The sequence below is a fragment of the Abrus precatorius genome, unplaced genomic scaffold, assembly GCF_003935025.1.
Source record: "Abrus precatorius isolate BTA unplaced genomic scaffold, Abrus_2018 Scaffold7, whole genome shotgun sequence".
Taxonomy (NCBI): Eukaryota; Viridiplantae; Streptophyta; class Magnoliopsida; order Fabales; family Fabaceae; genus Abrus; species Abrus precatorius.
In genome coordinates, this window is record NW_020874417.1 from 28276863 (window position 1) to 28348951 (window position 72089).

The window sequence follows — 72089 nt, forward strand, 5'->3', positions numbered from 1 at the left end:
CAATTTTTCAATGTAGACTCTCATAAAGTCAAGGCTAAATATGAACAATACTTCTTAAAGTATTAAACGTTGTTGATATTTTCTAGTGAAAAAATAATTTTCCAACCCAACTTCATAATATAAACAATATTAAGCTTGCAAATGTCTCTAAATCTCCTTTGAATTTGGAAAAAAAATAAATTGTACTATTTAATAAGATGAAAAATTTTCTAGTTTCTAAATAGCACCAGATTAATTTATTACATATTATTTCTTCATAGACTAATAAAAAAAATTAATTGAGAGAATTATTTCTTCTAAGATAAAACAATTGATGACTTGTTTATTATTAATTTAAATTTAAATATTTTATAAAAATAATTAATTTTGTTAAATTAATAATATATAAATTTTTATTGTTTACTTTGTGCAACTCTTTGCTTTAAAAGAATTATATCTTAATAACAAGAGTTGTTAGTTGCATTCCACTATCTCACTTGTCATTCCTTCCCTCATGCTGAGGTTGTAGATTCACTTGTCTTTACTTTCACCTCATTGGAGTCTCCTTTTATGTAGATTAAATTTAAAACTTGTTTGCTTTATCATTTAAAAATCATCTTTCATTTTTTTAAAATAAAAACAATGTTTTAATCATTTTTAAATTTAATAATTTTTTCAAATTAATGTGTACAAGTTTCTTGGTTAGATTTGATGACTTAAAACCAAATTCATCAAAATTATTTTTAAATAAATTTAAATCAAATAAGTATACTTTTATTATTGATAAAAATGTATTTTTATTCATTCTTTATACTTACTTTTTCTTTGTTTACACATGTACTCGATTTTGTGACTCATAATTTGAGCAATTGATTATAAAAATATTTTATTTCAAATTGATATTAATAGTCAATTTAATCTCAAATATTAAGAAAACAACAACTTAGTTTGTGAATTTTGATGTTAAAATCAATTTGGGATCTATTATTATTATTTACATAATTTAGGATATATTTATATGAAATAAAATTACTGTTCGATGATTTTTTTACTCTCATTCATCGTGCATCGTATATCATACACTTGTTGTAATCCTTATCATTGATTTTATATAATAAATTATGCCTTATTATCTAAAAATGAAATTAAATATAATTTTAGTCATCGAAGTTGATTGTTAAATTTGTCAATTATAATTTCTTTTGTTTTTTTAGCATGGATTCGCATTAGTCAATTCAATCTTCAACATTAAAGACTAAATTAGTTAACAGCGGTCAAAATGAAAAAGCAAGTCAATTAATTTAGCAATGAATTACGTTAACAAATGATAATATGTCTATTTTTTTTTCATAAAAATTAGTTATTAATATTTTTTTCTTAATTATAAGAAATAAAAATTTATTTTTAAATATAATAACTGCTATTTTTTATATTTTTATTTATCATAAAATTTACATAAAGAAAATATATTTTTTTCTAGATTATATATCTTCTGTTTAAAGCAATTTTATTTGATCTAAATAAGAATGCTATTATTCAATGTTTATATAAATAGATATATTTGTTTATTTAAAATGTAAATTGTCAATTTGATCACTTAATATATAATAATTATTAGTTTATTATTAATGGAGCAAAAGTCTAATTTGAAAAGCTCAATTAGTAAGAAAATTTGCACAATGGTTAACTTATCTAAACATATAATGAATGTTAACTATCCTAATGAAAAAAACAGCAACTTAATTTCTTTAATGATGGAATACATCTTATGATTAGGAGTAATGTTAGAATTAACTAAGGTTATGGTTAACTTTCCATTTCAACTAAAACACCCTCCAACTTGAGGTCTTCAACTAACCTAAGTCCCATTAAAAGTGCCTACAGCTCAAACTAAATGACAAAACAATGACCCAACTTTTTTATAAAGCCAACACAAAATCTACCTTGATTATGCCTTCATATGAAGCCAGTCCCTGAGCACCATAAACCAAGTCATCCGTATTAAGCTTGAAGCATTGGAACAAGGGAGGGATCTAACCAAACCTTTCTTCATTAGTTACTAGTTTTACATGAGCAACTTTCTAAAGGAAAATTTGATCCTTTGAGGTTTCTGCTATTTTCAAATCAGACTAAATAACGCTGTCTGGGATAAGGAAAATTTTCTAAGTTAAAAAATCATCTTGAAGGAAACTACATTTCAACAAGTTTTGAGGGTCAAGAAGGAGCCAAAGATAAACCTGAACATAAGAGAATATTGGAAGATCTTTGGTTTTAATTAAAAGGAATACATTTCGAGCTATTTTAAGAGATTTTTGTCACATTGTTGATTTTTCTCTAAACTGCTTGAAAGACGAGAAAATATTCTAAGACCACAAAACTAAAGGCTTTTTCGAGAAGTTTTGAGGAGTTTTTAAGTCACTGACACCAAAAAACTACTTGAAAAATAGAACTGGCAAGAAAATATTCCAAGTCCACAAAACTGATGGTTTTTCGAGGAGTTTTAGGAGTTTTTAAGTCCCTAACACCCAAAGCTGCTCGAAAAACAGGACTAACAGGAAAATATTCTAAGTCCACAAAAAACTGATGGCTTTTCGAGGAATATTTGATGAGTTTCCAAGTACCTGTCACCCCAAAACTGCTCGAAAAGCAGGAAGTGGTAAGAAAATATTCTAAGTCCACAAGCTTGGCTGAGTTCCAGATTTCCTCTAGAATTGCTCGAAAAACAAGAAGTGGTCAGAAAATATTTTAAGTCCACAAATCTGGTCGAGCTCAAGAGTCCCTCCAAAATGGCTCGAAAAACAGAAATGAGCAAAGAAAATGTTCTAAGTCCACAAGACCCAGACAGACTCTCAAAACTCCAGAATGGCTCGAAAAGAGAAGTCAAGAAGAAACTATTCCAAGGCCATAACATTAAAAGAGTTTTCTAGGTTTCTCTCAGAAATACTCGAAAGATAGGAGTATTGAAAAATCCAAAAGCGGTTACCAGTAGTTATCAACATTCACCACTACGCAAAAGAGATCATGGGCGATAGCGGTTACAACAAACAGCACGATCACAAGCAATCGTGGATAGTGAGCATCAACAGTTGAAGTCAGTTACTAAGAAGTGCCTGCAAAAGGAGGAAAACGGTGGTGATATTCATGTCTATAAATACTACAAAGCATTATTTCACAAAGGACGACTTTTTGCACCCAGACACCACACCTAAACACTCTGAGACGCTGAAACTCTGCACCGCGCCAGACACCAGCTGCAAGGAGACCTACGGTGGCCGTTGTTCGCCATTGTGAGGAGTCGTACGTTTACATTCCAGCACCTTTACATTCCTACATTTACCTTTCTGCATTTTAATTTCAGTTCTTGTTACTTATGTCTTTGTACGTTGTTTAGTTCCGGCTTGCTACATTTCTGTAAAAGCATCTACGTTTGATTTAATTGTGCACATTTATTATTCACTATTCTTGCTTAATACTCTTTTACGCCGTTAATCTGAGCATCACGTTAACAATACACTTAAAAGAACCCAAAGAGGACCTAAATCCAGTCCCCAGATTGATCTTTGGATTATTTGTTTACAACTGTCATTTTTCACCGTAAACAAACGCATAATAATCACAATCAATATCATTATCTAAAAGATTATAAGCAGAATATGAAGAAAAATTCTCATTAGAAGAAGGAAACCAGCTAGCCACATTTGAGCCAACATTAATTCTAAGGATAACCAAATTGTTTAAAGCCTGTTTAGTTTGGCCCATAATATAGGGAGAAATTTTTTCCTAGCCTCAATCATTGTTCGAGATGAAACAAACCACTAAAAGGTTTAACACAGATTCTGGAACATTAGGATTTAAATCTTTGAGGAATCTAATACTAAGAATCCAAAAATCTTCCCCGAATTCGGTTTTGAAACCATTGACTAAAATCTAAAAAGACCTTTTCTTAAGCTAGTTCAAGCATTACACATCTCTTTCCAACTAGGGAAGTAGACCTTGAGTAGAGAATAATAAGATCATAATTTAAATTAAATTTATATTTTGCTAAAAAAATCATAACCCAAAGATTGTTAGGACCATTGATCATCTGCCAACCTAGTTTCATCATCTAAGCTATATTAGTCTTATGAATGTCCTTGAAACCTAAGCCTCCTTAAGATTTGAGTTTACAAATTTTTTTCTATACTATTAAATGACATTTCTTATTATTGGGAGAAGAACCCCATATAAAATTCCTATAATTTTTATTTATTTAATCACAAATGCCTATAGGAATTAGGTGAGGCTTCATTATATAGTTGAGAATACTTATAATACTAGATTGAGATAAAGTAATTTTTCCTGCAAAGAAAATCGACTTGACCTTCTAATTAATCAAAATGAACAAAAAAAGCTATGAGATGAGAAGAAAGTACATGGAAGAATTCAATGAGGATGAAATAGCAACAATTGAACTTCTTGAGATTATGCAGCAAGAAAAAGTTCTACATAAGTGGTATGAAAATCTTTTTGGCAACAACAAAGACGATAAACAACCAATTGTGAATGTCAAAGAATCTCAAGAATTTGATGAAGAGTCATTGTCACATTCAACAACAACTATGCTGGAAGATGACAAAGATGTCTAAGAAGAGGAAGATGAATTGAAAGAAAGGTTATCACCAACGATGTTGTTCAACATTTATTCACAACAAAATCTCAGCCACTTAGAGTATGATCACCCTTAAGATTTGCCATCTATTCAAAGTCTTGAAGACTATATTTTAGAATGTGGTAAGCTTTTGAAGAAGTGATTAACAAAATGTGATGTAAAAGCAGATCTCAACAGACTTCTACTCAATAAAAATCACGTGATAAATTTCTTCTTACCATTATTGAAGGATGGTGAAAATATTGATGAAGGAATACAAGTTTGTGTATATGATATGGATAACAATGACTACTCTATGATGTTTAAGAAGTGAGCAGGAAAGTACTTTGTGCTTAATGGATGTAGAAGATTTTCTTCCAAAACTATGCATTGTAAACTCATTTGCTGAATTTATAGTCTAGACAATTAAAAAATAGTTTTATTTTGTAAAGTAATGAAACAATTAAAAAATAGAATTTTTTTTTTGTAAAGCTATTCAATTAACTGAACAAGCAGGTGCAAAAGGAGTGTAAGTAGAAATTGCAAAACGTATCAATGAAAAAAAATTGCAGGTGTCAAATAAATCAAAGAAGGTAGGGTTCCTCTGCAAACCATTCAAACTGAAATTGATTATTATTTCTACATAGTTTGAGCTATTTATAGAATAATAGATATCAAAGTTTGAATAATTCATATAAATCTTTCGTCTTTCGTTAACTAACAAAGTGTGATCCACTCTTATTATTAGAATCTCAAAAATAGTTACAGCATGCTAAGAGAACAATGATATATTATATTCTTACTTTGTTATTTTTTAGTATGATTAATTGCTTTGAAGAAAAAAATAATTTTTTAAAACAGTTTAAAATTATCATATAAATACTTTTTATTAATTTTAATATATTAGTTATGTATAAAAAAATTTTGGAAGTAATGTTAACTTTATTTCTTTTTGGAACCAAATTAATTTAAAAACATCACAATTAGGAATTAAATTAATCAGGTAAAAAGTCAAAGACAATTTATGGATAATCATATAATTTCAGAGATTAAGTGAACGTTGTACGCGGGATTTCGACATGTTTAAACACAAGCTATGAGTTGCCCAGAGTGTTTTGCATGCTTACTATGAGGATTCCGCATATTTTGCCTTTTCTTTGGGTGTTGAGATTTTGGCGCAGGAAATAAGTTTAAAAGCTATTTGAATTCGTGAGCAAATTCATTTTTTTTAGTCTGTATATGTTGAAAAAATAAATTTAACGGATTTATTAAGCCTAAATTTTTACAAAAAATAAAGTATTTGTTATATTTTTAAAATAATAAAATTTTAATATAACTATTTATTCTCAATCCTAAAAGTTACCATTAATACTTATCTAAATTTAAAAGGCATCTGTGTCAAATGTATTTTTTATGCCAAAAAAAGTGTTAATGTTTGATGCGAATAAGAGCGATTAAAATTGGAAATGGAAGAGAGGCGTTGAAAATGTGGTTGAATTTGGGTGGCGCATGCATGTGATGTAAGCACTGTGGAAGCAGACCCCACTGTTGTGCAACGCGGGAATCAATCATTCCTTTGACTCACCGCCCCTTCATTCTCATTCATTCCATTACTCTTCACAATCGCACGCTTTCTTTTATTCTTTTCTCTAATCTCTAATCTCTAATCTATAATCACTAATCTTAATCTTCAAAAGTGGGTATTTCAATTCCGTTTTTGTTTTCCCTTTTATATGTTATTCTTCTGTTGCTGATGCGTTTTGTTTGGAGCTTCCAGTGTATCCAAAGGTGAAGGTAAGGCAGGAACCGGACGAAGACGATGCTGATGTTCGGTATTTGGGTTTGAAAGCTTTCCTCTCTTTATCCTTGGATGCCTCACCTTCTCCAGGTATTTCTATTTTTCAACCATTTATTTTTATTTTATCTTGGTGGTTTTAATTTACAATCAAACCGTATAGTCTATGAGTGATGAATTGTCAGTTATATTTTAGACTTTACGGGAGAGTTAGTCCTTGAGATGCCATCAAAGCTTTTTGATAGGAACTGATTGTACTATAGAATTTAAAGAACAAACGCAGGGAATAACCCTGGTAGTACAAACAAATAGAATGAGATTAGATTCCTCCTATGGCAGCAGCCACCCTGAATAACCTCCTTGATAATCCCTGCCTCTGCCCTCTGTCCAGCCTCCATATATCCCCTCTCCTCAGCTGCCTCTCTCCTCCCTCTTTCCTTCCACGTATGCTAATTTATTAGGCTGTTAGAATCTGGCCTAACGGCCTCCTTGCTCAACTTTCCCTTTTTACCCCTCCTTTGATATGTCTTTAGTGGGGGTCCATTTGGCTTAGACCCAACACTTTTATAATCAAGTGCTGAAGAAATTGATCATTGCTGATATGAGCTCTTACTATGTTGCCTTTAGAATCTGGAGTGCTTTGATACTACAATTTGAATAAAGGGAGGAAGTTTATTCTACCCGTTCCACAATTGACAAATTTTAAATAAAAATATTAACATCAGCCTTTAGGGTTAATTTTAGGTGTATAAAAAGAATAAATTTTTACTAGAAATGAAAGTATTTATAACACTTTTATATTTTTAATGTAAAAAATGTTTTTTTTCCCAATAAAAGTATACTGATTTTAGATGCTTAAATTAAAATCAGCTCTAAGAGTTGATATTAACAAAATTGACTATTTCTCTTTATATTGCCTTGATTCTCTATATTGATATTGATGCCTAACGCTGAATCTTAAGGAGGAGGTAACCATTGGCCTTTGCTTAAACTTTAAACCTCTGAAAAATGAAATCCATAACTTGCAATGACTTTCTCCTTTTCTGTGGACTGACCTTGTGAGTATGCTCTAGATGCTCAACTCTTGTTCTGCAATTGGTCAAGAATGCTATTTACTCCAAAAACAGGGAAGATATTTGATGCAATAATTGGGGTAGTAACCACATGGATGAAAGATGCTGTTTTCCTTTCCTTTTCCATCTTGTTAGTTTTAGTTTTGCACTATCATTTTGGCCTAAGTTTGGAGAGCGAGACTGCAATTTTATATTTATAAATGTGTTGATGTCATTATGTTAAATATTTTTTCTTTTGATTGAATACACAAACTGGTTAGCAGTTGGGAAAACTGTTGTGGATTATTATCTATCCTATATTTCCATTCACTTTACTGGTATATAATCACTATTGTCTGATTCTACAGTAGTGGACCAGAAAGTTGTCTCCATGCCATCTAGCGATGAAGTACCAAAGTGTTACGTGCCTCATGTACCTATTCCAAGAGTACATGTAACTGAAGATTCTGGAGATTTCAGTTCGACACCTGATTCTTCAGGAGGTACAGGACCTGAGAAGGATGACAGTACTGATGAAAATAAAATAAATATTAGAGCCAGTTCTATTCCACGCCCTCGTGCTGTCATTTCTAGTCCGGGTAAATCTCATACTTTTTATCAAATTTCTGTTTACTTATATTTATTCATATCTAAGTTGCTTTTTTCAATTGGAAAATCTGAATTTGGAGATTTACAAAGAGATCATAATAGTAATTGTGCTTTATAATATAGACAAGAGTGTTGTTTTTGATGGGCCTTTAAAGCTGAGAGAAGTACTTGCTTACTTGCGGTAGAGAAGAGATCCTGTTAGAAGATATGGAAGTACTTTTTCTTTTTAATTGTTCATTGAAACTTCTTCCCGAAGGATGCAACCTCATTCATAAAATGAGCTTTCAGATAAAAAAGAGCAAATTTGAATTACTTCAAAGGTACCAAAACTCAAAACTAAAGCACTTGATATGATTGATAATTTAGATTTGCTTATCAGTCACATGGAAAGAAAACTTGGAGTACTTGAAAGAATATTTCAGGGAAAACTGAATTTATGAGTTTGTGATAGTGACATTTACTTCTGTCAAGAAATATAAAGTAGACAAGTAGTGTTATGTTATTGGGAAGTTGCTTTAGGAGTGTGCCCAATGTAAAAGGTATCAGTCCCCTTTTGTACTTTGTGTAATGGGGAGTCATTGTCATTTAGCAGTATATGTAATTTAACTAGTCTATTTTGTGTTCCCTCTTACTCTGCTTAAATTTTCCTTCTAATCACTGATTCTGAACAAAGGAGGCTTTTTGAGGCATACCACCTTCCGAAGTCCATTCAGTTAGGAGAAATTTAACTTGAACAATATAGATGCTTGCAGTTTGTATCCTCATCTACGATTCCTAGAACAGATCTAAATGTACATTTATTTGAGAGGAATGTGTCTGTGGCTCTATGTGTTGAAGATATTTGTTGGAAGCAGAGCATTTCAACCACAAAGACATATAATTGAGGTTCAAAAGGGATTTTTTTTTAACTAAAACTCATCTATTAAACCCCTGTAGTGCTATGTATTGCAGAAAATTTCACAATTACAAAGTGAAATCTCCAAATAACAAGGGTAAAAGCCTATTCTGTCAGAATTTTCAAGTTAGCAAACCCTGATAATACTTTTGGATTATTATTTTATGCAACGGGACCCGTGTTTTCTTGAAATTTTTTAGTCTTCATCATTTCCCTATTCTGAAACCTGAAGAGTATGTTATATATAAGTTGGTTTTCCATCTTTCTGTTTTAAAACGATGCACATTAACAGTGCTTCAAAACCTATGGTGTACCTAAAGTGAGAGTATTGGATCTTTAGATATCAGTCACATGGTTCTGATCACGCATAAGAAACCTAAAATATTTTAAATAACTTTCACTTCTGGCTGATGGAGAAGAAAAGACAAGTCAATTGTTTGTTTTACAACGCCCAAGAATAAAATACTTTAGCATGGAGGATTGGATAGTTGTAATTATTGAGAGCACCATTAATCATGTTCTGTGCTGATTCAAGTTCTTTGTTTTGAGATATGAGATATCTATGTTCAGGGTAATTCCCACAGAGCTGACCACCAAGTTCTGTCTCAATTTTGTATTCAGAGAATGACATAATGATCGGGAATATAAACAAGACTAGGGATGGAAGACTCTCTGCTTCGAAGAATGGCGCTGCGTTACACAATCGGCATGCACATTGTAAAGTTAAATCACATGGCGTTACTGATATTCCTCCAGACACAAGAAAACACAAGGAGCCTGGGTCTAAGGATAAAATTGATCCTGTAGGAAAGAAAAAGGTCCATAAAGGCAGCATAAAATCTGAGAATGCGCCTAGGAACTGGAAATTTTAGTTCTGTCATAACCTAGGAGCATGACTAGTTACCAGTTTACTGGCAATCAAAATGTATTTTTGATCTTAATCTAGGACTAGGTTCCCTCCCAATGAAAAAAGAGAGAATAAAATAGTGCATGCTTTGATGTAACCATGCCGGCATATTTAGTACTTTCTCACCAATATTTTTAATGTTAACTTGATGTGTGCATGTAAGAGTCTTTAAGGAAGAAGCCAATGCCTGAAAAATTTAAGATTTTTGTAAGATTGTTTAAGGAAAAAGATTCAACGGGTGAGATATCATATACCAGTGCTCCATGGATGTCATGTGTATAAAAAATGAATATTTGGGAGGCAACACATGGAGCTTATGAAATTTATACTATATGTGTTCAGATTAAAAGACTCCTTAAGTGGATCTAGAATGTCATGGGTGCTGCTCATTTTAGCTATATTATTTGCATTAGACAGCCTAAATATATTTTCTTGAAAAAAAAAAAAGAGGCTCTGATGAAAGAAAAAATGCTGAGAAAAAAAAAGTCAGCGCTTAACAGCAATGGTGCTTAAGTACCAAAACGTATGTTGAATCTAGCTAATTTTTAATGTAGCATGTGTATCCTGGTCGACACTGTCTATGAATCTCTTGTAAGCAGGTTCTAAGAATCTGGACAGAGATAGCAAATACAATAAAAAATAATAATTCAGAGCATCGTATATTCCATCTTATAAGTAAATCTCATTTCAAATTTAAACTACTAAAATAACACTTTCATGATATCTATGATGCACACGAAATTAAATTAGTTTTTGAGAGATGAAATCTATTTTATTAATTTTTATATTTTGAAGAAATTAGTCTTTAGTTCTTCGCTAAGAAATATCTATGACGCACACGAAAGAAAAAATAACACAAATAACATCTCAACCAATATTGGTAAATTATAAGCCAACTTGTTAAGCCAAAAATGATTGGTTATAGTGGAAGTGAATTATAATTCCAAACAAACTTTTGTCATAATTTATTTTGTGACTTTGATAAAAATGTCTTATCCTATTTTTTCCTTCATATTCATTATTCATCAAAGATTATTGTTAATATTTAACACAAAACATGTATAGTAAGAAAGGAGAAGAAATAAAAAAAAAATTAACAGAATTATAAATAATATTAAAATAATAAAATAGAATTTATATAATGAAGTAATAGAAAAATAAACCAGTATAGCAATTTTACATATCAAATTATACAAGCATGAATTTAATAATTATTTCATAAATAAAATTTTTATATTTGCTCATAAATTAGACTTGAATTGGATTGAATTAATTTTGAAAATTGGCTTTGAAATTCAACTCTATAATAAAATTTGATATTTCGTTTTTTATGCTTTGATTTTTTAAGTAAAAAATTTTGATATATTACTACAAATATTACTGAATTTTTTAAAATAAAAATCAACCTTTTATGTCAATAATTAATGTCAATTTTAATTACTGAAAAGAAGACAACAATTATCTAGATAAAAATGTTATTTTGATTGGAGAATAGCGTGAAGCTGAAATACTGTATAAGGTTGTATTAGATTGAATTGATTCATTAACATTCTTACAGAAAAACAATGTAGCAAAAGAAAAAAAAATGTTTATATTTACAATTATAATTGGCACAGTGAAGAGGTTTGTGGAAGAAAGAGATTGCGGGGGATGCCTAAGAAAAGGGACAAAGGCGGAACATTCTGCTTTCTCCAGCAATATGATACCAACAACACAGTCCCAGACAAAACTAAAACCCTGCACAGCACACCACAAACAACGTTAAAAAATAAGAAAAAGAAAAGTGAAAAAAAAAAAAAATCTTTTCGTCAAAATTCACTTTCTCTCTCTCTCTAAAAAGGTTCCCTCTGCATTTTCTCTCTCTAAAACCTCACCCCCTAGTTGTGGTGCAGATCTCAAGGGGGCATTTGGGATCTGAGGTGAGGTTTTGATTGGGGAGGGGACAGAACAGTTCCTTTTTAGGGTTTTCTACAATGGCCATTCCCCTCTCCGCTGCTCAGGTTCACCTCTTTTCTTTCATACCCTCTTTGTCAACCGTTTTGTTTAACCTGAAAAAAGTAACCTTTTTTGGTGGGTCTTTTCTTCAGGTTGGGACTTACTTTGTGGGGCAGTACTACCATGTGCTCGAGACCAAGCCAGAGTTGGTGTACCAGTTCTACTCTGATGCCAGCACCATGCTACGCATCGATGCCAACGCCAGGGAAACTGCTACTGCAATGCTGGTAATTTCTATTCTAAGTTGAATTTTGTTTTTCATGCGGCATAATAGTAATAGTGGGGTTAGTTATAGAAAATGATAGTATAGACATTATTAAAAATTTATTATTTGGAGTGTATTATTGAACAGTTTCAATTTTTCTAGCTTTCTCTTGTGTAGTGTATAATCTTTAAATAGTAGTAGGCAAGCCTTCTTGGGCACTTTATTAGAATGTTTGTCAGAGATAAAATGATAAGGGTTGTGATTTCTGTTTCTGACTTCTTTTAAGGTGCTTGCTACGTTTAAACTTTAGAGGGCATTGTATAACCTCACTAAATTGACTGTTGTGATTTCTCTAATGTTTTAAAGATTAAAGAATATTTATATTTTTTTAAAATAAACTACTCTATTAACATAAAATTAAATTGTTCTAACCGTGAGAAGGCATAGAATGTCCTCTTGATTTACAAGATACAGTAGAAATTACCTTCTTTTAATTTATTGGTTGTTTGAAAGGAGGGACCGTTTTCTTCTATTTATATTTGTGTAATTATAGTAAGTCTCTTATTTTCCCCCAGAATTAAAGAAATTTCTCTATGGGCAGCAAATCCATGCGCTTGTTATGTCGCTTGGATTTATGGGAATTGAAATCAAGACAGTGCAGTCTCTGGAATCTTGGAGTGGTGGTGTTCTTGTGATGGTTTCTGGTTCTGTGCAACTTAAGGACTACAATTTGAGGAGGAAATTTATGCAGACATTCTTTCTTGCACCCCAAGAAAAGGGTTTCTTTGTGCTCAATGATATTTTTCACTTTGTTGAAGAGGAGTCGGTTCATCATCACCAAACAGTTTTTTTAGCACAGAGCAATCTTGATTCAAAATTGAATGCTCCTTCCACAATTAATAAACCTGGCAAGTTCTGCTTCAGCCTCAGGGTTATTTTGATTGAATCTTATGAGTATTGCTTCACTTATTAATTACTGTAATTAGAAGATAAACAAAAGCTAAGATATTGTTCTGCTGATATACTTTCTTAGAAGTTAGGTCTTTGTGACTTTGTGTCTTTCTATGGCCATGGGTGCTTCCTGATCTTTTATGTGGATTGTGGATCTGATTTTTGTTTAGAATCTGACCTAGACTGTTAGTCTAGTGTTCTTTAGTTATGTCTTGCATGTCCCAGAGAATCTGTTAGTTCCTATCTTATGTTATGTCAGAAAACTTAAGTTAATGAACTTGTGTTTATTCATTTATTCTTTAATATATTTTTCACATCCATAGTATGTGGCACTAGTGATGCATTTGTAGCTTGTTAATACAGGGCTATGTTTGTTGTCTATGTACTGTCAATTTGTTGTATTACTATTTTCTACATCATTGTCAGTCATCTACTGCCACCAGACTTTATCACATTAACAACTATATCCTTGCTGTTAACAAATTGAAACTTAGCATTTACTTTCAATGGTAAGAGCAGAGATATTAATTTCTTGGACTTGATATCAAAGAGTTGCTGGCTTAATAAATCATAGCCTTATATCCATGTGAATATTGCAATTGCAAGTGGTTGGTGGTATTTTTATTTTATAATATAAAATTAAAAGCGAAGTTTAATTGCACAATGCATTTATTGATGATATATATTTGTAGAAAGAATATATATGTGTGTGTGTGCGCACGCGTTCGCCTGTGTGTGTATATGTGTATGTGTATTCAACTGCTTGTACTTAATGAGAAATTTAGGGTTTATAACTATTATGGCTGATTATGAAGTATACTTGACCTTTGAAACTGTAGATTAAAATAATTGAGATCTATGTTTTACAGTGTCCAACTACCTGTTGGGTGGAGATATACAGGCAAGGGATTTTGTTGCCACAAATGAGGTCAAAGAAAATGGTTCAGTCAACAATTATGGATTTTCAGAGCAACAAATGCAGCAAGTCCATGATCATGAACATATTCAGGAGGATGTTGTTGCTGAAGATTCACATGGTTCACTTCAACCTACTGTGAATGCTGTGCAAGACCATATGCCTTCTGCTGAAGAACCTCCTGAGGAGCCCCAAAAACATACTTATGCTTCCATTGTATGTGTGAACTAACTAATAAATTACTTTCCAAACAATGTTTTTTGAGATTCAGATATGACTTTAGAGCTGACTATGTTATGAAACTGTTGGAAGTTACGGGTTGCTAAAGGACAAGCTACACCCTCTGTAGCTTCTCAACCATCTCAGAAGAATGTGTCTTCGTTGGAGTGGGATCATGCTCCACCAACTAGTAGTCAGCAAACAATAGCATTGACTAATGCATTTGAAAGGTCTGAAACTGATGTGGTGGAGGAGGTTCCTACAACAGAAGAGGAAGGTTACGGTGTGTACTTGTTGAGACTCATTAATTTAGTTTTTCATTTAATTCTTTTGGATAGTGTGAATACACATTTGGCAGCTCATTGCGTCTTCCTTTTACTAATAAGCTAATTTTTTTTACAAGAATCCTTCTCTTGTCTGTAGTTCTTATTTTTATGATGTACTCATTTGTTAGTACCACATTTTTTATTTGATTGAAAATGCTTTCAGATGAAATTAAATCTGTTTATGTGAGAAACTTGTCACCTACTGTGTCTGCTTCTGAAATTGAAGAGGAATTCAAGAATTTTGGTAGGATACGGCCTGACGGTGTTGTCATAAGAAGTCGCAAGGTAGGTCTTTACATCTTCCAATAACTATATTAGTTCCTTAATTTATTTACATCCCATTACAAAGATGATTTTTCACTTGTCTCCAGGATGTTGGAGTTTGCTATGCATTTGTTGAGTTTGAAGATATGACTGGCGTTCATAATGCAGTCAAGGTATGGAACTATGGCTTATGTTTTAAATGATTAGTTTTATGATATTGATATATATTGCTCATGAGTTAATAATTGTGATGCAATAATAACCCTTCTCGAGAAAATAATTATGTTGGAAAATGCTAGTTGTTCACAATAATCATGACTTTTTGAACTAACAGACTCGAGCTGTTTCTGATCTTGTGTAGTTTTAAGTTTCACCTTATGAGTTACTGTTTCCATGGAACCATGATCCGATTTCATATGCTGTAGAGTGTAGACTCAGGCTTGTTTTGTATGTTTTATAGGCAGGATCTGTTGAAGTAGCAGGAAGACAAGTATACATTGAGGAGCGGAGACCAAACAGTAACATCCCTTCCCGAGGAGGAAGTATGCCTTTTTTTAAATTTTTCATAATTTTTTCTTTATTTTTTTCTCAAAATTTCTTTCTTCTATATCGTTGGCTGTTGAAATATGTAATACATAGTTAAAATACTGCCAGTTTGTAAGGGAGAGAAGAGTTGATAGGACTGGTAATGGATTTTCAAATGACAGTTCTGAAGAATTACAAATAAGCTAATATATGCTAATTTATGGTTAAGGGTCATATTATGTTTACCTTGGAGTGTGTTAACTTCATGTTACAACTCCTGTTGGCATCATTTCACATTTTACTGGGCTTTCTCAAGTGACATGGACCGAGATATATTATTATATGATTTGACCCACGTAACGCTTCATTCGATTTTATCTTATCAATTATCTAAAATGATACTTTGTCTAAGGCCTAAGCAGAATTTTTGCCCCAAAAGTATCTTTGTTTTTTTTATCTCCATAATTAAACTGTTAGTAAACCATTTTTCTGTTCTGTTATTCTTGTTCTCACTTTATTATCAACAGGGAGGGGTAGAGGCAGGACTAGCTATCAAACAGAAGCACCAAGAGGGCGTTTTGGTTCAAGAAGCTTTGGCAGAGGAATTGGTCAAGATGGAGGTGAACGGGACTATAACAAACCTAAAGGAAATGGTTTCTATAGACCCAATACTCGTCAAGAGAGGGGGTATTCTGCGCATCAAGTCCCAAGAAATGGTCAGAATTTTGCTGAATCAACATAAAAATTTTACCAAGAGAATCAATTTTTTTTTAGTCCAGATATTTCAGCTCTATATAGTTTCAATAGATGTAAGAACCAAATATTGATATTTTTTCAAGTCTTAAATTTGGGGAATATGATTGTTAATTTTTGTTTTTATGTTAGGGGTTTCTTGTTTCATTTATTTCTTCAGGAATTTTTAGTTGGCAATGTGTTTGAAACATTTGACTGTTGTTCTCACCATTATATCTGGTTATTTCAACATCACTTCAGAGTTTGATTACATGATATTGGTGTAATAATTATATATCGATTCCAGGTCTTTGGCTTTGCCTTCCTCGTTACCTTTATTCGCCGTATCATTTTAATTGATGCATATTATTGTAGACTTACAGGAACAGTTATATACTTTCTTGGAGGAAATATGCAAAGTAATAAACAGTAATAATATTTTAATTTTTAAAATTAAAAACTGTATTCATTATTTACTATACTTGTTAAAAACGTGTAACTTACAAGTGTTAATGTACGATATCACATTGATTCATTATTCCTTCAATAATAATTTAATTAACTAAAGGACCAATTTGACCTTGACCAATAAACAGATAAAATATAATGTGTATTCTAAAGACCAAATTAATTAATTAGCTTTTTTGTTAGTTTATATTCTCTTGATATCCATTTTCGATTGTGTAGTGTCAACCTGTTTATATTGCTTTGGGGCCTACTCTACAACTGATCTCCATTTTGTTCATTTCTTTGATTTTTTTCTCTTTCGTAGTTTAGTTGTAAGAATAAAGTTTGATACAATTAACAAATAATTCTTAGTAGTAACGGATGGTTACATCTTTTCTGTGCAAAGTTGTAACATGAGTATGCTGATTTGTAACTTCGTCTATGTAATTGCATTGTAATGTTAACATAGTCGAAAGTGAAATTTTACTTTTATCTGAATTTAAAGCCTCTCGTGCTATCAAGTAACATGATATAGATATGTTACAAAGAGAAAAGTAATTTTTATTAAACAACGACCTATTATTATTGGTGTAAAACTCAATGATTAAATTTCAATAAAAATTATATTTTCCTTTTTAACATAATCATATCATCTTAATGAAATAAGAGAATCCAAATCCATGCCAAAAAGGGTAGAGCATAATTGCCTTCGTTGTGTCTTTATTTCCCTTTTTCTTGTACACATGTTGTGGGTACATGATCAATGCTGGTTGCATCACATGCAGTAAATGTTCAGGACTATGTTTTCTAGAATTGTTTATCCTCTGTTTGACTTGTATTGATCCTAGTTAGTGTTCAAATAGTCAATTTTAAACATTAGCATGGGTGGACATCATCGTTATTCGTTGGACAGAGACACACAAGGTCATTAACTAGACAGGACATACTCTCAATGACTGCACCACTACTCAGGGAAAGGGATTTCTCGAACTTGGCAAGCATTTAACCTAATCATAAGTCATTTCGTAAGCGATTCTTGTCTCTTTCTGCAAGTTATTCTAGAAATATGAAAACTTCAGCCAAAAAAATACATTTAGTAAAGAAATATGGTTTTCTTTATTCTGAACGAGCTAAGCTTGCTGCTTCCTTGTATTGATTGTGTATGGTTTTCTTTATTCACCTATAACTTTGAGCATTTATTTGCACCTTCTTTAGCAATCTGTCTCGAGAATTTGCATCAGTCATGGAATTGTCCAGCAGCAGATCTCTTGAACATGGCTCTGCCTTTAAATTTCAGCTTCCCCCGTCTTCTGTTTCCCAGAGAAAGCAGGTATATGCTGCAAGAACATTGCTGCAAGCAGAGAAGTGGTAAACAATAGGATCTTAATCGAGTAACGGGTGTGTTTGGAATAGTTCATGGACATTTTATGAAAATAACTCGTGATTCTTATAAGCTTTTTATAGTTTATTCCAATAACTTTCGTGGTCAAACTTATGGCCCAACTACTTTGTAAAAAAGCTTATTGAACAAGGACTTAATTAAGCTGTGTACCCAAACACACTAAATCTCGAGAGACTTTTCGGGAAAAGTTATTGAATGATTTTGCAAGGTCAGAGTATAAATGATGACTTAAAAAGTTAGGAACTTAAGTTACTCAAGCTTACAATTTTAGAAACTAATTTGAGAGTTTACTTTATCTTAATTATTAATGTAAAATTTGCTTCTTTTCTAATTCAAAATAATGACATATAAAGAGTCTCATGCATACTGCATTGCAAAGTAGGAATAGATGATTCAATAATACTTTCAAAACAGGATTTAATCTAAATTTAGAAGTACCTGATTACCTATGAATCTTTCTCTTCCATTTTTAAGCGTTATAGATGTGGAGTAACATGACATTTTACATATCCTTAAAGATGTCTCCAAAATTTTACCTATCTCCTGGGGTAGCTTGAATTGCTTGCTCAAATAAAAACGAAGCCTTTTCCAGATCATGATGAAGTTCCCACTCTAGTTTAGCATATTCTGACATTATTTCACCATCACTGGGATCAGCTACTATTGCACGTGAGTAGTAATCCTCTGCTGCTTGAAGATCTCTCTTGGACTGTACAATAATTTAAAGAAAGAAGGGGGAGGACGAATACAATTTTATAAGGCTAAGAATTCTCTTACCATCAACTAAGGAATAATAAATCTATAATCAAGCGAATTCCCATATTTATCGTCGCTCTATAATGAAGATCACACATGCATAATTATATCAAGATAGTCGTCACTAATATGAAGGGGCTAGAGCAAGTCCTGTCCTTGTTAAAAAATTCATTTCAAACCAAGAGAAGCTCAATCAATTAATCATAATTTATCTTTTAATTGTTGCTTGTGCCTATTATTAACAAAGGTCCCATGAAAGAGGCAGGTTGTTTAAAATCATAAACAATTGTTATATCTAAGGATTTTCCTCTCAACAAACCCAAAAATATAATGTTTTAGGAAGAAAAGAGGATAAAAACAGTGGTAACAAGACTTTCTTCTGTCAAAATATTAAGACAGCTCAAGAAGCCTTCATGTGTTAGTCCATACTAAAATTTAGATATAGAAGCATCTGCACATTGTATGCTGATAGAAATGTCGCAGTTAAGGTCAAGTTTCTATCTTTTCTATCCTTTATTAGTTTTCAAGACAATTCAATTTTTATTTTGTTTCGGTGCTCGTAACATACGCTTAAAAGATTGAAATCAATCTTGGTGTTGAATTGTGCCTAAGATAATTCCTAAAAGATGTGATTGTTACTGTGAAGATTAAAATAGAAAAAACTAAACCCTCACCTGAACCAGAAACTGAGCATACTTTTTCAGAAATAAAGGATTGTTTGGATTTTCATCAATCATCTTCTTAAGATAATCTTCAACATTATCGTCTTCACTGCAATTAGCTGTTGTAATATTTGCTGCATCAACCTCTTGTCTGGCTGCAGGGATTGAGAATGAGCTAACTGGGTCACTTTCTTCTTTGGAGGGTTTCTCAGGCTCAGTCTTTTGTTTTTCCATGTCACTCTGCACTCAACTATAAACTGTGAGTATTGAATAACAAATGTGTGTCATTTAGAAGACAAAACATCCCCTTGGGGGAAAAAAATCAAGAACAGAAAAGAAAAAAGCACCTGAATTTCAAGATTTCCACTTTTGTTCTCATCATCTTCTGTTTCCCAGAGAAAACTAGTATATGCTGCAAGAACATGGCTGAAAATGATATGTTACTTTAAACGTTTACTGTTTACTTTTAGTCTTGTCAAACTCAACATTTTGCAAGTTTAAAGAGAAGCTTCCAATTTCTGCAGGCTACAATGAGGTTGAGGAGCAACTTTAAGACCAGCACTAACTGATCATATTTTGAGTCCTTTTAAATGAGTCAAATAGTTTGGCAGAGTGCTTACCTGTCTTGAGGTGCAGCTTGAGCTGCACGTTCAAAATAGACCAATGCTCTATCCTTGTCATGGTGGTTCTCCCACACCAACTTCGCATACTGCATCAAGATTTCACCATTGTTAGGATCCGCTTGGGTAGCACGAAGAAAGTACCCCTCAGCCCCTTGATGGTCTCCATTAGACTAGCAGTAGGTGGTAAGAATTAGATGTCAGCATTTGAGAAGAACTGTAAGGAACATCATGCTTGTCCCAATGAAACTAAAAGATATGATGATTAATAATAGTTTCATAACCATGTAGGTCTCCTAGAAACATAATTAACTCTTACATCAATTTTTTTTTAAAACAATGACTTGTCCTAATGGCTCTGAAATTTTGGATCATACGTGTATTGATTTTATTTTATTTTTCTGTTTCAGTAAATCAATTTGTCTTTATTTATTTAATTTTCCAAGAAAATGTCTAGAAGGAGGGGAGGTTCTCAGCGCTGGATACAGTTTATAAGGACATCTGTAGCAGCTTGCAGTTTTTCCAAATAACCCATTAACTTAGTGAAAATTAATGAAGTCTATACCTCTTAAGCAGCACTTTTACTTTATGAAACACCAGTGACAATAATAAGTTCATGCAGAGTGTGGGGTCTGATTAGTATGTAGCTAGAGCATATAGTTAAGCCCCATGGGATTTATTACATATATGTAAGGTTCAGTGTCTACTGCCCTTATCAATCCAAAACTATAACATGCACTTTATGTCTTTTGTTGAATTGAAGAACATACAAACTAAACTGAAATCTGCACGGATTAATAAGTTTCATCAGAAACGTTTTCTGTCCAAGAAAGCAACTAATTGAAAAGAAAAGAAAACCATAAAAAATAGACAACTCACCTGTAACAGCTGAGCATACTTTTTCAGAATCAAAGGGTGGCAGGGATACTCATCAACCATCTTCTTGTAATACTCTTCAAGATCCCCACTTTCTTGCAAGTTGGGATTAAATATATCATCAATTATAAGGTTATCAGATCCAAACCCAGTTCCATCAGCCCCAAGCCCTGCTGCCAGATACATGGGTGGACTAGCTGGTTCAACATCTTCCTCCTCAATACTCAAATTCTGAATCCCACTTGACCAATCATTATCACTCTCTCCTTCCTCAATCAAATCCATCTTGTTCCTCCCAAAGCTGAACTCGCCACTCTCCGTGCTTTTCAAACTCTTTCCAATCAAAGCACTTCTCTTCAAAACATCTTCTGGGTCGGTGTCATTATCACCATGAGAGTTGTTGTATATTGCAAATGATGGAGCTGAATGCAAGGTTGACTGAAACTCATCCTCCAGTGCTGACTTGAGACTATGAATCTCATCCATGAAGCTAGCAACAAGGTAGTCCAATATCTCTAAGCAGCTATTAGATTGTTAAAGTTCAGAAATCAGAATCATGTATTGCTAGCACTAATATGGAAAGAGACTATGTTCTTGAAAAGTGGGGAAAATGACTGTTTCTAGTTAATCTGCATTTTGGTCCACGCTTTTAAACAATCTTTTGCTTGCTTTAAGTTACGAAGATCCAAATCTAGCAATAGAATCTTCCAATGGAAATTAATAAGACTGAAGATGTATGATATACAAAATATTTTGGGAACCGAAAAAGAGATTACCACTTCGAAACTTCTGGTGAACAACGTGCTAGTTTGATAACATACTATTTTTGAATGGTTGGCTAAGATAACACCGTCAATATCATAGTAAACATATTTATTGTAATTTTTAACATTTTTTTTCAAAGCTATTGTCATAAATTGCCTGAATTTAAGGGCATTAGCATCTAAAAATTATTCAACTTTCTCAACAGTATTATGTGCTCCAGAATCTTTAATATCCTTTCTTGAGTCACCCAGCTGAAGTAAATTTTGATAGAAGATCGGCTTAATAATTTTTTCTATTGCCATTAGATAACATCCGAGTCAATTTTAAAATATCCCAACTTATTTATCTGGTTAGAGGCAAGCGACAAATAATGCAATAGATTTACGATTATTTTTCATATGGTATAAAGTGAATGACATGGTCATATATTCAAAAGTGTAACATAACTAAATCAACCTAGTTAACCGACTAGTATCCTAAGAACATGCACACGTAAAAGCTAATTTTAGTTTTCAATTTCGAGTTATGCGAAAGAAGGTTAAGATATTACCCACAAGAAGCAAGATGAACGTGATTTCGTTAAAGAAGCGTAGGAGGAAAGTCTCTAATCACATGAAAGTAATTAGATTGGTCGTAACTTGTATAAGTCTGCCCTCTACTCAACTTTTTAGCACCACACCGCCAACGATGAATGTGGAATAACTAGAGCTATTGCTACCTAAAAAACTATCTACACGACGATATTTTTACGAAGGGAAATGATTTTGATTTAGTGATATTATACTAATATTTATTTGTTTTCAAAATTATATTTACTTTTTATTTATGATTTTTCTACATGTATATGTTTTCCAAGCTTCCTTTAAGATTTTTAATAGTTTTATAAATAAATTTATTCCAGTGTTTTTTTTTTTCGCTTCTATAATTATTTTTAGAAGAGAAAAACTATCGCCATTATTTTAGGCCAATTGCTTGAGGGCATATGCAGTGGTGGACGTGTGAAACTCGGTCCAGGAATACACATGGGTTGGGTATCCCTTGTCCTTGAAGTGTTAATAAGCCTAATTTTCTAGTCCCTGAGGGAAACTACCAAGCAGTTCTTATTGGGCTGAGAGTGTCCGTGTATAACTCCACATTTCTAACCTAAACCCAAACAATTAATAACTAGTTGGTAAAGTTTTTATTACGACAATTAGTTGGATTTTTTAATAGGTGGAGCATTTTTTTGGGTCAAAAGTTGTGCACTCTCCCAAAAAAAAAAGAAAAGGATTATTTTTGGTCAATTTCCACAAAGAATGGGTTGAGTTGGGTCACGATTTACTATTAGAATTTTCTTGAACCACACAACTCAATCCAACCCAACTAAGATTTTAATTCTTGCTTAAAAAATGTATTGCAAGTAGTTAAAGATTTGCGGAGACCCCAACATCTGTACACAGAGACACGCGAGAATATTAGTATTGTTTTTAATTTTGGGTGATACATATTATAATATCTTGCCATTGAAAATGTAATAGAGTAATGTGCTGTAAGTCATTTGATCTCAAAATATAAAATAAAAAATTGAAACCAGTGACAAATAAGTAACCCTGGTCGTTTGTATGCAATCTTGCTATAGATTGCAGAGTGTGGCATGAATAAACAAATTTAAGAGAAACCAGAGATATATTTGGCTTACCTCTCACCACCCCAATGTGGGCATTTGGTCTAGTGGTATGATTCTCGCTTTGGGTGCGAGAGGTCCCGAGTTCGATTCTCGGAATGCCCCTATTTTTACATATTTATCTGCACATTTATCATTCACAAGTGTGTTTTGTCGATGACTAGCCACAAAGACATGCACGGCTTAACAGCTTGCCTGTATTAGCCTTTACAGTTGAGCTGCAAGCGTTTATTTGCATCTCTCTCCACAAGTTTGCAAACATCAGTCACAACACCAAGAATATGGTGAGTGATCTCAAGTCTAACCACAACATTTGAACTTTACATTATAAACTGAAGTAATATTGCTAAATCAACTATATGATTTCAAATTGAATAAGGAAGGAGGCTGTGAATTGTTGTCCATGATGCCTAGGGCCCAAAAATATAAATCTTTAAAAAAATGTATGAAGACAAATATTTATTCAAATTCATTATACATGTAGCATTAGCAATTGTCTTACATTAAATTTACAACACTCGAGATGTATTTCATAATAACCTACATATCAAATCACATGCTGTCTGATTTGATGAAAAAATGGAAAATAGAAACTAGTATCATACGAACAGAAGTCACTTCAATAAGCTCAATGCGTCTATAATATAACATACAAATAGATTTATAGGGAGAACTTGAGCTTCAGTTCTTTGATTTAGAATGTTTTACAAGCCAATCAACGACTGTATCAATATTGGTGGAGTTTTTCCAAGAGACCATGAAGCAACAAACTTCTCTATCATTGATGGATTTGAGACCCCTGCACATATGAAACAATATTATAAGTCAAGTACATTCTGAGAGCTAAATTGGTTAAATAAAATTACCGGGTGCAGACAGAATAATGCACATTACTTAGTGGGATATTCATAAGGTAGCAGAAGTAAATATGATAACAAATTAGCCAGCTAAAGTCATTTGAAATGGCATGATTTGACTAGTAATTTGTACTTTATCATAATGGAAATGTTTAAGCAAACTTTTGCTTTAGTCAGTATCATACTCAACTTGGCTCGGTACAATTGACCATCTTATACATCTGGATAAATACTTACATTTGCTCGTTAAGTCTTGTTTAGTATTTACGGTGAAAAATGACAGTTTTGTAAACAAATAATTCAAGAACAATCTGGGGACTGGATTAGGTTTTCTTTGGGTTTTTTTAAGTGTGTTATTAACGTAACAATAAAATAGATGTCGCAAATTAAACAATTTAGCAAGAATAGTGAATATAAAAAGTGTAAACTGAACCATAACGTAGAGGTTTTTTGCGGAAAGTGCTAAGTACGAAACTAAATTACAGAAAGGAAATAAGCAACAAACTAGAATTAAAATGCGGAAGGGTAAATGTGCAGGAATGTAAATATGCTGGAATGTAAACGTACGACTCCTCACAACGGCGAACAGCGGCCACCGTGGGTCTCCTTGTAGCTGGTGTCTGGCGCGGTGCAGGGTTTCAGCGTTTCAGATAAGTTAGGTGCGGTGTCTGAGTGTAAAAAGTCGTCTTTCGTAAAATGACACTTTGGGGTATTTATAGGCAGGAAGATCACCACCGTTCTCCTCCTTTTGCGGGTATTTCTTAGTAACTGCCTTCAACTGTTATGTCCATTATTCACGATTGCTTGTGATCGTGCTGTCGGTAACTGTTGGTAACCGCTATCACCCACAATCTTTTCTTTGCATAGTTGAACCTTTGCCCAGTGTTGGTAACTGCTTTTGAACTTGACCTTTCAAGTCAATTTTTCTATCTTTCAAGTTGTTTTGAGAGGATCTTAAAAGGCTCATTTAGTGTTATGGTCTTAGAATAATTTCTCCTTGCCTTCTCTTTTCGACTAATTCTGGAGTTTTGAGAGCTTGTCTTGATCTTGTGAACTTAGAATATTTTCTTTACTCATTCCTATTTTTCAAGCAATTCTGGAGTGAATCTGGAGCTCAACCAGGTTTGTGGACTTAGAATATTCTCTGACCACTTCTTGTTTTTCGAGCAATTTTGGGTGTCAGGAACTTTAAAACTCCTCCAAATTTCTCAAAAAAAAAATCGTTAGTTTTGTGGATTTAGAATATTTTCTTGTCAGTCCTACTTTTTCGAGCAGTTTTAGGTGTCAGTGGCTTGAAAAACTCTTCAAAACTTCTCGGAAAGCCTTCAGTTTGGTGGACTTAGTATATTTTCTTATTAGTCCTGCTTTTCGAGCAGTTTCAGAGAAAAAATCAACAAAGTGACAAAAACTTCTAAAATAACTTGAAATGTGTCCTTTTTGATATGACACAAAAGATCTTGGATAACTTTTTAATACTTCTTAGACTTATTTTTTGGCTCCTTCTTGACTCTCAAAATTCCGTCGAAATGTGGCTTGCTTCAATATGATTTTTTAACTTAGAAAATTTTTCTTATCCTAAACACTTAGACAAAGCCTTTGGTTTGTCAATCTTGTTACCCAGAATAAGCACAGGAATCCCATTTAAAGAAGGTTTACTCAACAAGTCATGAAGTTCACTTTTAGAGTCAGGTAAGTTGTCATGATCAGCTGCATCAACAATATAATTGCAGCTCCCACCATAAAAAATTGATAATATTCATAATCTAAGATTTTGATCATATAGATAAAAACTAAAATGAAAATTACACAACAATACAGGAAAACAAAAAGTATAAAGTTGAAATTTGTGATGCCTTGGATGGAAACAATAAAGACTCAATTACACTTTAGGCAATCTTAGTTTCACTAAAATTCAATTTTGGTACTCCTTTCAATTTTAATCATATTATCCTAATAGTTTTCATTTTTCACATTGATGCAATTAATTCCTTCTGCGATGGTGATGTGGTAAATGATCAAGTGATGTGTCACTCTATTTTATATACTCTGCTGGCTGGAAAAGAACATGGCGCAATGCCACATGGCAGAGAGCGGGAGTTCATGCTGATCTCAATAAATCTCTCAGTCAAAGAGCTGCAAGGTGAGGTTTGCAGCAAGATTGTTCATGGGAACTTATTTAGAAGTTTAAATTGAACGATCATTCATAGATTTCAGTATGGGAAAAATATATACTAATTTCATGTTAAACAAAGTATCATACTTCATCTTTTTCTAATTACAAATTTTTGTGGGATTACTTTTTCAGTTGTCAAATTTGAAGTTTCTCATTCTTATTTCTTTAAAAGTGAAAAAAAAAAACATATTATAGCAGAAAATATTGAACCAAATGAGACAAAAGGCAGTGTTTTGACATATTTTGGTAAGAAGGGCATATGAAATTTTTTTGTAGTAAAGAAAGGACAGTAATTCAGTCACTGATGCAATGATTGAGTGTTTCGCAGTGTTAGAGGGAATAACAATAGCTGAAACAGCACAGCATTATCGCTCCCACATACTGCGAAACCTTGGTTGACCTCCAAGGTCCCATAACTTTACAGTCACGTTCCCTTTGGTTACCTTTTTCATATTAAATCCTACCTGTAGACAAAAACTTCAGCAATTAACTTGGCAGAGAAATAATTAAGCAAAAAATTGTGGAAATAGAACAACACATCTAGGATGTAGCACGACATCCCCCAGTTGTACAGTTACAGTGATTAAAGAAAGATAGTGTACCGTGGGAATCATGTCCTCACTATATCCACCAGTCTTCAGCAAAAGGAACCAAACATAATTAAACCAGGCATCAGCAAGGTAGGAAAGGAAGAAATAAAATGGAAAATTAATCATGTAGGTCTAGTTACATACTGCAATAACATTTACAAGTGATGTTTTCCCAGCATTCTGAAGACCAATCAAAGACAACTCCATTTCATGCTTGAAAAAGAGACTACCGTTGGGCAAGAGAAAGAAACAAATTAAATAATGATGATGATAATAATAATAATAATAATAACCACACCATAAAGGTCACTCAATCCTGTTGAATGAAATATCACAGAAACAAAAGGAGCATTTCAGTTGATCATCACATCACCAATCTCTCAGAAACACTAAGGTAAGGACTTGGCCCCAATTAAACCCTTCACAAGTATTGAAATAATTGGACATAAACGAATTCCACAGTATCGGTATGCAATGCATGAAGCTCAAAACTCAAAAGGACCCTCTCGTACTCGATTAGTGCTTTTCATTTATGCATTTACTAAAAAATACTCATCGACTAACACAATCCACGCTACATGGTCTTTTTTTACCTCAAGTTTCATGTGATTGATCATTCGTGAAAACAAGCAAAGTAATACAGTTTTAAAAATTACGTAAAAACGAGAAAGAAAAGAAAGAGAGAAGAAGGTAAACCTTCGCAACCAATGCACGAGGCTTCCCACAACCACAACCCCATTGATTAAACGCAAATGTCTTCCTTTCGATTTCAATTCTCAACACTTCTCTATATGTTAGCCCCTCACCTTCCTCTCTTTCAAAAAGTACAACTAGAAAACTCCATCTTACGTGTACGCATAATACAAAAACGTTTGATATATTGAAAATTATTTTTCTAACACCGAATAACGATAAATTTAATTAGATCAAATACAACATTGCAAAAAACAAACACGGAGTATTATTTTTAGTAAGAAAAATATTATTTCTAAAACATATGTAAAATAATAAGATAACTAATAATAATTTAAAATTTCTCAAAAAGAAAACAAAATTGAAGACATTCCCTGTAAAACGGAATATATATTAGACACGTGGAATACATTTTCCAATAGAAAAGCACACTACACGTACAAAGGTACCAAACAAAAGTTGTCAACTACTCAACTCAACAATTAAGAATATGCTTTTGTCGGCGTTTTCCATCACTTTTTAATAAGAAAAATACATTGAGAACCAATGTCTTTAAGATATTAGTTTTAAATTATAAAAAATACTCGTCTCATATTTTAATATTGTTCAGCATTTATAAGATACTGATCAGAAAAAAAAAATACTAGTTGAGAAAAAGATAAGTACATGCTTGATAACTTATATATATTTTTGTCAGAATGAGAAATATGATTTTTAAAATTTGAAAAATAATATTTTTTTCATAAATTTGAAAAAATGTTATATTTTTAAATTAAATATACACAAAATTATATATTTTTTGTTATATATTAATAGTAAGAAAAATATTAATAATACACTTTTTAAAATACTCTTAACTGTTGATTAAAACTATAAAAAATTATTAAAATAAAAAATTAAAATATAAATGAGAAGTATGAGACACATATAATTTTTAATAAATTAATTCTTCATTGTTTTGGTCAACCTATTTACCGGTCTGAAACCAGTATTTGGCGTTATTTTTGTTTTATTCGAGTGGAGCTTTTAGGTTTTGGTGATTCAACAACCAGCAAGAAGGCCAGCGGGTTCACTGGGAACAAGCCCAACGCAAAGCTAAGTAAAAGGGATAGGATCGGGAGAAAATTTGGGATCGCAGACAGAGGAATTGTTGCTGTTCCCAGCTCAACCGTTTGAGAAGAAACCTTTTTGGTAACTTGTTCATAAATTTGTGATAATGCTTGATCCATGTTTGGTTAATGTAAAGTTAAATGTATATATAATTTTTTTAAAATTTAAAATTTTAAATAAAAAACAAAAATAGTCAAATTTATATATATATATATATATATATATATATATTTATTATCTAGTATTCTATTATTTCTCCTTTATATTATTAGGCCACCTTTATAATTCAAAGAATTTTATTTTATTTTATTTTTATTTATCATTTTCTGTTGATCAAAATTTTTATTCATTAATATTCTTCAACCAAAATATTTTTTTTAACATAAAATACACATTCAAACTTAACTTATTATTTACTTATTTATTAATTTTACTATTATTATTAGTATTTTGCAAGCTTAATCTAACTTTTTAAACTATTATATATGACAATGCTTTAAAAATCTTAATTTCACTAAAATATGCCAAACAAGAAAAGTACCTATCAAGTAGCAATAATCCCTCAAAATCATAAACTAAAGATTTGTATAATATAGTGTATTAAAAATGGTCTTCCAAAAATTTGGCATATGGAGATATATGGCAGCAGTATAATATGTATGACTTTTGAATTATCGTGTAATATTGTGGTGACTACCTTTACGGGTAAGCCAGTCGTAACGTCGTAGGTGAGTCTGTGGTGTTTGATAATGGTGCATGGTAGAAAATTTGAGGTAGACTTTATTTGTTTGCCTCTTTCCCAATTGGATGTGATTTTGGAGATAGATTGGCTAGCCGCCAACCATATGCTGCTGGATTGCAATCTTTGGTGCATCGATGTTAGAAATTCCTAAACTTATAAGTCGAGGTGCATGGAAGAACACGATAAATGTTAAGGCCTTCATGATCATGTTCTCAATGGAAACTAAAAGTAAAGTGGAGCTGGAGTATATCCCAGTGATGAGGAACTTCTTAGAACTTTTCTCTGAAGATGTCTCAAAATTGTCGCTGGAGAGAGAAAGAGAGAGAGAGAGTTCATGATTGACCTCATTTCGGGAGTAAGCCCGATTTCTGTGGCACCATATAGGATTTCATCATTGGAGTTGGCAGAGGTCAAGAAGCAAATAGAAGACTTATTGCAAAAACAATTTGTAAGATCAAATGTATCACCATGAGGAGTACCAATGCTCTTGGTGAAGAAGAAAGATGGGAGTTTGAGGATGTGCATAGATTATAGGCAATTGAACAAGGTGACAATAAAGAACAAGTATTCACTTCCCAGAATCGACGACTTGATGAACCAGTTGAGAGGAGCAGTAGTATTCTTGAAGATTGACTTGAGATCGGGATATCATCAGATCAGGGTGAAGGATGAGGATGTACCTAAGACGACATTCAAGACGCGTTATGGTCACTATGAGTATTTGGTGATGTCGTTTGGAGTGACCAATGCGCCTGCTGTGTTCATGGACTATATGAACAGAATCTTCCATGAGTTTTTGGATAAGTTTGTGGTGGTGTTTATTGACGACATCCTATAATTGAATTTTTTAAGTGCAAAAGAATATAAATTTAAAAACTTTACCAAATTACCTATTTGTAGGTTACAAGTAAACAATCTTGATCATTGATTTTTTTATTATTTCATCAACAGTAATACAATATTGAAAAAGAAAATCCTTTGGTTTTCAATAATGAATGCTTAATTACGTTTAAGCTACTAAAAGGAAGACTGATTCAGACTCTTATCCTATGTGAACCTGATTGGAACTATCCATTTGAATTGATGTGTGATGTAAGCGACTATGCTGTGGGAGTTGTACTTGGTCAAAGAAAAGACAAACATTTTCAACCTATTTATTATGCCAGCAAGACCTTAAGAAGTGTTCAAGAGAATTACACAACAACTGAGAAAGAATTATTAGTTGTCATGTTTGCTTTTGATAAATTTTGCTAAAATTTAATTCTTTCTAAAGTTATAGTTTATGCTGATCATTTAGCATTATGTTATTTGTTAACCAAAATTGATGCAAAACTTAGACTAATGAGGTAGGTCTTGTCGCTGCAGGATTTTGACTTGGAAATTAAAGATAAAAAGGGTTCAAAGAATTTAGCTGCTGACCATTTGTCAAGATTGAAGAATCCTAATATGGAAGAACTTGACGAAAAAAGCATTAATGACAAATTTTGCAAATTATTTGGTTTCTAAAGTTTTACCATTAGAGTTTTCATATCAACAAAACAAGAAATTCTTTTCTGATTTGAAATACTACTTTTGAGAAGATTCATATTTATTCTGCATTTATGTAGACCAGGTTATTCAAAGGTGTGTGTCACATTATGAAGGATGGAAGATACTTGGACACTATCATATTGGTCCTGCTAGAGGTCATTATTCTATGTATAGAACAACTAAAAAGTCTAGAATCTGGATTTTACTAGCTTTCTATTTTTAAAGATTCTATCAGGTATGTTGAATTATGTGACAATTGTCAAATTTTAGGTAATATTTTTCATTAAAATTATAATATTTTGTGTTAGTAATGTACTAAATATTATTATTTTTAATAAAAAAAATTATTGTATTAAAAAAGGTATTTTAATAATGTATGTTATGACAAAAAAAATTTAAGAATTAAAACCAATTTGAAGAATTTTCATATCTTAAATTAATGGATTAGTTAGAGAAAATAAAGAAAAAAATTACAATATTAAATATAGAATCCTACTATCGTCAGCCTAAAAAAGTAATATCAAGTCTCACATAGTTAGATGTTGTAAAAAATATAGAGACCATTCTTAAGGTTCCTTGTAAGAACCAACTGATTAGTTTCTTGAGTTTTAACAAAACAAGAATTAATATGAAATTCAAAATAAACATTGTTGTCTATAGCAAATTGAGAAACACTTGCAAAAGGAATATGAAGTGATTTGCATAAAAAGAGAGGTTTATTGCATAAAGAAGATGAAAAGAAAGAGTTAACAATTGATTGAATTTTGTAGCTTCTCTATTTGCAACTTGAAGCCTGGTATCTCCATTGTAAGAGGTTTTATTGCATAAATTGCTACAACCTGGTGTGACATGATTCATTGCATCAGAAGCAGGGTACTAACTAGGATCATATAATGTTTTAGGTATATTGAAGTTTTGAAAGATTGCACTTTAAGTTGTTACAAATTTAAGAGTTAAGTGGTTAAAAATACCGTCAAAAAGGTTATTATTATTTAAATTGAAAATTTGACTAGAATCTTGAAATTGTGGGTCAAAACTGTAATAGCAATTGAGTACGATATGGCCAAACTTACCATAAACCTGACATTGAGGTCTGTTTTGAGTTTTGTTGCCTTGATTATTGTATCTCCCTCTACCTCTAAAGTTAAAAAGAATATTTGTTTTATGCAATAGGGTTCATTCCTCTATGGAAAATGTATTTTGAATTTTGCATTAACCTTGAATCTTGATTTTGTGTAAGATTTTCCTATACAATAGAGAGGAGATCATTTCTTTTGTACTTTTCTATTCTTTCCTCTATGGTCATTAACAAGACTTCAATCTCAGTGATTGAGTAAGGATCAGTTCTTTGATATTATGGAAATGACAAGAGGATCATATTCATCAAATAAACTATCCATAATAGCTTCGATGTATTCTTGTTCATCAATTGGAGAACCAATAACACTTAATGTACATGTTATTTTCTTGATGGAGAGCAGTTATTAATGGAACTTGATTTCTTAATATTCTTGAGTTTTTGTCTAAGTTGGCTAATTTAAACTCATGTAATTATGGCAAAACAAACTTTCAATTTCTTCAAAATTCGATAGGAAAATTCACATCCTACCATGCAAGTACGAGACTTGGTGACATAAAGGCAAGGACCTATGCTAGGGTCAATTGATCTTTCTACTCTCATTTTTTAAATGTATCAGAGACTTTTTCTTTGGTTGAATTTTTATTTGAGATATATATATTTTTTTATTTTCCTCCTTCATCTTTTTTACAAATAAATCTTTGCAAATTGTGTCCCTTGATAGTTTTCGAAAAAATAATTTAAATATGGTAAAATATAAACAATATACAGAAAATATGATTTTTTGGCAAATGTACGTGAATATGGCATTTCAAAAATCTAACAAAAACTTGTAACCTTGAGACTGAAATGACATGACTATGAGCTTGATAGGCATATGAAAAATCGTCATAGGCCATCTTTGACCCTTCCACTTATGAATGCATATAGGAATCTTTGAAAACCTTTTGAAAAATTACTATTGGCGATGTTTGACTAGGGAGCACTGTTCCAGTGGCAAAGTAGTCGTTATACGTAGTAGGGAATCTCTAAAAAATTGTCATTGATGATCTTTGACTCCTCAAAAACGTGTAACAATGCACTATTCCTTATCACGTGTGTCAGCCATTAAAGTAATTAAAAGTAGCTAAGGGTGACTATAAATCTCACTCTGATGCAAAAGAAGGCATGCGTGAGGAAGTGAGGGAGAAAAAACGAAGGAAGAAGAAAGAGCGTTCTGGGAGTATTCTGAGATTTTTCTAGGAGCATGAAGAATGAGTGTTATGAGTGAATGAAAAAATATTTGAGTGAAAGATGGTTAGAGATATTATATGTGATTCAAGTCAGTATATTTCAGAAAGTATCAGTAATTTAAATATAAATGTTTTAATTTTTATATTTTAATTAAAATTTAAATTTGATTACAAATTTATTATAAATATTTATGATAATGTAATAATTAGTGAGTAAGTAAAAATTACTAAATATACATTTATGGTATTGTAATTAATTGTTATTATTGTATTTATGTTGATAAATAAATAATGTTAAGTAATAATTGAACATATTTAATATAAAAATAGAAAAGTTTGAAAAAAGAAATTTTTTAAATCAAAATAATAATTAAATTTGTATTAAACTAATTTATATTAAATTTTGTAATTTATTTTTTTGTCATTTATTAACATATTGTAATTCATATTAAAGTGTTATTAATTTTTTTTCATATAAATTTTAGAACATTTGAGATAATTAGTTAATAAATATAATAAATTACAATATGTATTTTTAAAATTGTTATTTAATTTTATTAACATAATATTCTGTTAGTAAGGTAGTAAATATCATAATTTATAATTTGTTTTATTGTTTGTTTATAAATTTCAACTAAATTATTTGTGTTGATTAATATTAGTTTTTTTATAACAAGAAATGAGACTATTACAGTCCCTTCATTTATCCATAATGCCACTTAGAGAATAAATAAATGAAATTTTACGTGATACTGGGTTTCATCAGGTTTCTAAAATTTGTCATACGCAAATCAATGGTCCTTTAATTAATGCACTTATCGAAAGATAAAGACCTGAAACACACACATTTTATTTACTTTGCGGAGAATGAACACTTACATTAGAACATGTTGGTATGTTACTTGCACTACGGGTTGATGGTTTACTAGTGATTAGGTCAACTATTCCATTTTCTGTAGTAGTTCAAAACATGTGTGATGAATTATTAGGCGGTAGACCGTCAATGAATGATATTGAAAGATCAGAAATCAAATTAAAGTAGTTTACACAACATCTTGGTTGGCTTCCTGTTAATTCCAACATTAGAAGAGCATACCATGCACGCGAATATATACTTTGTTTGTTGGGCCATGTTTTAATGCCAAATAGAAGCAATTCAGTGGTACATACAAAATTCTTACAATTACTGGCACATGTGAATGAAATTGGGAAATATAGTTGGGGTCCAGCATGCCTTCATTTCTTTATAGAGGCTTAGATCGTGGTTCACGACTTAATGCTAAAGAAATTTGTAGGTGCGTAATATTGTTACAAGTATGGGCCTAGCACTGATTACCGTAGTTGACACCAATCCCTGGTGAACCAATAGTATTTCCACTTGTTCTGAGATGGAGAAAAATGCAATATCCAGCAAACTCACCATTTAAGAATGTTCGGATTATTAGATCAGCACTGGATTAAATGAGTGTTAATGAGGTATATTCATATAACGTTATTGTCATTATTAACATATTTAAATTTTGTATTTGTCATATTATAACATTAATATTTGCTTATTTAATGCAGTTTCTATAGCGACCATATGAGAATGATGATATTGATGCTTTAATTTCAGATGATGTAAGAAGAGAACATTTTGTATGGTCAACTGTGAGCCCTTTGATTTGTTTTGAAGTTATAGAGTGGCATGTAGCTGATCATGTCATGCGACAATTTGGATTTGCCCAACCTATTCCTTGACTACCTGAAATTTTGGAAGCAGTTCATAACAAAGATTTACGAGGCATAAGAGAACCAAAAAACTAGAAGATCATTTATGATGATTGGGTCATAATGTGGGAGCATCGGTATCAGCGTATCTTACAAGGATTGCTAATTAATAACTATTATTCTTCTGATGAATATTGGACATAGTACATAATTTATGCAGTAAATTGGCTATGGTTATGCCCATAGAGGGAGCAACTATCACCAGAACAACAGCTATTCCCGGATGAGCCACTACTTTCCCATCCTAAGGAAATTCCCATGAATACATCATCGATACAACATCAAAATAGGTGATTCAACACACTACATCATCATAACTACACATCATGAACTTGGTCCTAGAGCATGAGGACATTGCCTTCGACTGTGGTTCTCTACTTGACAAAGACTACATCGTTTTGGTCTTCTTATTTCATGCATATCTATTTCAGTAAGAAAGCGAGTTGATTTGGGAAGACCTTTAACTGTGCACTTTAAGTTGGGATTAGGACAAAGTTTTGGTCCTCTATAATGATGCCATGTGCTTTCATTCCCAATTACTGCAAGCTTCTTCTTATAAACCTTGCAAACTTTCTTGATTGTCTAGGCATTATCAACATAACCATGCCAATCAATGTTTTTACTACAACATGCAGCAACTACGTGACAACATGAATATCTATTAGTATGCATATCATCACAGTCGCAGTACATTCGTCTGAGATCAACTTTATATTCTTGACTGTTTGATAACTCCTGAACATGAAAACTCTCACTTCGTCTATCAAATTGAGTTACACGCAAGTTTCTTGCACTTAACTCATTTGATTGTAATCGAGTTGTCACATATTCGGAGAAAGTATGTTTAGCATTTTTCCGTGCATATGCTTCACTCCCTTTATGAGCAAATAACTCAGCCAATCGGAAGTAAGTTGCTCTTAACAGTCCAGTGATTGGAAGATTTCAACCACCTTTTAACACTAAATTAATGCACTCAACCAGACTTGTAGTCATGTGACCCCACCTATGACCTCCGTCAAATGCTAGAACCCACTTCTCAAGGAATTTCATCAACCTAGTTTGAGTAGACCTCCCCACGTTCTTGTAATTTATCATAATGAATATTGAATTCACGTTCAGTTCTAGAATAACCTGCAAAAATTGATACAATTCATATTAGTTAATTTAAAACATATATTAATTCATATAATATTTTTACTTAAAATACATCAGCATCGTGATACATACCCATACAGATGAAAGTTTATGCAAATATGGAGCCTTGAATCTTTGTAAAAAAATTGCTGCAATATGCCGAATACAACACATGTGAAAGGCTCTCGGTGGTTCCCACTCTCCATTGCTTATTCTTATTGCTGCACTAATTGACTCGTGTCAATCTGAAATTATACCAACACCATCTTATGTTACAACGTGTCTGCATAAATTATCAAGGAAAAAAAACCAGGCATCTGAAGTCCCCCCCTCAATAATAGCAAAAATAATTGGCAAAATATTATGATTACCATCTTGTGCAATAGCCACTAAGAGAACTCCCTTTTATTTTTCATATAAATGTGTCCCATTAACTTGCACAAGTGCTTTGCAGTACCTAAATGCTCTAATACAACGACCAAAAGTCTAGAACATTTGATAAAATATTTTAATATTGGAAACTAACTCATCCGTACGATAGCCATCGATAGCATCCAACTGAACAATGGAACTTCGAACATTATCACACATCACTAAACACCATTGCGACAAGACTTCAAATGAGGCTTTCCATTGACCATAAATTTTTTAATTGCTTTTTGTTTTTCCATCCATGCTTTTTGATATGTTGTTATATAGGCATATCGAGATTGAATTTCACCAATAGCGAGTTTTATCTTAAAGGAAGGATCAGACTCAACCATTAGCTTTATACATTCTGCAATTGTGTCTGAATCTAATTTAGTATGATACTGAGAAATCCTTCTTTTTGTACATGTGTGCGAGCCATTGTACCTTCTGATCTCTCAAATAAACTTGTTCCTTCTAAAACTAGCACGAAGAAGCCATCTACAATCTATTCCATACCTCACACATTTACAATAAAACATATTTGGTTCTGACTCAACTACTTTATAGTTCACTCTGTTTGCTATACTGTAACACTTAATTGTTCATATAACAGTCTCTTTATCATTAAATTGCTTTCCAACATACAAGTCTCCATCTACATAAAAAAAAACCTATGAAATGCGAACACAAATATAACAAATTAAAAAACTATAATTTAATTTATCAACAATATTTTTAAAAATAATACATACTTAAATTTGCATACTCTGAAAACTCAATTGCATGCATAGCATCAAGATTTAACGAACGCATAAAAGGTGGCTCCCCAAATGGATGTTGACCAATCACTATATTTGACAAATAGACCTCATCATGATCATTGTAACATCCTCACTTTCTTCATTCAAAATAATAAATTTTTGTAGCGAATGAAAAATAATTTTATTCTTATTCAGGGATTTAAGAATTGAAATAACGACAAAACTTATATTTTCTTCTTATGAAAGTTTCATAAGATTTCCATAAAGGTTTAGAACTTCTAAGGGAAAATTTTTGAAACTTTAAGGTAACAAATAAAACTTACTCTACTTCTATCAAATTACTTGATTGGTATTGAACACATATAATATAAAGTCTCCACTAAAAGTATTTTCAAAATATTCATTACAACAAAATTATCCAAGTATTATAAATTCTAGAATCTCACATTGAAAATTATTTACAAATCTTGAGCAACATAAGATGCAATTAGAATGAAATATTACGATTTTGCAAACTATTCTAATCCCTACAGAGCAGCCTTCCTTCTAATACCATTGAATTATGATCTAGGACGGACCAAACATCTTTGCCTCTTCACTTTCATTACCTGAAAATATTAGTAAGGGTCCCACCCCACTAAATCTCTAGTTATCATAGGCAAAATAATTATATATATATATAGTACTAAAAATATTTTCTAACATGAATTGAATTAACACTAACACTCAAATCATATCAATCACTATCATAACGGGGTACACTCAACAACAATCACTCACATTTGCAAACTTTCATACTGCATCTTCTTACTAATTTGTACGCCATAATACATATATTATCCCACGTCGATCAATATATCACAATACATGTGTCCTAATCACCCATCGATGTATTACAACATCATGTACACTACTTCATGTACACCACACTTTCACATTAATTTTACTTTCATATTCAATGCCTCTAGGATCCCTAGAGGACTTCATAGCTTAGATAGCCTCTAGTTAGTCTCAGCAACAAAGATACACGTGTGCTGACCTAACCCCTTTTAGCAAAGGTATAGTCATAAGTCTTCAGGAAATTAGTGTGTGGCCTGTGAATGTTTCCACATCCAACAAATTATTGTGCACTCGTTCACACTGAACATTCATCACCCTCATTTCCCTAAGATTTTCTAAATCTTCTTCAGACTCTATACTCCTAGTATATCTCTGTAATTATCTAAACTCACCACCAATATTTCTCATTCTTTTCTACACCTTTTTCATAGGGCAACATATCACAATACGTGAGTCCTGACCACATAGCTTGATGTATTACAATACATATATTCTAAGTGCACCATTTAGTCATACCACAATACCTATATTACAATCACATCTATTCATCTATTTTGATTCTCGTATTATAGTCACTTTTCTCATAATTTCATCATCATGTTATATTATTTCATTTCAGGCATCAAAATATATCGTCATTCAAGAGTAACATAACACTTTTTCATTAACAATCCAAGTCAACCATTTTCACATATCTCATTCATTCTATCACAGAAGATCCTCAAACAAATCTATACATCACACAGATCAATACAATGTGTTGGAGGTCGGACACCTCCGGACTCAGCCCAATCGTACAATCCAACATGCATGTTTTCTCATGGGTAATAGGATTGTCTATCCTAAAGTTTGATATAGTCCGTTATTAACAACATGCTCACTATTCCAAAACATTAAATAGCACATCCCAACTACTCCTAACAATATTTGCTTAGTAAAATCATAGTATTCCTCAAAGACGGTTTTATTTAGAGCCTTTATTACAAGTTACATTTAGATAGTTATAGAAGTAGGTAAGGGTTTTCCATTTTAAACTACCCAAGAGAAGTTAGGGTTTGGGATCAACTCTTCTTACCTCGAATCGAAGACCAAAACACAAAATCTACAATAGAATAGCCCCCTTCACAGATTTTTGTCCCTAAAATGTGGAAATTCCCATGAGAAACCGAGAATACAAGGAAAAAGGGACAAAAAATCAAAAACCCTAACTCACAAACTTACCTCTAAGTGTCCCAAACTCGATTTCAATCTTCAATTTAGTTTTCAAACAGATTTGGAGGCAATTTAATCTGTAAGAACAGGTTGGGAATAAAGAGAATAGAAAGGGAAATAAAGAGAGAAGAGTAAGAATGTATTTCCCGAACCCTAGACCCTTCAAATACCCCATGAGTTGCGACATTCTCGCTATAGCACGATATTCTCACTGTAGCGAGGCATCTATCGTTGCAGCGACACTTCCTCTCGCTACAACGAAAATATCAGAGAAAACTGCACTCTGATTTTTGTAAAATCTCGCCACAGCGAGACTGCACCCAGAAATGTACCATTCATTTTCACTCTCTCGCTGCAATAAGGAACCTCTCGCTACAGCGAGAAAGCCACAATCTCACTCACTCCTTTCTCCAAGAGTCTTCTTGCTACAGCGGGAATCCTCTTGCTACACCAAGAACACCCTAAAAATACACACTTAACCTACTTTTAATCAGTTCACTACATCCAATCTCAATGCACAATCAGCATTCACATTCATCTCATGTATACACATATATCCACATCATGTATTCACACCCCATCCAATACACATCATCATCAAATATCTTCATCTTCACTCAACTCACAGCTTCCATATTCCTCTTCTCAGAGTCACCACTTTAATTGTTAGCAATTACCCATTTTACATCTCTATTTGGTACAATGATTGCATATGTTTCCTCAACATCTTCTTTATCAATGTTAACTTCAATATCTTTGAAAAAAACATATAACTCAATGGTAGGAGTTGGTGGATGACACTGTTGATGTATTTGAAACATTTGTAGAACATCAACATCATTCGTTATTGGAAGTGTTTGATATTGTATAAAACCTCTAAATATTGATACTGGACACCTATAAACAATACTTTTCACTACCTTTAGAAACTCAAATACAATATTTTTAGTCAGCCAATGTTGCAGTTCTCCAAATGATACATTCTCCCTCATATATACTCATGTTGACATTTCACACTTGAATAATACACCTTTACAAGTATTTGTAATAATCTCATCATTAAAGTAAATCAATAAAAGTACACTCATTTTTTTTTATAATAAACTCACTTTCTCTATCTAAAATGTTTCATCTCTGTTCACTCTCTATCTAAAATTTTACTCTTGCAACTTATAAAGAATGAAAAACTCAATATTTATAGGCAAATATCATAAAAGCTGCCATTGGAGGTTTTTAATTTTTTTCTAATTATTTAATATCATCCAAAAGTTATTAATAAAGATTTTTTTTTATTTATTTTTAATTTTTTAAATCTCAAAAATCATCACTGACGATTTTATGTATTTTTTAATTTTTAAATATTTAAAACTTACTAATAAAGATTTATATATATATATATATATATATATATTATTTTTTAATTTTTTAAATTCTAAATATCGCCATTGGCAATTTTATAAATATATAATATTTTTTAAAATATCACCGTTAACGAATTTTTTTATATGATTTGATATTTTTGATTTAAAAAATATCATTGGCAAGATTTTATAAAATCTTATATTCGTGTAATAAATAAAAAAATCTCATATTTTTTGTATTATTAAATATAAATATCATATAAAAAAAAAAAGAGCCGATAGTTTTCAGTATTTGTTGTTTTTATGTGAGAAAGCTTCCATCATCCAATCCAATTTGATACTAACAATAACATATAACACTTGTATAATGGGCTGAGATGACCTTACAATGGCTGATACCATAGCAATAGATCAAACTCTAGTATATATAAAGGTATTTGAGCAGTAAGAGTTTAAAGAAAGAAAATAAACACACACAAAAAACACTGACTAAAAACAATATTATTGATGAATCACCATTACAACCCTTGAAGATATTAAACACTATATATATATATATATATATAAATTGAACTAAGAGAAAAACTAATAATAAACTTTATCAATAATGTGATCATTACTTTCAACATGAGACTTAATTTTTAAAGTTATAATATAGAAAAATTATCAATTTAATTAAAAAAATTTGCACATGTGTAAATTGCCTCTTTTGTATTATTAAAATTTTAAAGATTTATAAAAAGAAGTATTATTGCTATATTTTCTCATTATTTTAATTATATAATTAGGAAGATTTATATTTTTTGTTGAGATACTTATTTTAATTAAAAAATGAAGAAATAATTTCATTCCCAGTCATCATAACGAAGAGGAAGAGGTCATCATCATCCCAATAATGTGACCAGAAATGACCGTAACTTTTCATTTTTGTTAGTAAGGAGTACCGTCGTGGTCGTAGTATCCATCAAATGACCTCATTAACACGCTTTGTCCATAACCACCGCAAGTTCCGTCGGACCAGAAGACTCAAAAAGTTTCCTGTGGAAGAGAGATAAAATAGAGAAGAAATCTTTTAAAAAAATGAAAAATGAAAAATATGTATATCTAATATTTAGATGAGTTAAAATAAAAATAATAATTTTTTCTGTGTGTTTATATTAATAATTACATTAAAATTATAAAAGATTGAAATTAATTAAAAAATTTTTTTTTTCGTATAATATTTTTTAAACTATATTTTGTATTATTCTAATTTTTTGAAAATAAAAAATGAAATAAAAAACCCCTTTCGTGTAAGATTTTCTCTTCCCTTCCCCTCTCTTTCGTGTTCATTTCTCTTAAAATTGAACATAAATTTTTATAAAATTTAATAGCTTTTATTATATATTTATTAATAATTAAATAGTAATATAAAAAATTTAATATACTATAATTATAATCATATTAAATTAAAATTATTTTTACTAACAAAATTTTGAATGAAAAGAATGCTCATATATCTATATGTCTATTTTTTTAAAAAAATATTTATATGTTCATTATTTTTAAAAATAAGTAAGGGGTTCTAAATTTAAGACCTATTAAATATGATAGTCTGATAAATTTAAATTTATCAGAAATTATTTATAAAAATTAAGTAGTTAAATGAATTAAATTTCTTTCATAAGTTAAAAATAATTTATAATTTTCTATTTTTATTAAAAAATTCGTTTAAATTTTCCAAAAATTAAAAAATAATTTTAATTTATAAAAAAAATTTATTAATTTTCTTCTTCTATTACAATCTGTAAGGTAAAAATATAATCAAACCTTATAAATTTGAATATTCATTTTGACGAAGAAATTTTTAAAAACTATTATTGTTATTCATAAGTTAAAAAATATATTTGATATTTATAATTAATATTTATTTCAAATTAGTTCTTATTTATAAAAAAATTGTGATTTAATCTCTGTATAAGTTTTTTTTTGTGTGTGTTTTCTGCATAAGTATTTATTCTATTTTGATTCTTAATGTTATAGTATGATTAAAATAATAGAATTTAATAAATAATAACTTTTATTAATCATATTAAAATAATATAAAATAAAACGTATTAATAACTTTAATATATTTTATTAAAGACTAATCTACAAATAATGAGTATCCTATAGTGCAAATAAACCGGATATTGACGAAAGCCACCAATTAAACCATTGTTGAGCACAGGTAAAATACTACCCTTGCCTCTATTATTTATAGAAGCTCCAATGGTTGAAAGAAAAGTAGATCACGTAAAGTGAAGCATTAACTTAAGCATGGCAAAGGCAAACATATTGGCGTTCGTGCTTCTCTTTAGCATTCTCAACCTCATAACTCTTATTCCCCATCTCGCAAACGCAGAATCATGCAGTTCCAATGGCCCAAACTCCCCTCCATACAATCCCTCTGGAACACAAGCCACTCTCACTCTCAACAACTTCGGCAAAGGTGGCGACGGAGGAGGACCCTCCGAATGCGACGGCAAGTACCACCCGCTGCCACAGCGCGTGGTGGCACTGTCCACTGGATGGTACAAAGGAGGTTCACGGTGCGGGCGAATGATAAAAATTACAGCGAGAAATGGAAAGACTGCGATGGCGAAGGTGGTGGACGAGTGTGACTCGGAGCATGGATGTGACGCCGAGCATGACTACCAGCCACCGTGCAAGAACAACATTGTTGATGCCTCCAGAACCGTCTGGAATGACTTGGGACTCAACACCGATGATGGTGAAGTACCAGTCACTTGGGCCATGGCCTAAACTAAAGTCTCCTCAAGATTGGGATATATATAGAATAAGGACAAGCGTGTATGAAGCTGGTTTTATCATAACTATAAGTCTATTTATCCATCTTAATTTGAATTAATAAATTTGCAATGTTCTCCTGATACAGTCACGGATTTGTATTAGAGTTATGTTGTACTTGCAGATTCCCCTTCAAAAATACAATGAAATAAAATTGTTCTATGCGATAATATTTGTTTTAACTACTTTAGTCCTCACCTAGTCTTTGGTGCAGAGGTCAGTTTTAAAGTTTTAAGATTTAAAAATTAAAATAAGTTTAAGTTTTAAGCTAAAATTTTAAATTCAAATTACACATATCATTTCGTGGTTCTCAAATCTCAATACAAATTTGTTTGGTGATGAAGTTGATAATAATAAAAATAAAAATAATAATAATAATAATGAACTTGTAGTAGGTGAAATAAGGTGATAGTATTGACCTTGACGGTGATCATGGCAAGGATGGTTATTTTGATATAGTGTGTGATGACAATAATAATAGTTGATTATTTAGTAACAAATGGTGATACACATGATGGTATACAATTATTAAAGCTTCTTCAAGAAAAATGATAGAGTTGAATAATTTGTATTTATAGTTAAAAATATTTCTTTTAATTTTAAAATTGCATTAAAAGTGTTTTAAAGTTAATCCAACTTTATTTTATTTAATTTTTTAATGTGTGTATACTTAATAAGAATCTATGTATGGTAAAATTTTATAAAAAATCACATCATATTATTGAATTGAATACATTAATAACATTAAATACTACCATTTTTAATAATAAAAAATTACTATTTATTAATATTTTATTGTGTGTCATTGAATGCATATTAAAATAATTTTTAATTAAATGTATTTTATTTTAAAATTTATATTTAAGACTTTATAACCACCTAAATAAGCCTGTTATGGTGCGGTAATTTATTTTTTATGACCTTTTTATGTCATCTTATTTTCTTTGAGACATAGGTTATAATATTGAAAGGTAAAAACTAGAGGAAATTTTGTTGTTCTGAGAAATTTGAGGGGAATTTCTCTCTTCTAAAATAATCTTTAAAACATCTATCTGATACAATAAGATGGGAGCATAGAAACAAAGTGAAAATGTTACACATACAAGACAGAGTAGTTCCAATTAGTTTAAACCTTTCGAATATTGAAAGATTGTTATCCATGAAGCGCATGAACTCTAATGGTGCTAGTGATTTATTATTAGTGAAATTCTTCCGACCAAAATATTAGTAATATATTAGCATTTTCAAAAATTTATTTAGAGAAAATAACATGGCGAATTATTTAATTTTCAATGAAAGTGCTATTTTATTATACAAAATTAAACTTTAGTAATAACAATAATAATTTTTAATATACAATTTATTTTAATATAATTCTATGCAACAGTTATCGTTAACAATAAAATTTTAGCACGCATCATTGTAAGATGGCTAATTCTTACCAACTGAACCTTCATTAACAATCATTAAAGAAGTTTCTAATATATAATGAATGTGTTTGACTAGTAGAAAATAGGTCAAGAAATATGGCTAATGAAATGGTACGTCACCGCATAATGTATATAAAAGGGTATTCCTTGACGGCATGTGTGTGGAGGGTATTAATATCTCTAAGAACACGAAATAAAAATTAATAAATATTATAAAGCTAAAAATATATTAGATTTTATTTTTAATAAAAAAATATAATTTTTTTATTGTGTATCTATTTATCTATCTCAAAATTTGACATAAAAAATGATTAATTATCAGTTATCTAACACCTTAGATAGGGACCAGTGCTTCAACTATAAAGCTTTGATCACAAAGTAATTATATTTTAATAACTTAGCACATAAGCTCAAAGATTAGTAATCTGACCAAAGTATTAATTAGGATAATAGTTTGGCCATAAAAGTGACAAAATATTACATACTTAAAACTTTAATCAATGATTCAACTATAATTTAAGTCTTATTAGTTTGACCTAATATAAAAGTTTTTGACACTCTAAACCTTAAATCAATTTGACTGAAATCAAACTTTAATAAGTTCTATAGCATTTTAACCACAAAAATAGTTAAGTGTTAATCACTTAATACCTATTTACGGTGAAAAATGACAATTTATAAACAAATAATTCAAAAGCAATCTAGAGACTGAATTACGTTTTCTTTGAATTTTTTTAAGTGTGTTGTTAACAGACAGTAGGATTGGCGTTATAAAGTAGAGGATTAAATGGAAATAGCAACTAATAGTTAAACAGAATTTAATCAGAAGTAGATGTTTTTACAGCAATGTGTTAAATAGGAAACAAATTGCAGAAACAAGAACCAAATAGGAAACAAATTGCAGAAACAGGAACCAAATTGCGTATAAGGAAATAAGCAAAAGGAACATAAATTGAAATGCGGAAGGGTAAATGTGCAAGAACATAAATATGCGGGAATGTAAACGTATGACTCCTCACAACAGCGAACAGCGGCCACCGTGCGTCTCCTTGTAGCTAGTGTTTAGCGCGGTGCAGGGTCTCAGCGTGCAGAGGTTTTAGGTGCAGTGTCAGGATGCAAAAAGTCGTCATTTGTAAAATGAACTTTGGAGTATTTATAGGCAGGAAGACCACCACCGTTCTCCTCCTTTTGCGGACACTTCTTAGTAATTACCTTCAACTATTGATGTCCATTATCCACGATTGCTTGTGATCGTGTTGTTGGTTGGGGCTTCTTTCGTAACCGTTATCGCCCACGATCTCTTTTGCGTAGTGGTGAATGTTGATGACTGTTGGTAACCGTTTTTAGATTTTGCAATGACTTGACCTATCAAAACTTTTGTTTTTCTATCTTTCGAGTGTTTATGAGAGAAATCTAAGAGGCTTATTTAGTGTTATGGCCTTAGAATAATTTCTCCTTGACTTCTTTTTTTGACTAATTCTGAAGTTTTGAGAGTTTGTCTTGATCTTGTGGACTTAGAATATTTTCTTTGCTCATTTCTGTTTTTCGAGCAATTCTGGAGGGACTCTGGAGCTCAACTAGACTGGCAGACTTAGACTATTTTCTGACCACTTCTTGTTTTTTGAGCAGTTTTGAGTGTCAGGGACTTGGAAACTCCTGAAAACTTCTCGAAAGGCTATCAGTTTTGTGGACTTAGAATATTTTCTGACCACTTCCTGTTTTTCGAACAGTTTTGGGTATCAGGGACTTGGAAACTTCTCAAAATTCCTCGAAAAGGTCATCCTTTTTGTGGACTTAGAATATTTTCTTGTCAGTCTTATTTTTCGAGCACTTTTAGAGGAAAATCAACGAGGTGACAAAAACTTCTAAAATAACTCAAAATGTGTCCTTTTGATATGAAACAAAAAGGTCTTAGATAACTTTCTAATACTTCTCAAGTTTAGACCTATTTTTAGACTCTTTCCTGATTCTCAACATTTTGTCGAAATATAGTTTTCTTCAACATGATTTTTAACTTAGAAATTTTTTTTTACCCCAAACAATACCTTAACTAAAGATAACAAATGTTTTTATTAAAAGTATTAATTGAAGCATTTTAACCAAAAGCAAATGTCAAATACCTACGATAAGTAGTCGAATAATGAGCCTATTTTTCTAGAAACAACAATTACTTCCTAAACAAAGCAATAACAATTATCGCAACACCCATGTCCCTAAAACATGCAACTAAGGAGACAGTAGAAACTACATAATACTAGGGTAGATTATAGGAACAAGCTACGTAGTACTAAGGTAAATTATGGGAACAACCAACGTTTAAACGAACGATTTAGATTACTTTTTGTATTTGTCTTTATATTTTTTCTATAAATAGAATTTTATATTTTTTTAAGGAGATTGAAGAAAATTATTAGACAAGTAACGAAAAATACTTGAGAGCATCAAAGGAGAAAAGAAAAGAAAAATATAAAAAATATATAGTAAAAAAAGACACAGAAACAAAGATATGTTGTACAATTAGAAACATACGTGATTGCTCATACACTTCTTAATAAATAAAATTCCTAGCATAATTGCTTTTAGCATTATTACAATAAACATCGAGCACGTATAACTCTAAAAAGATTGTGATTTTAATTCACATATCTTTTACTTTTACTTTCAATGTTTATTTGATATAACTTTAATTTTCTTTGACACTCCCTTCAACGTTCTTACTGATTTTATTTTTTTTATTTTACTTATTAAACTTCTCAAAGACCATTTAAAATTAAATTGACATAAAAATTTCTTTTTAAAATTTGCAAGAAAGTATGAATCTAACTTTATTAGATAAATAGATAATTTTAAATATAAAAAATTCACCTAAAAATTATCATTAGCTATGTGTTAAATAAATATCAATCATGTATTTTATAAAAAAAAATGTTGAGAGATAAAACTAATTTGAATAATTTTGATATCCAGAATGGATGTTATATACCTTTAATGCAAAAAAAAAATAAAATACAAATCAAACATATCTGCCATTATTTTTCTTTTTTATAATCCTTATTTGAAAGAGATTAGCAGTGATGATGAATGAGCTTTGAACTGTGACGAGAGAGCAAAGAAAGGGACGTAGATGTAAACGAAGAAGAAGGGATCATCATTATCACAATATTATGACCGGAAATGACCGTAACTTTTCATTTTGTTAGTAAGGAGTACCGTCGTGGTCGTAGCATTTACCAAATGACCTTATTAACACGTTTACTTTCTCCGCGACCACCGCAAGTTCCGCCAGATAATAAGACTCACTTGAGCCTGTTTCGGCAAGCGACCGAAGCTAAGTGCAGCTTAATTTTAATTTTATTAAAAAATATTTTAATAAAATTAAATTTAAAATAAATGGTTTTATAATCATATATTTAAAGAAATAACTTTATTCTGATAATATATATATATAGATACACACACATTTTTTGGTCCATGATTCTGTTGAATTGAAATTCGGATATTGATTTAAAAATGTGATTAATTGAACAGAAAGGTGACATTCCAAAATAACGTGTGTCTTATATTGGTGAAGTAAGTTTCTTAAAAAGATATTTAAAATTAAGCTGAAACTATTTTATATAAGTTAATTTATAAATTTAGTGGTTAGTTCACCATGTCAAAAAGTTGTGTTATAGTGCTTTTGCATATGTTTTTATAACATTTTGCAATATTATTTTTTATTAAGTTGTAATAGTATGCATTGTAAAAATGTTCTCTACTACGGTGCTTATTAAACAAAAGCGATAAAATAACATGCTCAATTCTATCACTTAATCAAAGGAAATGTTATTACAATACAATGAATATATTATAGCATTTTTTTTCCAGAATCACTGTAAAAACTTGAGACAGAAGTATCACAAAGCGAAAACAAATTTATTTTCATGCTTGAAATGCTTTAATACACATGACATTAACTTTTAACATAAAACCTTACAATATAATTTGAGATGATACTATAAAAAATTATAGGATCATCACTTTTGTAAACAATGGATGAAATCTTGAAAAATAAAAATTAAATATTAAAAAGACAATGCATTGTAAAATTTATTAACAGAAGATCATGAACTTATTAAAAACTCATCACAACTCAAAGTCAAACACAACAAGAGTGCAGCATGATAAACGAAAATAAGAGAAAAAATAAATAAATAAATCTTTGTCATTTTAATGTTCATCTTCTTTTCACTCCTGTAAGCAATGCAAATACAAAAATAAGAGTTTGTGAAAGAGCTAAAATTTAAATGAAATAAAAGTATGTGGTGTGCTATTAGGTTGAAATTATAAAAAAAAATTCAGAATTTTGAATAAGAAACGTTGTACTAAATAACATTTATTATATAAAAGCAGTGTAATAGATAAATTTATTGCAACATCTAAGCATTGTAATAAACTTTACAATCATTTTACAATGTTTAAAACTACCGAACGCTATAAATCTATTATTTATTATAGTATTCCACTTTAAATTTCTTTTAGCACAATGATTTAATTTTAATATTTAAATGACAATACTTTAATATTTAAATAACGATACCTTAAAAAAATAACCTAGATTTGAATAACTTATAATTTCACCTGATATCATCAAAATTTGTCATATTAAAATGATGACAAGAGAATAAAATAAAAAATAATTCTGATATTATACATAAATATTAAATTATTCTCAGATAAAATTGAATTTTTTAAGTGCAAAAGAATATAAATTTAAAAAGTTTTCCAAATTACCTATTTATACAGGTTACAAGTAAACAATCTTGATCATTGATTTTTTTATTATTTCATCGACAGTCAATACAACATAGAATGTAGATGCACCTATTTTATCAATGAACGTGAAGGAAACAGTCGGAGAGGAAACAGCAAAACATGACGGCGTATAGATATGATATTATATTCGTGAGTTGTGAATGCAATGGTACAGAAGCAGGCCAGGAACGGTTCTTGTGGTTGTTTTCGGAAACTAAAACAATGTCCTGTATATTTAATTATTTTATACACCAAAATCTTACATAAAATTTTGTTCATATTTAGAATCTTTTGCATTGTGTATAAAAATTGAATCAGTAATTACATAGAATTAATGAATTTTCTGTATATTACACGATTGTTATTAAATTAAATTATTTTTTATTAAAAATTAAAGGTCTATTCACTCTATTGCATATTTTAAAAAAATATTATAAATTTTAAAATTTATATTATTAGTAATGCGTGAATACCTAATTTTATCCGGATCCCCATTTTAAAATTAAAAATTAAATAGAATGATTCAATTTTGTATGAGGTTAAGAAAATAGATAAAAAATAATTTAAATTTTTAAATTTAAAATTTAAAATCAAATTTAAAAATAGTTGAAGTGGTTTGTAGATTTTTAAGAGAGTTGATGAGAAAGAAAAAAAAACTAATTACTGGTCATATTAAATGAAAAATAAAGGGTCATAGGAAGTTGGAGCCTTTATTAAAATAAATAAATGTATATTAAATGAGATTTAAGATTTTAGAAAATACATATATATAGGAAACTTAGGCTCTTAGAGAGGGAGACACTTTTTTAAGACAATGAAACACAAAATGAGAGAGAATTAACACCTTTTAAAGAGTACAAACAAATTGAGAGTTTAGGAAATAAAGAGAAAAAAAAAAAGAGAAAAAATTTAGAGAATTTTGAAGACAAAAATAGAGAGAATTGAAAAGATAGAACACAATAAAATAAAGAGGAAAGATAAAAAAAGTCACAGAAAAATAAATATTCTAATAATATTAGGATTCTCAAAGTTTTATAATCAATAACACATTAAAGGTTGAAGGAAATATCTTCAATCAAAGTATCATAAACCACTACAAGAGAGTAAAAAAAGCAAGCACGAAAAAAAATGATCTTCTATTTATTTGACAGTCAAGCAAAGACTTATTTTATTTTGTTTATTTTATTTTTATTCTTCTTTGTGTGTTTTCTTTCTTCTTCTTCTTACTTTCTTGATTTTTACTTGTTCGTACTTGCATTGTAAAAGAAAAAAAAAATAATCTCATAAAACCTTAAAAAAAAAATTTTTTGTTCCTTTCATTTTACTAATAAAATTTTAATTTTACAAAATCCTAACTTTTTTCAAAATTCAAAAAAAATCTAATCTTGTGAAATTTAGACAATTTTTTCATTTTCTCCCTTTCTTTTTACTAATAAAAATTTAATTTTACAAACTTTAACTTTTTCAAAATTTGAGAAAAATTTAATCTCATGAAACTTAAGAAAATTTTTTCCCTTTCGCTCCTTTTCTTTTACTAATATAAATTTAATTTTAACCCTAAAAAACCTAATTCATAAAAAAAAATATTCCCTTTTTTTTTCTCAAAAGTCATAAATTTTTTTTTAACACTAAAAATTCATTCCTTTTTACGAACCCAAAAAACAAAAGCCTAATTTTTTTTCTCCAAAAAAAGCTTTTTTACAATGATAAACCCTAATTTTTCCCAAAATGCTTTTTTTTTTCTCCTAAGAATCATCCTTTTTAAAAAATCTTAATTTTTTCTAAAAATTTTTTACAAAGACAAATTTTTCTAAAGTTTCACTAAGATTAGTTTTTTCTCAGATTTTGAAAAAAGTTAAGATTTTGTAAAATTAAATTTTTATTAATAAAATGAAAGGAACGAAAGGAATTTTTTTTTAGTTTTACAAGATTAGTTTTTTTTTTTTTTACAATGCTAGTATGAACAAGTGAAAATCAAGAAAATAAGAAGAAGAAAAAAGAAGAAAGAAAACACACAGAGAAAAATTTAAGAAAATAAGATAAAATAAATCTTTATTTGACTATCAAACAAAGAGAATTCATTCTTCTTTATACTTATTTTTTTAACTCTCTTATAGTAGCTTAGGGTTCTTTGATTGAAACTCTCTCCTTCAACCTTTAATGTGTTATCGACTCTTTAAGATGTGAGCTTTGAGGATCCTATTACTTTTAAAATACTTGTTTCTCTGTAACTTTCTCCTCTCTCCTCTTTGATTCACCGTGTTTTCTTTTTTGAATTTTCATTTTTTTTTCTCTTTCAAATTCTCTCAATTCCCTCTCTCTTTTCTCTTCTCTCTCTTTCCTAAACTCAATTTTTTCATTCTCTCCAAAAGGTGTCAGTTTTTTCTCCTTTTGTTTCACCGTCTTCAAATATGTTTATCTCTTTGAGAACCTAAGCTTTATATTTATAGACATTTTTTGAAATCCTAAATCTTATTTAATATATAATTAGTAATTTTAAAATTAAAAATTAAAAATTTAAATTAGTTTTTATTTATTTTCTTAATATCCTATAAAATCGAATCATTATATTTAATTTTTAAAATTTATTTTTGAAAGATACCCAAATAAAATTGGATATTCACATAATGAATATTTATTATATTAAATAAAAATAAATTAAAAAAATAAAATTATAAAATTTAAAATAAAAATACTAAGAATCCAAAATTTAAATTAGAATTAATTAAGATTATAGTAATTTTAAATTTTAATTTATATAAAAAGTTATATTCAATTTCATATCATATATCAATATTTAAAAACTTAAATAAATTAAGAAATGGTATTTAAAAGGAATAAAATTAAATAAATACTCGATGCAAGAGAGAGTATTATTCTGTTATATTTTTATTACTTTTTTAATAAAATTTTAAAGTGAGAGACGTAATTTGAATAATTTAAAAATAATAAAAACTAAATATGAATAACTGAAATTAAAAATACTAAATTTGTGCATAAATTAAATTGAGTTAAAAACTAATGTAGGTTGTTGACGTCAAATGTGACTTACTTATTTAGCTACTCACATTTGTTATATCTATAAAAAGAATATAATTGCATATATTAAATGGAACTTAACTAAAATGAAATATCTAATTAATATTCTACACATACGGTTTTGTAAAATAATAATGAAAAATAAAAATCCGTATGATAAAATATATCGAATTCCACACATAATATTTGGCTTGTCTAAATCCAATTTCCAACAGTATAGATTACATTATTTGAAAAGAAAAAAAAAAAAAAGAGAAACCAATTTAATAAAATTCAATATAAATTTCTCTAGTAAGGTATAAAAGACATATTTCTGCTAGAAATTATTTGTCATTTCTTGATCCCTGTTGTTTTTCCTTTTTCTATTACCAGATGCAAATTTACCATGTTCACGAAAATTCTTGTTTCTCTTCATGTTTTCCCTTTGCAGCTTATTAAAATCAAATTGTCTTGTGTGCTTGGGTTATGTATGTTTGTGGAATATTAACCGATATCCAACTGTGTAAACTATTTTAAACTTTCAATGTTTGCGATACTTTCAATTCGACAATTTTTAGATGTACTAATAAGATGGGGGATTTCATCGTTTAGAATCGAAAAAAAAAAAAAATAATGGTTAACTACGATATGGTTTTATAAGAATTTCTCAAAGATTCTTTGTTTTCTTCCCGAAAAAGCCAATCAAGCAGAAATATCCTCTTAATCACGTTCCTTTTGCTTTTGTTTAGTTTTTGTCATCTCTATCTTGCTTTCGATATTTATCTTTATTTCTCTTTCTTATTATTAATTTCACTGCTTTCTTCAATTCTTGACAGTTTTTTAGAGTAAAAAAGATTTCAATGTTTTCGATAAATTCAAATCGACCATTTTTAAATGCATTATGATGCATGATTCCATCGTCTAAAATCGACAGAAAAAAAATGGTTTACTAGGAGGTTTTATGAGAAATTCTCGAAGATTCCTTTTTTTTTCTTTTTCTACCCGACAAAAGCTAATCAAGGTGAATCTACTTAGGTAGATATCTTTCGTTTTTGGTATTGGTTTTTCTTTTTCTATTAATTTCGTTGCTTTCTTAAATTGTTGACAGTTTATATAGAGATAACTATCATAATTTAAAACATCACTTATATATTAAAATATTTCAAGTGAAATTATATAAATAAAATAACGCAATAACTAACGAAAATTAAGTTTATTTGAAGATATTAGTCTCTTACAAACTAATAAACTACGATTTGAAATCTTCTTATAAGAAAGAAAGAAAAGAGAAATAAAGTGACAAAGTCGCGATTAACCTTGCCCTTATCTATAAATAGAATACGACCCCTCGTTTCCAAACAACTCAATAAAAGCAACAAATTTATCTATCAGTTGAGCATGGCAAACACTCGTGTGTCGATGGTTTCCTTGTGGCTAATTCTGAACGTTATTCTAACCCTTTTTCCTTATCTTGCGAACGCATCGTCGTGCAAAGCCAATGGCTTAGAGTCCCCCGAAGTCAACCCTTCTGGAACGCACGCCATCCTCACTGTAAACGACTTCGCCCGCGGCGGGGACGGAGGGGGCCCCTCCGAATGCGACGGAAAGTTCCATCCGTTGCCAGAAAGAGTGGTGGCACTGTCCACGGGATGGTACAGTAAAGGTGCACGGTGCGGGCGAAAGATAAAAATCAAAGCCAGAAATGGGAGGAGCACGGTGGCGAAGGTGGTGGATGAATGTGACTCCGCGCATGGCTGTGGGAAATCAAGAGCTTGCAGGACCAACGTTGTTGATGCCTCTAAAACTGTGTGGAAGGACTTGGGACTCAACGTTGATGATGGTGAAGTACCAGTGATTTGGACCATGGCTTAATTCAATTCATCATCGCATCAAGATTAACGACATAAAAGGGACAACATATCTACTTTATATTATTAAAGTAACTGCCGAATAAAATTATCACGACTCAATTTGCACTTCATTTGGTTGGAATCTACTTGATTCACTTGAAGATGCATCACATATCATATCACATATATTTGTAATAATATGTCGTGCGAGTTCAGTTTTCTTCTATATTTGTTCTTTTTTTCGGTGCAACGTTAACTAGTTATCTCATTTCATTGAACGATCTTTAATTTCCACATGTTAGTTCCATTAGTAAAACGCGAGTGTTTTTTTAAATTTAAATCAATTTTATCTATGTAGATTTAAAGGAAATATATAAAAGACAAATATATTGTCACACTAATATTGTCTGTTGTCATGCAAGTGTTGCACCCAAATTGAATATATGTTATGTACAGGCATTAAGTTACAAATGGATGATGAGAGATCAAGGAGAAGCAGAAATAATTTTATCCCTCGTCTTCATATTATTTGTAATTTAAAATAATTTTCTCAGTAATCATTTTAAATAACAAATATTAACTTTAATTGCTATGGTTAATTTTATGTAACTGAAAGTGATACTTTTTTGTAAAAAAAGTTAAAAATAATAAAATTTATTGAATATTAAGTATTTATTATATTGAGAATACGAAAAATATAATCAATATTATTTTATTTAAATATAAAAAATATTTTTAGATGCATGAAATCAACTCTAAAAGTTAAAATTAACATAATTGTATTAAATATTAAGATAAATTATTTTTAAATAAAATATCTTTATTAATATATGAGTTACATGTAGTTGTAAAGTTATTATTATCTTCAATTTTTTTTTTAATTTTATCTTTTAAGAGGGTAACAAACATATAAAAAAAATTAATATTATTATTTATATCAAAATTCATAATTTTTTATCATATAGTTCGAATTCTAACAAATATAATTGTGCTAAATAGTAAATACTTAAAGAAAAAGTTTGACTGTGGATAATAATTTTATTTATTTTGAACAGTAATAAAAAATGTGTACGGTCTTGACCCAAAAAAAATAAAGTTGACTTATAATTTTCTCTCATTTATGATAAGTATTTAAAAACCAGATAAAATAAACACATAAGTAAAATTAGAGTAATTAGTATTATTTTAATTTTTTAATGAACTGATAAATACAAATAAAGTTTTGTTTTAAAAGTAAACAAAAACACCAAAGAGAATAAATATTTAGTTAATACATTGATAACTATATTTTTTGAATTAATATATTTCTAATTTTAAAATTAATAAATATTTTAAAACAACCGAAGGATCTCAAAGTGATATATAATTGGATAAAATTTATACGTAATACCTTGATTGTTTTTATATTATTTTTTATTCTTTAGTTATAATTAAAATTTTATGTCAATAGAAATAAACTCAACATTAATTAAAAAAAAAAGACTAAAAGCATATAAAATACAATGATTATGTTTTTTCCTATATAATTTGAAAGAATAAATTTAATATTTCTACAATACTATTGTATTAAATATTTTTATATTTTAAAATTAAATATATATTTTTCACAAAGTATATTTAAATATTTAGAACCATTTATAAATTTAATAATTTTTTGGCATAATTTATCAAAATACATAATTTTTTTATAACTGGATATTGGGTGCCTTTAGTATTTCCCTCGATCATATCATTTTGCTTATAAATGTTCTTAACATATATATTTATATAGTGCAAATTTATTAAATAAAAATTTAATTAAACTATATTTATCCAAATGCAGTTTAATAGAATAGAAAAGCATTATAAGAGATTTAATATCACTCAATTTGAAATAGAAGAACAATTAATATATCTCTCATTGGCCTTGGAATTATAAGTTTAACAAAATGAAATTCCTTCATCAATTACTCTTGCACGCAATCATGAAAGATCAGTAATTTAATATTTTAATTAAATATAAACAGCCCTCATCTAACGAAGATAAGCTGAGCCACATTTTTTTTCGTAAATTATAGTGATCATTAGTTGATTTAATTAAATTACAAGAACATTTTTATTTGATCTTTTTTAAATGTTTGCTATGTTGAAATGAGTGAGTATTTCGATAAATTCTAAAGTGAATAAGACATAGCACAAGCACAGGTAAACCTAATTAACGTTACTGTTTATGTCAACAAAGTTCAGACGAAGCAAAAAACTTTACTTCCCCCCTCCAAATACTAAAGGGGTATGTGACAGAGTCTTGGGTTCAATTTTTAACCATGGCATTACATCAGGGGAAAAAAGAATCTTAAACGTGACAAAAAAATGGAGTTAATACCAAAAAGGGTAAATGTGCCATGACGAATAAATGAAATAATTGTTTATCTTATGCAGTCATCATACATATCCCTAGTTAGCCATAGACACAACCACACATAGCTAATTATATATAAAAAAAAAAACATATATAAGTGACCATTAACATAGTCAACTATTAAAAATCAAGATAAATTGCATTCATTTTTAAAATGATTTTACTTATCATTTGTTTCAATATTATAGTGTTTTCTCTTATTTACATAATATATATATATATATATATATATATATTCTAATAATTACATGATTTATTTGTACCCATGCATTTTATTAAAACTTAAATTATTAATTTTTTAATTAATAACTATATATTCATAAAATAGAAAACCTTTTTATGTAAAAAAATATTTAACTATTATTTATAAGCAAATATTTTTTCTACCTTTTTTTGAAAATACTATCCCTAACCCTTGGGCCGGCCCCGCGGACCAGCAACATTCCAGCAGTGACAAGGCTGCTACAGATGATTTTATAGGATTCCAGTTCCCTCAATGAATATGATGCTGCCAGGTGGCAGTTTGGGAGTATTATAGTATTTTTAAAATATTTTTAATTAATTAATTTTAAAAGTATATAAAATTAAAGAGTACATTTTAATTAATAATTAAAAATATTTTAAAAAATGTATTACCAGCTTTATTGGTTAAGAAAGATTTTAATACCGTGCAAACATAAACAAAGAACATAGCAACTGTATGCACTTGTTGTCACTGCTCTGAAGTAACAAAACATCTTTCAGCATTTTTCCATGGAATATATCGTTAATTTGATAGTTATTCCATATTGTTTAGACCATAATAATACATAATACAGTTGAAGATTAGGCTTAATCCAACATCTCTATTAGACATTTTTGGAACTTCAAATTTTCAAAATTCAAACTCTTACTTTCTTCATATTCAGCGCAAAATATATCAACCCATGAAGCTAAAACAGTCAAGAGAGGCCAAAGATCATAATTGGAGTCGAACTTCTGATAAAAAGTACACATATTAGGGAGGAGAAATAGATGTGACTTCAGGTACTTAATTATTACTTGTTTCTCCTAATACTGTGGAGTCACATTTTAAATCATACTATCGTGTTAAGATTTGAATTAGTAAAATATTTGGTTTGTTATATTTTATATTTGACATATATATACAAATATTTTTTAATCAGTTTAAATTATGTTTGGTGTTGTAATTTTAATTAATGTTTTTTTTTTGTTAATTTTTCATAGTTAATTTTAATATTAAAATAACACTTTTATTTTACTAGTTCGTCAAAAGGAAAATACATTAAAAATATATTTTATTTAACTAAAGTGCAGTTACATATTTGGCATAAGTATCTTAGATACTCATAATATGAAAATTAATATTGAAATAATTACTCGCACAAGATAAGTTCATAAACAGGTTCTTTTTAAAAACACAATTATGAAAATAAACACTATAAACAGGCGTCACTTAACTTTCTAATTTTTTTAAAAGAACAATAAAGTTTTATTTGTTTTGATATTGAGAAACATGGAAAAACTCATAAAAAAAGAAATTTATGAAAATAAAATTTGTATTATTGATAAAATAATTGATTGTAATGGAAAAAAAAATTACATATACTTACAATGACTCGTATATAAATAGTGACCCAACTAATTAATTCCAGCTAATACCTTTAACATTTGATCTTTTGGATCAATCTTCAATAATCTAAATCCATAGATGAATCTAACAAGCCTGAATCAGCGTGACTTAATTGTATTTTAATTACATTTAAACCCTTAAATGTTTCAGTAAAATAACAACAAGAGTTCCAAAGTCTAGTACTCAAATTATTTTTGGATCGACTTTTTCCTCTTTTCAGTCTATGGTTCTCAATTTTAGAGGAATGGTGAAAAGTGTCACAGAGGGGAGAGAAAAGATTAATTCAAAAAAAGGGAAAAGAGAATAACAGACGCAGAGATTTAGAAATTGGTTGTATTCATTATCCTCCCCCAATTATTAGGTGGTGTTTATATAACGTTATTCATGCAACGTGAAATACAAAAGGAATAGAAAGTTAGTTATGCTCCATATTGCATAACAGAATTCTCCTATGTGCAATAGTTGTCATGTCTTTAATTGGTTACGTAGTCTCAAAGGTAAAGAGGTTTGTTCCTGATTCTATGTGGCCTTTCTCCATTGTCAACAATATCTTGCTGTCCATTAACAACCTCTTAGCTGTCCATCTAGTGCATTGGACCTAACAAATGGCGTAAACCGAAGACAAAGACAATTGGAGAAAAATGAAACAACCACGTCCAAACTTGACTTCGTTCACTCAACATTTCTAACGTTGAGTATAGGGATGGCAACGAGTAAATTATTCAATTATTACTCGGAAAATCTATTCATAATGATTAGAATATTTATCTGCTACATGGGTACGAGTATAGATATAGGTAAATACTTGCAAATTTTAATAGAGATGAGTATGAGTATAAGCATATATATTTAAACTTTGTTGTACAACTATGTATTGTGTAACATCCTAGAATTTCACTTTTATATATATATATATATATATATATATATATATATATATATATATATATATATATATTCTTATTTAGTGACCCTCTTTCCCTGTGTTAATCATTAAAATCTTCATTAATAAAAAATTTTCAATGATGATTTTGTACGTGTATTTAAATTATTATTCAACCAGATTTTTCCCTTTTCATATAGGTTATAGTTACAACAATTAATTAAGAGTTACATAAGGAAAAAATACCTTAAATCTGTTGAACCATTTCATGAGAATTTCCATTAAATGTCCTTTTTATCTATGCATGAATGCTTGGTATAATGGAATAATCCCTTCATATCATTTTGTTTTGCATGGCACGAAATTGAGTATCCTATCCTTGGAGCTGCACGTGTATTCCACCATCCCTTCCCCTCGGTCATGTCGATTTGCCAAGCCATGCACCAGTATTATTATGTGTCAAAACAATAAATCCAAGTGCTGCTCCAAATCTTAGTGGAAGAAGATATATATCTGACCATAACTACTCCACCGATCAACCATAGAACGTGTCCTTCTCTTACCCCTGCAACTATCACCTAAACACCATAATTTAGCTTTGAAATGACTACTCCCTCACGTACTTACGGGTCTATACTCATGATCTGGCTGCTCATTACACACACATAGGTTGAGTGGCATTGGAAACTACGGTGAACTGTTTTAATCACGTCAATTTAAGGTGCCCTTGCACCACTTTCTCATAAACCTCTCTTGTTTCAAAGAAGCCACTAGAGAAGCATTCAACTAAATATAACCTAACTACAAAAATAAATGAATGAGAAGTGTGTGTAATGCCAAGGAGATAACTCTCGGGTCCTCCCTTTTAGAATCATCTAGTCACAAAGATCTTTAACCTTCCTTTTCCTTATCACATCTTCCCATTCCCTACACCTTATTTCCTTACTTCGTCGCCTAAAAAATATTCCACCAAAGTCTGCACCAAGCAAGACGAGGATTCTCCACATCCTATACCTTCTCCTTTGTCCCAAAACTACTGTTAACAAGTAAGGGGGAATCTATAATTGTGTGAAATTTTATTGAAATCTTTTCTTCTTATACTTTTAAATGAACTATTTTTGTAAAATAATTGAGTTATGATGTGTGTTTAGTTAAATAATTGTTGTGAGTCCAATTGATTAGAATTTTTACATGTAACTTAATCAAAGTGCTTCTATTATAGGAGAGAAAAATTGAGTGGGTAGATTATTGGTTTTGTGTGACAAATGTTTGTATGATGAATGAATGCCATAATTTCTTTTATGTGACTGAGATTATTGTTGGATAGTTCGATGTTTACCGTGGTAATTTGGAATCAAATTTTTGGAACCTTGTGTGAGACAAATGGTGAGGATAATGTTAATAACCGAAATTGATTTTCTCTCTTGTACAAAACAAAGAGAGGTTTTGTAGTTAACATAATAGAGCAATTAATGTAAGGGCATGTTCTTAGTGACAAAACCAGGCTAAGGAGAATTAGAATCTGAGAACTAATAATTAGTGATAAAATTCCCTGCACTTGACGAATAAGTAAGATAATAAGTGGAATGGATAATTGACGGGTATGTGCGTTAAATTCACCTAAAAGACGTAAGTGAAAAATCTACATAAATACACTTATAATAGGATGACCTGAAACTATATTGTATAGATAAATGTACCGAAAAACTGTGAGCAATAAAATGTGAACAGAATTAACATAATAGTGAATTACAAAATACATCATGAAATAAATTAAAGTATGAAGAACTAACGCAGAATTTTAATGGAACATATTCCCTAGACAGTAGGTGATGATGGAATAATGTGAAATATATAATTAGCAATATTTAGGCATAAGATGATGAGTGAGATGAGGTAATAAATTAAGTTCATAAGTAATTAAGTATGAAACATAAAAGAAGAGAGTAAATGAATAACACAGTAGAGAGGAGAGTAATAGTAGACTGAATTTAAAATTAAAAAAATAATAATAATAAATAAATAACTCTTCTTAAATCAAAAGTCTTGGCATAATCAATTTTAAACTAATAAACCAATAAAAAGGGAATATACTAAATGGTTCGATTATGTAAAACAACATTCTCAACCATTCTTCGATTTAATTGGAGGCCACATAACCCAAAAACTTATGAATTTAGAGAGGCATAATAATGTACAGTACAAGAGAAGACCTAACCTTATATGACCTTATGAAAAGACCCATTTTAGTATACCATTGACATTAAATTAACAAAGCCCACTTGGACTATTTAAGAATTAAGGAATCAACCATGCATCATCTTCTTAAGTGAGAAGAAAACTTAAGGCTATAGTTGGCATAGCTGTGGGACGCCTATGTTAGGATCAAAGACGAACCTTGAGGGTGGTAAAGGGGGGATGACCCAATGGCGCAGAATAGCTCACTGTAACTGGATCACGTCGCCAGCAAACCCTCGCCAAGCCTGACGTGAACACCCGTTACCAAGATCGCAGTAGGCTCATTCCTGAATGACACTCGTGAAGTGTAGTGTTGACCATTATCATAAAACTTTGAATGTGCTGGATGTGATAGTAGGGAATGGAGTCCTCCGATTGCCTTGAGATTGAAAGTGAATTAAATGGAAATTGGTACATGGGATCCCCATGCATTACATGACAACAAGGAATTATCATAAAAGAAGAAGTAACCTCCATAGATTACTTGCATCATGCATCATCTCATTTATGAATATTAGTGAATTTCGTTTTATCTTACTTCTAATGCAACATTAATCCTTTGATAGCCTTACTTTTAAAGTATCTCTTTTATCAATATTCTATTATTTTGATTGATATTATGGACTTACCCTTTCTTTTCTCTTTTGTTTTCTCCTTTGTGGTGTATGTCTGTTTGTTTGGTGCATTGTGTAAACTGTGTGCAGATGGGTTCCGAAATGATGAAGGTGTCAGTACTCCCAACTGATGATGACTTATTGATCTACGATGATACTACCCAGCAAACGATCTATCAAGGGTTCGCCAAGATGACCCTTGGGTCAGTTACTGAGGTGGGTTGGGAGACTCGCTGTATCACAGATATGCCCGTTGAGATTGCTTTTCCTCTACCTTTGTACGCTACCAGTATACCATTTCCTTTCATTCCACCTGTGGCTGCCCCTGCTCCCATAGACGCTGATATTCTCGTTCCCTTACCTATCCTGAACAGTACCCCCGATTCTCATGTACCTCGACCCTCTTTTCCTCCTCTCGTTGTGCCTGAGTGTGTGGACATTCAGGTGATTGAGTCATCTATTAGACCTCGCCTTCCTACTTCACCCCGCAGTCTGTCACCCATTGATGAGGTTGGACCCTCACATTGTAGTTCTTCACCACCCCTATCCTCCCCATACTCCCATATACCTCCACCTACTCCCGGCTGGTTGGAAGATGTAGACGAGAACCTACCCAGTTTGCCTTCCGACCCGGACGCTACCCTCTCTACTTTGCCTGACTCTGATCCCTTATAGAAGTATAGTTCTCTTGATTGATTTAGTGTTATGTATATCCATGTGTGTGTTCCCTTTCTTTTTGCATGATGGGAATTTTGGGAGATTTAAAATGGGGATTGTTACTTACTTTTTGAATACTTTGGATGATGTGTAGTTTGTTCTCCCCATGACATGTGTTGGGATCTCTTTTATCTTTTATTAGTCTCCAAATGAATTATGTTTATGACTATGTATGGTAAATTAGTTAATTTTAAATTTTGCTTGACAAATAAGTTTAGCCTTTAAAATTACACTTAGATTGATTACATGATAAATAAAAAGAATGTTATGGATGATGCACACTTAAATTACAAGTAATTAAATGAATATTTGGTTATGCACGTTAACTCCTATATTTACGAAGGTGTGTGTGATATTACGATAAAATATTATGCCCTTAAATATACGTTTACTGTATTTGAAGCTTGTGACGTTAGGGTGTCACATATTGAATTTTTATATTATTATACAACTTATATGAAGTTATAAAAATATATTTATTAATAAATATACTAGAAAATTTATTTTGATTTATATTTTAATAGAAAAATTTATTTACTATTTTATATTATTTAATTAGACTAATACAATTTAATTATTACACAGTTGATATGAGATTAACTTTTTTAAAAAATATTATTTATATATGACACACATATAAAATATTTTTTACACAAATATTTTTGTCAATAAAATTATATTGATATTTAAATCATAAATTAAATGATAAATAATAAATATATTATCAGTATTTTATAAATTTTATAATCACCTATTATTACCGTAAACTTATTATTTATTAATATTTCAATTTTATTTTTTATATTTTAATTTAAAATAATATTTTTCTATTCAACATGTGTATTACAAGTACAATTATAATCTATTGAATTTAAATAATATTATTTTTATCATTTATTTACATTCAATTTTTTTTAAAAGATATAAAATATAAAAAAATATTATTAATTCTTATGTGTTAATTTTTTCTTTGGATAAAAAAGTATAATTTTTGTGATATACATGCACGTATATTTCTTTATTATAAAATTTTATTGTGAACATTTATCTTTTATACAAATTCTTTCTTTTAAAATTTATATACATTATAAATATTTAATTCATTAAAATAATTTTTCAAAAATTTATATTTTTGACAAAATACTTTCATATTATATATGAGTGAAAATTACTAGTATTAATATATACATATATATATATATATATATATATATATATTATTTTAATTGAATCTATTATTTTTCTTATAATTTCATATTCAAAAGTTAAAAATAATATTTTATTTATCCACTTTTCATTGTCATTTAGTACTTAAACTTCTCTGTCTTAACTCTACTCTCATTCTCAATGTTCACTCCATAAAAACCTAGTAATTATGATACATTATTCATTAGAGCTAGTTGTCAATACTGCCACAAGAGATCACCACGTGATCCCACACGAAGGATCACTCATTGTACAGATCTATCTCGTTATTGTTCTGTCATTATTGTTCGATCGTATCTCACACAAGATAAGGTTATCGTTGACAAATAACTTATGTGTTTAGTTTTACTTATTATTTCTAAGAATTTTAGTTTAAAAAATTGTTGTAATAAAATGTAAATACAAGATAGGTATGCGATACTCAGAGAGTACGGATATGGGAATTAATGTTTATACCTACGTAAGTATATAGTTGAATAAGGTTATTTTTTTAAAACGTGAATATGATAATGGATATTATAGTACTCTACCTATACCCTACTATTGTCATCCTAGTTGAGTATAATATAAAAAGTTAAATTCATGGCTGGTTGTAATGGTTACAATGAAAAAAGTATTATTAGTATAGTAATGTACAGAGTTTAGAGAATAAAATTAAGAAGATAGAACTTAAAGAAAAAAAAAGAGTTCAATCAATACAATTCCAGTCATACATTAATTTTCTTTCTATAACTTTGAACTATATACTATTATTTTTCCCTCCACATGTATATATATATATATATAGCTTGAGTTGTGCCTAGAATCGGTTGTCACGGGTTCTTGCTAGTTGTAATCTCATTTTCTTCATTTACCTTTTTTTTCATTTCCATTCATATATTGAGCAACCTTTTTGAAGTTAATTTGCTAAATGTATCCATATTCGTGCGTATTAGCAAGTTTAGCTTATTAAATACTCATCTAATTCACATGCTTAATTAAATTAATTAGTTTATATTAAATTTAATTTAGACCGGATTGTACAAATAAATAAAGTCAAGCTTTAAAAGTTGGAAATTAAATTTAATTTAGTTTATGGAAATATGGCATAAAGTCATAATTTATAAAATGTTATTATTGAGTAAATTTTAAATTTTATTTTAATATTCATATTAACTAACTTACTTTTATGCTTAAAGAGAATTTTCTTTTCTATATATTTTTAAATCAATTTTTAGCTTAAAAGCGTCAATTAAATATTAAATTAATAAACAGAAAAGATATTTAAAGAATAAATTTAATAAAATTAAAATAGGCTTAATTATATATATATTTTTTTTTTACTTTTATAAAAATAGTACTCATTGAAATTAGTTTTAAAAAAACTTGTTAAAATTTATTTTATGACTTTTTAAAAATGTATGAAATTGTAACGATGACCTTGTTAAAGTCCAACGACCTTACCTTAAACATGGCCGAATTTTTCATCTTCGATATTATTGAATCACTGTTACATAAGCTTGCTTCTAACATTTATGAAGAAGCTTCTGGAGCCTATCATGTGTACGAGGATCTTCAAGGGATCAAAGACATCTTGTCAATTGTGAAAGGTGTATTATTGGATGCTAAGGAGAAGAAGGAACAAAAGCATAGCTTGTATGAACGGTTGATGCAAAAGGAGAAGGAACTAACTTTATTTCTTTGTTCTATTCAGGTCCTTCATTTAATATGTTTAGAACTAAAAAATTAAAAATAATTCATTTGAGAGTATTTAGGGCTTGTGGGCATTTGCTTCATCACGTGATGAAGTTGAAACTCATGGGACCTTCTGGGACTTTTATTGAAGGTTTTGGATTGTGAGTGTCCTCCAAAAATTTGTAATGTTTTGATGCACGGGTTCTGTAAAGGTGGTGATGTTAGGAACGCGCAGTTGGTGTTTGATAAAATTTCCAAGAGGTGTTTGCATCCTACCGTTGTTAGTTTCAATACTTTAGTAAATGGATACTATAAATAGGAGGATGTAGAGGAGAGTTTCAAGTTAGAGTGTTAGATTTAACTTGATTACGTATAATGCGCTGATCAACGACCTTTGCAAGGTTGGAGATTTTGAAAGATGCTAAGAAGCTTGGGAATAAGATAAGTGCAAGTGGTTTGAAGCCTAATAAGATCACTTTCACTACATTGATGGATGTTACAAGGATGGAGACATGGAATCGGCGTTGGAGATCGATCAAGAGGAGAATAGTTGAAAAGGAGATTAAAGAATTAGAAATGAGACGGAAGTTAAAGAAGATGAATTAATTATTAATTTTTAAAGATAATATTTTTTTTTACAATTTCCTTTTGTAAATATGAATTTTTACATAATAAAATATTAAAATTAATGATAAAGTGACAATAATAAATTAAATTTTTTATTTTTAAATTTTATCAATTTAACACAAAACAACCGACTATAGAAATTAATTTTAAATATTTTTAAAATAGCAAATATTAAAATCTGAATAATTTTTTAACACTAATTAAAAATAATAATACTTTTATATGAAAAAATATATAGTTAAACCAATAAAATAACATTTCAAAGTAGTAAATAAGTTAAACCTAAATTTTTAAATGAATTAAGTTTAAGTTTAAATTTAGCTTATTTAAGTCAAACTTAGGCAATCATTCGTTTATTGTAAGACAAGTCTCACCTAGCTAAACTATTACCAGAAGAATGTATATAAATGACTTGTCCTCAACCTATATCTTGCGAGCATTCTCCTATATATTCAAGAATGTGCTTATAAATTTGAAGTACATGAACAACTAATCTGACTTATCAATTTACTTTATATCAATATATAAATAAGTGCGTAAACTTTGTCACCGTGAGTTCAAATATATTTAATATCATGCCATCAACAGAGTAATTAGATATTTTTCAGAATGGTCTTTATATGTGCTTATTACCTATAACTTCATCCTAGTGAAAAAATTTGAGTAAAATATAGAAAAACAAATAAATAATTTGGAAAACAATGTACGAGATGGTGGAGATGATGGCTAAGTAAGCCTACCCAAGCGTGTGGTTATCTTGTTTGGAATGGGATCATAATCCAAAGTTTGACTAATTGACCATGGATATTGCATACTCCTGTATCTTCCTTGAGTCAAAAAGTTGGCTTTAAGGTAGAAAAGTGCCCCGCAAAGGTAATGTGGGTCAATGTAAAGTGAAAGTACTTTTCTTAATTGTTTCACAAACAAAATCCAGTGCTAAGAAGAAAAAGTCATTTTTTTCAAATAAATTACTTTGCAAGTGATATTATTATCTTTATTGTCCAAAGAAAATGCATTCACTAAATTGGTTGGCAGTGCCAAACGACCAACATATTGAGGATCAGATCAGATCAGATCAACAACGACAATTAGTTTGGTTTGCACTATGCCCTTAGTTGTCCTAAAGTTTTTGACAGGGATGTGGAAGCGCGTTCTTCGAATTTCTGCCATTCAATTCATCATCAATTTGATTTTTGCTCTTTTTTTTAAAACAGAACCGTCCGAAAGATTTTGGCCAATTCACACTACATTAGTTTCCATAATCACTTTTCTATCTTAATTCTAAGCGCGTAAGTTCCTAGCAATGGAGCAAAATAGATTGTCATGTGAGTATGAGACACTTCAACTTAAAATCTTGACGCTGAAATTGGTTGTTTAATATTTGTCAGCTTACGTACAAATAATCGACCTGAAACAAAAAGAAGAAGGGAAAGGAACTGCAGATAATACTCAGAATTATCGAAGTTATACAATCATTCTGAAAAGTACGCTGAGCACCATCTTTTTGGGGGAATATATGTGCAAGGTACGGTCAAACGGCGTGATGACCCATAAATTGTCTTGTTTTGTTCTTGCAACCATTGTTGCGCACAAATTTCTTGCAACATTTGATATTTGGATCTTTAACCTATAGTCACTAATTGTTACATAACTTTTCACCTGTTTTGATTGCTATGGTCAAAGAGACATGAATAGTTAGTCAGATTTAGCTACCCAGAGTGGCTGTTTTAGTGACATTACAACTGTGAGATCACTAAATTAATTACCTACCTTAACACAATTTCGCAACTTGCAATTGGAAGATCAACATCCAAATAATGTTTCCCACCACACGTGCAATTGCAGCTTTGAGATACATCACCTCAAAAGACCAAAAAAAAAAAAAAAAAAAAAAAAAAAGAGTCTTGTGTTGATTTAAAACAAATGAGTTTTATTTAAAATGTTTTTAATGTTAATTATTCTTGTATGATTATGCTGTTTAAATTTATCATACATAAATAATTAACGTCAAAATATTTTTGAAGTCACGTAATCACTTAATTAAAAAATTTATATGAATTTTTTTAAATTTTAATATTCATAATAAGATTCAATAATTAAAATTTATCTTTTTTATATTTGAAGAATATTCTATTTGATAACTTTTTTATATGAGATGTGTGTATTAAATTTTTTATTTAAAATAAAATATCATTTAAATTTCATATTGTGTGTGTATATATATAAATGCTAATAATAAAAAATATAAAAAGAAAAAAATTAAGGTAGTCAAGTCAAGTTAAAAGTTTTTTAGCAATGCACGATGTAACACCCGACTTGATAACATCAAGCCGCATTTTTTATCCAATTTAACCTAATCACTCAAAATAATATTTTTTTTCTTAATTATTTTGAATAGAATCAAATTGGTTGGGATCGGTTTCACCCATGATCATCCCTTTTTGAATATTTTAATATAATTTGTTTATTTTGTAGATATAAATATATACTTAAGCAATAAAATTAAACATTATAAGTATTTTATTAAAAAATTAAACATAATGCAGATGTTACAATAATTAAAATGCAATAACTAATATTAAATACTAGTTATTTTTTAAAAAATAATTTATAATATCACATTAAAAGTGGTGGTAAGGGAAAAAAAGTTATTGATAAATTTAAGATAAAAACAATAAGTTATGATTTTGAATACAACTTTAAGTAATATTTAAAAATAATTATAAACTAAAATGACTGCACAAAGTCACTGCAAATATGAATGTCCTGCTCATTTTCCCTCATAGCCAATGCGAAATCATTTGTAGTCTAATTAAAAGAAAAACACATTAATTGCGTTCATAAATAAGAGAGTCAAATCACATCTTCGAAAATGATTGAAGCTGAACTAGTAAATAAATCACCCAAACCAAGAATGAGTATATTTCCTCTTTATTGAAACCAGCTGCTGATATGCTACTTTTTTATTCCTTTATGCGTTCTAATCAATCTACTTCATTTATTAGGGGTTAATTTAGTGGTGGTTAGATGTTCTTTATATCCTTTGAAGTTTTAAATTTTAGTGGTGGTTTACAAGTTCTTTTTTATATCCTTAGAAGTAGAAGTTTTAATTTCCACTTTTCCAAGCAGAATTTCCACATAATAAAATTATCTAAGTGTACTTTTAATTTTAATATTTTAAATTATGTGTAATTTTTTTACTTTACTTGTATATATTTTTTATTATTTTTTAATTATTCAAATTAAATATTTTATAGTAAAATCTTATATGATAATTAAAAAATATAATAAAAATATAAGATATTATTGTTTTATATAAATGAATTAAAATATACTATCTAAATAAAAATAATAAAAAATATTTATTTAATGATTTTATAAATTTTTTATGAATTTATACAAATTAATGATATCTTACATCTTTATTATATTTATATTAATTATTGGATAAAATTTTGAAATAAAGACTTAATTTAAATAATTAAAAAAATGAGAATCAAATGTAAATAATTAAAATCAGACATGAATTAAAAATTGCAATTAAGTCTAATAAAATGAAAGACGCCGAAACATACATTAATTTCGATTTTAAAACTTCGCTTAGCTGTCTTTAGATTAGATAAAATATTAGTAAAATGATTTGTCTGCTAATGCTTAAGATCGGGTAGCATTAGTGGATGTGAAAGAGGGTTTAAACAAGTTTATTTACTTAATTTTTAGACGTAATGCTGTGAAGCTCTTAGAGATCGTAATATCATTCTAAAATTGTTAAACTTGGTGTTAATCTATCATTTAAGAATAAATAATACAATTTGCATGAAACCTAACAATAAGTTATTATAGACTATTGCTTTTCTTAACTGTCTTAAGTTTCCAACTCTATTAGCTGCTGTGATTAATCTTTACTACAATTGATATTCATATCTTTTGTATCAATTTTCATACTTTTTGGAGTATTAATTCCTTTACAAACAAACACAAAGCATACGATGAGGTCTTAGTCATGTTAGGACTGTGTTGACGATGAACTCAAAATTAATCTTCTAAGAACTTGATGTGAAAAAACTCACTCATAACTTTTAAATTTTATCAAAGTTAAATGGGGGAGGGTCAAAGTTTGATCTCACTAATTAAGAAATGAATTTCTAGAAGGCACGTCACAGTATATATGTATCATATTAAACAATTATCAGAAAGACAAATGGTTCAACATTTTAAATACTCAAGTGTCCCCGTGGCAATAACAAAACCTTGATCCTAATCTATGTTGAAAAGACACCCAAAAAGAACAAACATTATACACATACAAAAAGAAAATGTTGAACACAAGAAATCACATGCGATCCTCTCTTTCACCTTTAGTTTTTTATAAAAAATTTAAGTGCTCACACATGCTTAGCTGTTAAACAAAGTGTTCTAGTAGTACAAGTATATATATAATGGATTTTACTTTATTAAGATGATGATCGATCCGTACCACACAGGTATTACTAGTAGAGTCTCCTAGATATATACATTTTTATATGTCATTTTTTAAATTAAAAGAACTGGAACATTATTATTAGGCTTAGTGGGGTTCAGGCTTCTTCTTTTCTGTTTCCTTTTTTTCTTATTTCCTTTGAGACACAAATTAAACGCATTATAGATGCTCCATCTAAGGTGTAGCCAGTGAACAGGTGAAATTATCAGAAAATATACCAAATTAACTGACCAAGACAATTTGATTATTTATTGTTGCTTTCAATTTCAGAGATAATTAAGTTGAGTTAATTTCTAACTGTTCATCAACAATCGACTTGAATTCTTGGAGGACCGTAATATCAGCTTAAAATATAAAAAAGAATAAAGAAACAACATGAATGTAGAATAAAGCTAAAATCGCCCTTAAACAACCTTTTTTTATTATTATTATTATTAAACAACATATCTAGGATGAATCTTGAGTTAAAACTTTGTTAAACTAAATAATATTATTAAAACAAGATAATTTTTATGGTACTTTAAAAATTAAGAGTATTTTATATCCTCTCATATATAAAATGATTATTAATGTCAATTTTATATTAAATAAATATAATAAATAATGAAAGTCAGTAGTTTATTTTTTAAAAAAAATATAATATTCTTTTATTTTTAAGATATTAGAGGAATGATAACTGTCAATTAAAAAAATATAAATTGTTTTTAAATTTATAAGTATTATTAAGTATTTAAAAATAATTTTAGAATTTATAGTTTTATCCTAATATTTATATTAATTTTAATTGGAAACAACGAAGTTTACATTTGCAAAAAATATTTTTAAAATTTGACCCTAAAAAATTTGATAGTTCTATAAAACTTCACATATCTTATTGTGTCTATCATCGCCCATCACATGTTTACTTTTCCACTTCTATTCTTACCTTGTTGGGAGTTAATAAGTTATATGAATATAGAGTAATATAAAATGGTCAAGTATGAATTCGGCCTCTTTGATCTTTCAGTAATAGTACA

The 72089-nt window shown here is 29.8% G+C and overlaps 6 protein-coding genes, 1 non-coding gene and 1 pseudogene across 14 annotated transcripts; 6 read left to right on the forward strand and 2 right to left on the reverse strand.

Moving 5' to 3' along the window:
* Positions 1-6081: 6081 nt before the first annotated feature.
* Positions 6082-10203, forward strand: LOC113873025. 4 transcript variants are annotated; one of them, XR_003505927.1, is made up of 5 exons: positions 6134-6302; positions 6384-6494; positions 7825-8052; positions 8186-8382; positions 9579-10191. XR_003505927.1 is itself a non-coding variant. In XM_027510973.1 (4 exons), coding segments are annotated over exons 1-4 (591 nt in total). In that variant the 5' UTR covers positions 6082-6301; the 3' UTR covers positions 9830-10203. The 4 variants fall into 4 exon arrangements, 3 of the variants coding, with proteins under 3 accessions (XP_027366774.1, XP_027366775.1, XP_027366773.1); XM_027510973.1 differs by lacking the exon at positions 8186-8382 and having other exon boundaries at positions 6082-6302; positions 9579-10203; XM_027510974.1 differs by lacking the exon at positions 8186-8382 and having other exon boundaries at positions 7822-8052; positions 9514-10035.
* Positions 10204-11500: 1297 nt separating this feature from the next.
* LOC113872355 (putative G3BP-like protein) lies at positions 11501-16306 on the forward strand. Of its 3 annotated transcripts, none has more exons than XM_027509852.1 (9): positions 11501-11864; positions 11952-12086; positions 12666-12972; positions 13885-14147; positions 14244-14433; positions 14640-14761; positions 14848-14913; positions 15201-15282; positions 15793-16306. In XM_027509852.1, exons 1-9 carry the CDS (start codon positions 11838-11840, stop codon positions 16005-16007), a joined length of 1407 nt encoding a protein of 468 aa, XP_027365653.1. In that variant the 5' UTR covers positions 11501-11837; the 3' UTR covers positions 16008-16306. The 3 variants fall into 3 exon arrangements, with proteins under 3 accessions (XP_027365653.1, XP_027365654.1, XP_027365655.1); XM_027509853.1 differs by having other exon boundaries at positions 14244-14427; positions 15793-16207; XM_027509854.1 differs by lacking the exon at positions 11501-11864 and having other exon boundaries at positions 11959-12086; positions 12640-12972; positions 15793-16264.
* Positions 16307-17306: 1000 nt separating this feature from the next.
* LOC113872118 lies at positions 17307-22258 on the reverse strand. 3 transcript variants are annotated; one of them, XM_027509399.1, is made up of 7 exons: positions 22189-22258; positions 20764-21283; positions 19885-20057; positions 19612-19690; positions 19277-19504; positions 18383-18555; positions 17307-17795 (listed from the first exon to the last, which is right to left on the reverse strand). In XM_027509399.1, the coding sequence occupies exons 2-7, from the start codon at positions 21244-21246 to the stop codon at positions 17738-17740; spliced, it is 1194 nt and encodes a 397-aa protein (XP_027365200.1). In that variant the 5' UTR covers positions 21247-21283; positions 22189-22258; the 3' UTR covers positions 17307-17737. The 3 variants fall into 3 exon arrangements, with proteins under 3 accessions (XP_027365200.1, XP_027365199.1, XP_027365197.1); XM_027509398.1 differs by having other exon boundaries at positions 22080-22253; XM_027509396.1 differs by having other exon boundaries at positions 22076-22253.
* A 963-nt stretch (positions 22259-23221) lies between these two features.
* Positions 23222-23293, forward strand: TRNAP-UGG. Its single transcript has one exon. It is a non-coding gene; the product is annotated as a tRNA-Pro (tRNA).
* Positions 23294-23689: 396 nt separating this feature from the next.
* Positions 23690-27536, reverse strand: LOC113872413 (annotated as a pseudogene).
* Positions 27537-42980: 15444 nt separating this feature from the next.
* LOC113871721 (ripening-related protein grip22-like) lies at positions 42981-43466 on the forward strand. The gene has a single exon (XM_027508819.1). The coding sequence runs from the start codon at positions 42981-42983 to the stop codon at positions 43464-43466; it is 486 nt and encodes a 161-aa protein (XP_027364620.1).
* Positions 43467-54151: 10685 nt separating this feature from the next.
* LOC113871722 (ripening-related protein grip22-like) lies at positions 54152-54625 on the forward strand. The gene has a single exon (XM_027508821.1). The coding sequence runs from the start codon at positions 54152-54154 to the stop codon at positions 54623-54625; it is 474 nt and encodes a 157-aa protein (XP_027364622.1).
* A 7834-nt stretch (positions 54626-62459) lies between these two features.
* On the forward strand, positions 62460-63044 carry LOC113871723 (classical arabinogalactan protein 9-like). The gene has a single exon (XM_027508822.1). The coding sequence runs from the start codon at positions 62460-62462 to the stop codon at positions 63042-63044; it is 585 nt and encodes a 194-aa protein (XP_027364623.1).
* The last annotated feature ends 9045 nt before the right edge of the window (positions 63045-72089 follow it).

Coding starts and splice junctions, on each gene's coding strand:
- LOC113873025 (XM_027510972.1), top strand. Junction 6,495..7,821: donor GGATGCCTCACCTTCTCCAG/GTATTTCTATTT, acceptor CTGATTCTACAG/TAGTGGACCAGAAAGTTGTC. Junction 8,053..9,578: donor TGCTGTCATTTCTAGTCCGG/GTAAATCTCATA, acceptor TTTTGTATTCAG/AGAATGACATAATGATCGGG.
- LOC113872355 (XM_027509852.1), top strand. CDS start 11,838: ATGGCCATTCCCCTCTCCGCTGCTCAG. Junction 12,087..12,665: donor AAACTGCTACTGCAATGCTG/GTAATTTCTATT, acceptor CTCTATGGGCAG/CAAATCCATGCGCTTGTTAT. Junction 14,434..14,639: donor AACAGAAGAGGAAGGTTACG/GTGTGTACTTGT, acceptor AAATGCTTTCAG/ATGAAATTAAATCTGTTTAT.
- LOC113872118 (XM_027509399.1), bottom strand. CDS start 21,246: ATGGATGAGATTCATAGTCTCAAGTCAGCACTGGAGGATGAGTTTCAG. Junction 20,058..20,763: donor AGTATGCTCAGCTGTTACAG/GTGAGTTGTCTA, acceptor ACCTACTGCTAG/TCTAATGGAGACCATCAAGG. Junction 18,556..19,276: donor ATGCTCAGTTTCTGGTTCAG/GTGAGGGTTTAG, acceptor ATTATTGTACAG/TCCAAGAGAGATCTTCAAGC.
- LOC113871721 (XM_027508819.1), top strand. CDS start 42,981: ATGGCAAAGGCAAACATATTGGCGTTCGTGCTTCTCTTTAGCATTCTC.
- LOC113871722 (XM_027508821.1), top strand. CDS start 54,152: ATGGCAAACACTCGTGTGTCGATGGTTTCCTTGTGGCTAATTCTGAAC.
- LOC113871723 (XM_027508822.1), top strand. CDS start 62,460: ATGGGTTCCGAAATGATGAAGGTGTCAGTACTCCCAACTGATGATGAC.